The 72,089-nt window shown below is 34.9% G+C and overlaps 2 non-coding genes across 2 annotated transcripts; one reads left to right on the forward strand and one right to left on the reverse strand.

The window, feature by feature from the left end:
• Positions 1 to 36,378: 36,378 nt before the first annotated feature.
• Positions 36,379 to 36,460, reverse strand: TRNAS-AGA. The gene has a single exon. It is a non-coding gene; the product is annotated as a tRNA-Ser (tRNA).
• A 3,987-nt stretch (positions 36,461 to 40,447) lies between these two features.
• TRNAS-AGA lies at positions 40,448 to 40,529 on the forward strand. Its single transcript has one exon. It is a non-coding gene; the product is annotated as a tRNA-Ser (tRNA).
• Positions 40,530 to 72,089: the final 31,560 nt, after the last annotated feature.

The raw sequence follows: 72,089 nt of genomic DNA on the forward strand, positions 1-72,089 counted from the left end.
TTTTTTCTCGCGGGCCCTAACCGAACACAACAGAGGTAGCTCTTTTCACCTCTATCTATGCACATACACACACCATTTTTTTTGCAGGCATACCAGTTATGCCTCAATTTATGTGCATTTTTTTCCCTCAAGAGAAAAGAAACTAGTATAGTTCACTTTGTTTTTCTCACACATGGCTGCTATTTTTTCACTATCTAGTCTTACTCTCAGTTACTAAAAGTTGCACCCAAGCCAATAGGTTCCTTTCGAGGTGACAACGAAAATCCGAGATGGATAACCCATTTCTAAGACTTTAAGGGACTTAAATTAGAAAAAATTTCAACCTAGATTCATTTTACATGGTTCTCATAAAAAAAAATTATAAAAAGCTCAAAATCGTGAAAATCATTCCTTTTTAAGAACAAGCAACCCATCAAATGCGTCATCAAATTGTCATTGAAAGGAAACGACAAATAGAGCAAACATTCAAGCATTTATCATGATAGAAATTTTTAGATTTTCACAAAAAAATTAGATCACCCGAAGCATGATTCACCCACCCCCAACTTAAAAGTCATATATTGTCTTCAATGCATGGTAATGCTTTAACTAAGACTAAGGAAAAAAAGAAAAGGGGCAAGAAGGAACAGAAAAAATCTCCTGGATTTTTGGACACAAGCATGAATGTTTAAAATCTTTCCTTCAAGAACCAAAATTTTGATTCATAAGGGAAAAATTAATGAAGTCAGCCTCTCATTTATTAAAAAAAAACAAACAAATAAAGCAAAATGAAGAATAAAGAAAGAAAAAGCAAAGAAATTCAAAACTCCGGCTAGTTGCCTCGAGGTTGCACAACATTAACGTCTTTGGCTTGACTTTTGGGTGATATGCGCTCAAGGAGAAGGACAGTGGAGTAACATAAGTTTTGAAGAAAAACCACGTTGACTTCCCCTTCATTAAATATTTTAAGGAGCACCTGTTCCACTTTAACTCTTCCCCATCTCTAGACTTCTATTTCTCTCCCTACACCATAAGGAAACAACTTAACAAATCTCAAAAGGAACCAAGCCAATTAGATTTTTATTTTATTGGAAATAAGTGATAGCCTTGGATTGAAGAGCAAACACTTTTCTATCCAACTCAAATTCCTTCCTCAAAAGACCCTTATCATGTATTAATTTTGACTTTTCCTTGTTACATTATTGAGTTCTCATAGGCTTCCAAGCGTAGTTCCTCGCTAATTCCTGTAGTTCCATATAATCTCTCCTCCCGGCTTGAGCTAAGTTCATATTACATTTCTTAAAGCCCAATATGCTCTATGCTCAACTTGTGACCGATAGATGGCACGCCTTTCCATAGACAAGCTTAAAAGGCGTTGTTCCAATAGGAGTTCTAAATACAGTCAGTAGGCCAAAGAGCATCGTCAAGGTGTGTGCCCCAATCTTTCTGATGGATTGACAGTCTTCTCTAGGATACTTTAACCGCACGATTAGAGATTTTAGTTTGTCCATTTCTTTGAGGGTGGTGGAATGAGCAACCCAATTGTGAACTCCGTACTTCCTCATGAGTGCCTCGATGATCCGATTCAAAAATACGTACCCTGATCACTAATTATAGCTTGAGGTATGCGAAAACTAGAAAAGATGTTAGTGTTTAAGAAACTTGAAACCACAGTACCATTTAGTCTTAGTGGGGATTGCCTCAACCCACTTAGAAAACATAATCAACTACTAAAAGAATATATAGAAAACAAAAAGATGAAGGAAAGGGGCCCATAAAACCTATCCCCCACACATAAAAAATCTCACACACCAAGATAGAATTTAATGGCACCTCATTCCTCCTAGACAAGGATCCTCATCTCTGACACCTCTCACAAGACTTACAAAATGTAAAATAGTCAGCAAACAAAGAATTTCAAATTAACCCACTATCCAATACCTTCCTAGTAGTTCTCCTAAGACTAAAATGTCCACCACAGGCCATCTCATGACAAAATACAAGCACAGACTCAAACTCCACATCTGAGACACACCTTCTAATGATTTCGTTAGAATTAAGGCATACAAACTATCCCAAGAAAATTACCTAGCCTCTAAAAGGCATATTGGAATAACAATAATCAAATAAATGAGTCAAGGCTGACTTTGATGATGATCGATCGGGGATTTGGCTTCCATGGCACTTAAAACTGAACGAAACTCTCATAACTCTCTCTATTTGGAAGAATAATGTGTTTGGTGGCAGTAAATCACTTTTTCTTTGTGTGCTCTCGATTGCTGAACACCAACACCTCATTTATAGGTTATGCATAGCGTTGCATGCTAGGAAATAGCGATGCAATGCTTGCTTGCACCGTGCGGTCATCAATTTTCCGTCAAATATCATAGCGTTGCGACACTTGAAGGGGGCTTGCAACGTTGAGTACAGTGCCTTACACCATCGAGGTGCATTGCAACACTGGCGATAATTTTATTTTGGAGCATCATGACGCTTGGGGCAACGTTACAACGCTGCCCTGTATTTGATACTACTACCTTCCACCATCAAGTGAGAGTTGGACCAGAGCATTGCGACGCTGAGTGTTCTGCCAAATACTCAATACTCGTTGCTCGCTTCCTCTGTGCTCAATTCCTTTTTTCTTGTTGGAATTTGACTCGATAGTTGATTGTACTCGATGGAAATTTGGTTGTCTCAACTTCTTTAAAGGCCGAATGCTTAAATCAACTTCTAATTGCTTCAAGTTAACCTCATTTGGTTCCAAATCACACATTCCACCTCATGATTACTCAGTACCTAAAAAATATTGAAATAAACATATAAAATCCAATAACGAGCCAGAATTACGCTAGGAATAATAGCTCGTTTTTTTAGCTAACAAACTTTCATGGTTTGTTCTTAATTCAAGAGCTTGATTTGATTTTAGCTTCCTGATTGAGACTAAAAACATCTTTTACAGGTTTCCGTTTTAGCTTAATGGTAGAGATTAACATCCTAAATCGTTTGGTGTCTTCATGATTTTTGGAAGATGAATTGTTCTTAATTCGTACTAGTTTGTTTTGTTAGCTCGTTTAATTCATGTAGCCCTTCCTGATGTTAAATTTTAACCAGGTTTTTGTGTCTGATGAAGAAAATGAATGATTTTAATGGTAATTACTTCAAGTTCTACATAATGTTGTTCGATTTTTCTGGTGTTATATGATGCTTGTATTTATTGAAGTGCAAATGTGAATGATATGCATTGATGGAATTACGTTGTGCAGTAAAGTTTCCCTAGCAGAATTCAAGTGTAAATTCCTCTGAGTTTTCTGGTAAGTCCAGGGTCGAACACAGGGACTGGTGAAAACAGATTGCGTTGGTAATTTTTATAAAGACTTTGCGATAACCGGATAAATAAATAAAGTGTTGGGTTTGTTGTTTACATTGATGCAAAGTAAATAAATGCGGCGGAGTTTGAAAAAAGTTGGTAAACGGGAGATGCGATGAATATGCGGTGAACGGGTTGAGAAGGGTTTCGACTAACACTTTCTAGAATGCGTTCATACTATGTGATCATGCAACATGCATACAATAGTAAACCACCTCTCGGTGCGAATACTACAGCTTCTAAGGCTAGAACGCATGTGATATATGCAATAAGTCTACAAGGTTTACACATAAACCTCTATTTCTATTTATGCGATGACAACATGACATCCACACAAATATGCGACCACATAATATCATTCCCATCTCTAGGATGCATGCGATGCAAGTTGACAAACAGAGCTTATCTCTAAGTCCTTATCTCTTGTTTATGCAGTTCTAATCTTACTCTCTCGAGTCCAGATTCTAACCCAGCTCTCTCGAGACATTAGATTCTTTCTTTAGACTCTCTCTCGAGTAACTTCAACATAAAACAAGACAATCGCAAGCAAAGAACTTCCTAGGTCATGTTAGCTTAGTTCTTCTCAAATCATTCGACTAGTTTAGCTATTCATGCATATTAAGAGAGTGAACAGATGTAGAAATAGAACTTCCATTGTATAAGTATGAAGATGAAGTACAGAATAACAATGCAAGTATAGAATAAAGAGCCTGGTAGCAGTCTTTTGCTATCAGGCGTTTACACTGTTTCTACTCGTGCTCAAAATATAATCTCGCTCTAGTGAGATTCGCCCCGCTCTCTGCTCTTACGCCCGAAGGTTCTCTCTGAAGTTTCCCTGAGCGATCTCCTACGTTACTACTCTTCTCTTGCTCTGCCTTAAATTCGAAAGGAAACTATGAACAGAAGCGTGAACTAAACGGTGAACTAATCAACTCGTTAACCATTCTCTGAAGAATGCCCTTGGTATTTATAGAGCATCCATGGAGAAAGGCGGCTTCTCTCTTCTGGTTGTACATATGAGACAGCTTTAATTCCTAACTGATGTGCCGAATAATTATCACCGATAAAGCTAAATGTACTTTGTGACCGTTATCGGTTGTCAACTTAATTTGGATTCAATTGTCATAAGCTTTCTATCCCATCACTCTTAATTGGCCTTTCACCTAGATGCGCCCACCATGTTGCGATGACCAAATTGCGGCGATCCTTCTTGGGCGAATGTTTGTGAGCACGATTAACGCAAAACCTTGCGGTGAAGTTGCGCTCGACCAATGAATTCCTATGATCGCAATCTTTGCATTGCATTAATGCATATTCTGCACAAAAATACAAAAATCAACTGTTCTAATGCGCTAAACGCATGCGACCGCAATATCATGAAAACGATGCTTAATGGACGCAAGTTAACATATTTCTTCAACGCAATCCAACATTGTTTAATAACTTAGCATTATGATAACGTGCATTTCTGCACGTTATCACACCCCCAAATTTAAACAATGCTTGTCCTCAAAGATTCCTTTAGCAAGTCAACCGCACTGTTTTTTTCCTAGATTTCTCAAGAATACTTCGTTTAAATCCTATATACCTGAATTTTCTTAAGTCTTATTCAAGTCTCTTCTTAAAATATTTCTAAGACCTAGGGACTACAAGCTTACCTTTCAAAAGGACTTTACTAAATTTTGGAACATCGCATGATTTATTTCAAAATGAAAATTTTCTACCGGGGTGTCAAATAATTTTATCCTTGCACAAAAAGTTTTCTTCATTGATATTTTTTTTAGACCTTGCACTGATCCGAGTGCCATGCCTTCGTTTTGGCTTTCCCCCAACTATGGGCAATGCACTCTTTCTCAGTCTTTCTACGGGCGAACATCCAACTATGGGCAATGCACTCTTTCTCAGTCTAAACTCATACCTGTTTGGCAGTGGAGTTACGGTCATTTATTTATACATTGATCCTGGTGACTTACTTTCGTTTTTGCTTGCCCCCACGTGCGTCATGCGAACATCCAACTACGGGTAAGTGCCTTTCACAACTTAACTCTTATCAACATGGATTTTTCATTGCATTGACAGTGGAGTTGTTATTCTCAATATATTTTTTAAATTTTTTTTTCAAAAATAGCAAGGTCGAAAATAAATACCTCACCCCCAAATTTAAAATGCGGCAATGTCGTCATTGCCAAAAGATTAAAATAAGTCATGTGATGGTCATAGAATGCATTGTAAAGAGAGTTTGAAAGAAAGTTAGCAAACCCCTAACTTCGAGAAATATTTTATGAAGAGACTATCTTAAGATTAAGTTGACTCTAGTATATATGAAAGACATAAAAGCATATTTTTCATCATTGAAATCATACTTGGCAAAGAAACAGAATGCGGTAAACTACTAAATTTATCTATGTCAAATGATTGGGATGATTAAAACTTTGAAAATTAAAATACGCAAAATTTGAAATAAAGATAAGGAAGAGTACACCATTGTCGCCTGCATTGCATATTGATGCATCCATCTTTGCGGTGATCTCTCTTCTTTGGATTGCGGTGATGGAATAAGATAAGTGGCTTCTTCGCATAACATCTCCGCAATCCAGCGCCTCGATCGTTGCAAGAAAAACAAAGAGAGGGTCAAATTATTTTAAACAAAATAAAATTTGTTATCGCATTTTTTTTTTCAAAATTAAATAAGGATAGTTAAAGATTGAAAGAATAAAGTGAAAATTTCGAATAGTGGAAAAGAGTTGAAGAATTGGTGTTTCCCAAAACTTGCGTCCTTGATAGATTGTGATCATTTGATAATACAAGGACCACCTACTTCCATCTTTATTCAAAGTTCTTTAGTTCCATGGAGTCGACTCGGCGATGCTAGCCTTCTCCATGGTATGTCTTTACTTTCTGCCCATTGACTTTGAATATGTTGGTTTCGTCGTCATTTGATAATTCAACTGCGCCATGTGGAAATACTTGTCTAATTACGAACGGTCTGAACCAACGTGAGTTTAGCTTTCTCGGGAAGAGTCGCAGACGTGAGTTGAAGAGCAAGACCTTTTCCCCGACTTGGAGGTTCTTACCGCATATGCGTTGATCATGTCAGTGCTTGGTGCGCTCTTTATAAATCTTCGCATTGTCATATGCGTTGTTCCTTCATTCTTCTAGCTCGACTAGTTGCATTTTTCGCGCTTCCCTTGCCTTCTTCAAATCAAAATTCAGCTTCTTTACCGCCCATAGTGCCTTATATTCCAGCTTCAAAGGCAAGTGACATGCCTTACCAAATACCAGTGCATATGGGGACATACCTGTGGGTTTTTTAAATGCGGTCCGGTATGCCAACAATGCATCATCAAGCTTTGTCACCCAGTCTTTTTGTGAAGGCTTTACTACCTTCTCAAGTATCAACTTAATTTCTCGATTGGACACTTCAGCCTGACCATTCATTTGCGGATGATTTGCGGTGGCCACTTTGTGGAGGATATTGTACTTGCCCAGCAACTCCTTGATATTGTGATTGATAAAGTGGGATCCTTCATCACTTATGATGGCATGAGTAGTCCCACAACGAGTGAAAATATATTTCTTCAGGAACTGGGAGACTACTGTCGCATCACTTGTGGCGCATGCTATTGCCTCTACCCACTTGGAAACATAATCGATGACTAATAAAATATAGTGTTTGCCATGCGAGGGAGGGAATGGTCCCATGAAATCAATCCCCCATACATCGAATAATTCCAGCTCCAAGATAGTGTTCATTGGCATTGCATTTTTCCATGAAATGTTGCCTGTGCATTGACACCGATCACATTTCATTGCGTAGTCAACAACTTCCTTGAGTAATGTAGGCCAAAAGAATAAACTTTGCAAAACCTTGGCTGCAGTGTGCTGCCCTCCGAAGTGCCCACCATATGGTGAGTCGTGGCATTGTGACAATATGCGTTGTTGAATAGCATTTGGTACGCATAACCGAATAATCTGGTCTGCACCTCTCCTATACAAATTTGGCTCATCCCAATAATAATATCTGCATTCATGTTTAAGCTTCTTCTGTTAGTGATAGGTGTAGTCTTCAGGGAATTGCTCACAAACCAAATAATTAACGATGTCCGCATACCAGGGCAATTCTTCTGTGTGGAACAGCTGCTCGTCTAGAAACACAACACTCACCTCAATCTCATTGTGGTCAACTTCAGGATTTTCCATCCTAGACCAATGATCTGCAACTTGATTCTCTGTCCCCTTCCGGTCAATTATTTCGATATCAAATTCTTGAAGGAGGAGAACCCTTCTGATCAACCTCGGTTTTGCGTCCTTCTTTGTCATTAAGTATTTGATTGCCGAGTGATTAGTGTGGATGAGTACCTTGGTTCCCAATAGATATGCTCGGAATTTCTCCAACGCAAAAATCACAGCCAGGAGTTCTTTCTCTGTGGTGATATAATTTGTTTGAGCAGGGTTTAAAGTTTTACTCGCATATGCGATGGGATGCAAAAAAAAATTTCTCTTTTGCGCTAAAGTTGCTCCCATCGCATACCCGTTTGCATCGCACATGATTTCAAATGGCAGTGTCCAGTTCGGCGCAATCAACACAGGTGTGGTAATCAGTGCACTTTTTAAAACTCTGAATGCATTGAGGCAATTGTTGTCAAACTTAAATTTCCAGTCCGCCTCTAATAATGCACTCAGTGGTCGTGCTATCTTAGAAAAGTCCTTGACAAATCGTCTGTAAAATCTAGCATGTCCCAAGAAGCTTTGCACAGCCTTCACGCTTGTTGGAGGTGAAAGTTTTTCAATTGCTTCAATCTTTGCTTTGTCCACCTCCAATCTATCCTGGGAGACCTTATATCCCAACACTATGTCCTCCTTAACCATGAAATAACAATTTTCGCAATTGAGCACCAGATTCGTCTCTTCACATCTTTTCAAAATCTTCTCCAAGTTGGCTAAGCAGACTTCATAAGTGTTCCCATAAACGGAGAAGTCATCCAAAAATATTTCCACGGAGTCCTCGAGATAATCTGAAAAAATCACCATCATGCACTTTTGGAACTTGCTTGGCACATTGTAGAGACCAAACGACATGCGGCAAAAAGCAAACGTTCTCTATAGGCAGGTGAATGTGGTCTTGTCTTGATCTTCAGGAGCTATCATGATTTGATTGTATTCGGCATACCCATCCAGGAAGCAGTAAAAATCATTCCCTGCTAGTCTGTCTAGCATTTGATCGATGAATGGCAGAGGAAAATGATCTTTCTTTGTGGCCACATTCAACTTGCGGTAGTCCATGCATATGCGCCATCGAGTGATGGTCCTTTGCGATATTAATTTATTGTTCTCATTTGGGACTACCGTCATTTCACCCTTCTTCGGCACACATTGCATGGGGCTGACCCACGTGCTATCTACTATGGGATAGATAATGTCTACATCTAGCTATTTGATAATCTCCTTCTTGATGACCTCCTTCATCGCAGGGTTGAGTCTGCATTGATGTTCAATTGTTGCTTTGTGGTCGTCTTCAAAATGAATGCAGTACACAGGGCTAATTCTTCTGATGTCAGCGAGCGTCGAGCCAATTGCTCGCACATATTTCTTGAGAATGCTCATCAATGCATTCTCCTGATCTTTGTTGAGCATAGAGGAAATGATCATTGGCAGCTTCTCATTCTGCCCCAAAAATGTGTAGTTCAAATGGGTTGGTAGGGTCTTTAATTCAAGTGTTGGTGGCTCCACTAGGGAAGGTTGCGTTATTTTTCGTTCTTCTGTTGGCTCTACTTCTTGCCTTGCGATCATTTTTTCTTCCTTGTTTGTTTTTGTTGTGATCGCATTGTAGGCAACAATGGATGCACTGGCATCCTCTTTTTCATACTCTTCATCAGACTTTTTTTCTTCAATCAAATTTAGGTCATCATCAGAATCTTGTAGGTCTTCTTCATCTAGAAACTTCATGGCACGAATAATATTAAATTTCAGCTTCTGTTTGTTGATACTTAGAATGATTTTCCCTTTATGCACATCAATTTGGGCACGACCCATTGATAGAAAAGGTTGCCCCAAAATGATGGGCACATCTTTGTCAGCCTCCCACTTGCTCAATCGTCTACACGATTATTCCTTTAGTCTCTTCCTCTAACCAAGTCCACACAAAGCCCACACTTCTGGATTCTCACACCGAGAATACCAAGGTAGCCATTGTGGTGGTGTCGAACTCAACTCGACATTGTCGAGGTTTATTGGAGGTCATTCGTTGAGTTCGCGGTGTTCGTGTGGTGGTTGTCAATTATTTATGATCTTGGAGATCGTTGAGTTCGAGCGTTCGTGTGTTGCAGTCTTGGAGTCTATTCGAGCATTTGTGATCAAGAGTGTTGAAGATGAGTCTTCAAAGGTATGTTAATTTTATCCCTTGATTGTATAGTAAAGCATACTGTAATTTCGTATGTTGCACAGCCTGTATGTTTTTGTTTGTGTACTGTAATTGTTAATGTTCATATACGAATGGAATTTGGAATGATTATTCCACTGCTCATGGAAATCCTCATGTCTGATTTCCTTCAATTGGTATCAGAGCCAGGTTGTTCTGATATTCCAAATTTCACTTTTGTTTTGAACTTCTTTTACAATCATGATGGTTTTTCTGCATTGTGTTTAATTATTAAATGCATTTGTGGATGGCGTTGATGAATGTGTATGAGTTAATTGCCTCTATTTAAAGCTTTCTTTCAATTACAAAGTGTTAATTTGTTAGGGCCCCTATATTTTTGGGCATAATTAACATGGAATCGAATCTGTAATTTAAAGTGTTTCGAAGCATGGAGATGTGGTTCACAGCGAAGAAGAAGACAAAGGGTTGGTCGTGACGTGTAACCTAAGGTAAACAATCGTTGGGATTTAACTAAACAATTGTGTAGATTTTTCTGTACAATCGTGTAGTATTTACTAAACAATCATTTAGCTGGGTAAATTGTTTACTCTATCGCATAGCTTTGGTTGCCCGATCGAGTAGGAGCATATGATGTTCATCGTTTAATAAAAGACGCGTGTGCTAAACGATCGTGTAGTTAGCATGTTGATCGCATAGTTACTGAGTACATGATCACGAAGGCTCTCGCTCAGCGATCGTTTAGACAATCGTGCTTTATTGCATCATAGTCATTTAGACGATCGTATAAGGCTTGCGTTGCAATGCGCGCTGCACGATCGTGTACCTCGTGCTTCATTGCATAGTAAAAGGTACACGATCGTTGCTAAACGATTGTGTTGCTCTGGGAACGTAAGTAAACAATTGAGTAAAACGTTTATTCTTTCGTGTAGACGATCACAGAATGTTTTAGTACACGATCAATGGAGACATGGACTTCAACCAGACAGTTCAAGACCCGGTTCGCCTATTTGAACTGGAGACTCTTTATTTTTGTAATAGTTAGCTTTTGTTTTGAGGATTTTGAGACAAATTTTCTCGGTTGATCAACATTTTGATTAATATACATGAGATGTATGTGGTTTATATGGCAAATTGTTTTACATATAGTTTTTAAACCCACCTTAGGTTGTGCAATTATTCATGCATCATGTATTATAAGTGTTATAATATGGCATGATGAAATTACATGAAAGCACGTGCATGCATCATGAAAATATAATAGTTATATTTGTGTATGCAGCGAGTATATTCATGCATCATCTTTGTATTATAAGCGTTATAGTATAAGGGTGTATAGAAGCATCTTTTGCTTGGTTCGTTGCTTGTTTGTATAAGTGTTATATAAAAAGATAGCAATGAATAAACAATGCATGGAGCATAACACTAAGGCTGTTTGTAAAATTTATGAATGCTTTGTATGTGTTAGCTATGCGTTGTGTTTGGTTTTGGTTGTTTCTATTGTAAGTGTTATAATAGAAATTGAACTAAAATCGATAAGAAAGAGTTGCATGTGGACTTAGGGTGCATGCAGAAAGGTAAATTAGATAGATTTTCTACAAGCATGAGATAGTTGGTCAAACACTCCGTTAAAGAGTTTAATGGATGATGGTCAATGTGAACCCCGAATCCCAATTTTACACTTAAGTGTGTTTTCTTATTTAAATTGTCTTAATTTTCCACTTAATTTTGTGTCTCTATTTAAATTTGTATAAATAAGTTGAGTAGCTAAGAGCGAGATCGTTGAAAGTGAGATCAGCAAGATCATTGAGAGCGAGATCATTGAGATCGAGACCAGCGAGATTGGATAGAAGATGGGAGAGAGCAAGACCAGCGAGAAAGCTGGAGAGACCGAGAGTAGAGAGAGCGAGACCAGCGAGAAAGCTGGAGAGAGCGAGAGTGGAGAGAAAAGTTAAAGCTGGAGAGAGTGAGAGAGAGAGCGAGATTGGAGAGAGCGAGACCAGCGAGATTGCTGGAGAGAGTGAGAGTGAAGAAAGCGAGATTTTGAGCGAGAAGGGGGGAGAGCGAGAGTGGAGAGAGCGAGACCAGCGAGAAAGTGGGAGAGAGCGACACTGCCGAGAGTGGAGAGAGCGACATTGCCAAGAGTAGAAAGAGCGAGAGAGCCTATGCTAGCCTTGCTTTGTCCGATTCGAACGTCACGCCCACGCCTTGCCTATGCATTGAACGGCCGAAAAGCTTCTGGGCGATGTATTTGGACGCGTTGGGGTGGGTTATGCATTTAAAAATCCTATTTTGAATACAAAAAAAGCTTGAAGACATAAGGCAAACCTCAATTAAAATCTACGTGTCCGTTAAGAGAAATTCTTAAAACTAAGAAACTGTGTTGGATGCGTTTGGGAAGAACACATTGAATCAAGGTGAAGTCAGCTTATGTTGATAAAGAGAGGATTAAACATTTGGTCATGCAGTCAAGTAGGTGTTGTCAATCCCACGAGCAATTTGAACGCCTATAAATAGGGAGTTGGGATTTCATTTTCAAATTACATAAAAATCATAAATTTCGTAGAGAAAGTAGAGGGCAGTGAGGGTTCAGAGGAATGTGTCAATTTTGGACGAGGAGATCTTCCAATCTACTCGTGCGTTTGGAGTGATTTCAAAGCCATCTAAAAGCTCTGGAAGTCTAGTTTTCAGAGTAGGGCTGCAAGAGGAAAAAGCTCAAAGGAACTGAGCTGGAGGTTGAGAAGAAGGCAGAAGGGTCAGACTGTCGGATCAGTCTGGGCCAGCTTGAAGATTTTGAGATTCCGGCCAAACCACGAGGAATTTGGAGCTGAAAGTTTAGGGTAAGATTCTAAGATATTTTAGAATAAGTTTGTAGAAGGAAGTTTCCAAATAAGGTTCAGAACTATGAGTAAGTTGTAATTTGAATCTGGATTCTAGGGGTGAAAAAGGGACCCAAGGAGCTACTAGAGTGAAAAGTTCCTAAGCGTTCGAGGTGAGTAGCTAAAATGTTTTCGAACTAAAATGTTTTTAAGCTGTTTTGATTATAAATGTTTTAAAGAAAGCATGTTTGCGAAAATAATTCCCATGCCTACTAGTTTTCTCTAGTTGTTTCTCTAATGATTACAAACATCCTGATCGGATCGCTCCATAGGTTTGGCTGAAGCCCAGAACGTCATTTCTAATGATGGGGTCGAGGATCTATTGTCTTTTAAGAAAGAAACGGATGATGTTGACAAAGATGAATGGATTAAAGCCATGAACCAGGAGATGGAGTCTATGTACTTCAATAATGTTTGGGAGCTTGTGGATCCGCTTGATGGGGTAAGACCTATAGGGTGTAAATGGATCTATAAGCGAAAGAGAGGTGTAGATGGAAAGATGCAAACCTTTAAGGCTAGTCTCGTGGCAAAGGGTTATACCCAGGTTGAAGGAGTTGATTATGAGGAAACTTTAGCAACTGTTATCATGCTCAAGTCTATTGGGATACTCCTGTTCATAGCTACATTTTATGATTGTGAGATATGGCAAATGGACGTCAAGACTGCCTTTCTTAATGGTAATCTTGAGAAGACCACCTACATAGCTCAACCAGAGGGGTTCATAGATTCAGATCAAGAGCAAAAAGTTTGCAAGCTTAATAGGTCCATTTATGGGCTGAAACAAGCATCTCGATCGTGGAACATTAGATTTGACACTGCGATCAAATCATTTGTCTTTGATCAGGACGTTGATGAGCCTTGTGTCTACAAGAAGATCATAAAAAACTCAATAGCTTTCCTGGTACTGTATGTGGATGATATCCTACTCATTGGGAATGATGTAAGGTATCTGACTGACATTAAAAGTTGCTAGCTGCTCAGTTCCAAATGAAATATTTGGGTGAGGGATAGTATGTTATAAGATCCAGATCATTCGGGATCGTAAGAACAAGAGGTTACCCTTGTCTCAGGCATCGTATATCGATCAAATGTTGATCGGGTACAGAATGAAGGATTCAAAGAGGGGTTTGTTACCCTTCAGGCATGGAATCATTTTGTCTAAGGATCAATGTCCTAAGATACCTCAAAGAATATGAAACGGATTCCCTATGCTTCAGCTGTTGAAAGCATAATGTATGCAGTGTTATGTACAAGACCCGACATTTACTATGAAGTAGGGATTGTCAGTCGTTATCAGTCAAATCTAGGATTTGATCACTTGGCGATGGTTAAGACGATCCTCAAGTATCTTCGAAGAATGAGAGACTACATGCTCGTATATGGAGATAAGGTTCTGATCCTTACAGGATACACAAACTCTGACTTTCAGACCAATAGACATTCTTGTAAATCGACATAGGGATCAGTGTTCACTCTGAATCGAAGGGCTATAGTGCGGCGAAGCATCACAAGGATGCATCACAGACTCCACTATGGAAGCCGAATACATAACCGCTTGTGAAGTAGCTAATGAGGCTGTTTGGCTGAGGAAATTCCTTACAGATCGTGAAGTTGTTCCAAATATAGATTTGCCAATCACTCATTATTATGATAACAATGAGGCTGTGGCAAATTCGAATGAGCCTCGAAGTCATCGTCGAGGCAAGCATATAGAACAGAAATGCCACTTGATTAGGGAGATTATGCATCGCGGTGATGTAATAGTCACGAAGGTTGCGTCGGAGCACAACGTTGCTAATCCATTTACAAAGACTCTCACAGCTAAAGTGTTCAAGGGACACCTGGAGAGTCTAGGTCTGCACGACATGCGACATCTTGTCTAGGGCAAGTGGGAGAAGATACTAGGGTATGCCCTAGTTTATTATATATTGTACATGTCTTTATCTTGTATTGTACAATAGTTTAAAATGTGATGATATTTATATAACTTATTATACTTACTCACTAAATATTAGTTGATAAAAAACTATAATCAATTTATTTATTGACATATTTTATATTAACTTTTTTTATAATTATTATTTTGTATATTATATAATTTATAATACATTATATAATACCTATTTACTTTTCATAAAATTAATTGAATTTATAACATGATATATTGTAGTTCTAAATGTTTTTATCTTTATTTGATATAATTATACATACTAAAGTTTAAAATTCAAAATCTAGATATAATAAAAATATAAAAATATTATTTTTCAGAATTTGCATAGTTTGGAAAACATAATTCGAAAACACTTTTCATAAAGAGAATCTAGGTTGTCTGCAAAACATATATTTGTTGAATTTAGTGTATCTGAAAACATAAAAGAAAATTTGAATTTTCAGGTTCACAATTCGGATTCTGTTTTATGTTTTCATGTTTACTAAGTTGAGCAAATATGTGTTTGGGAGACAACCTGAATTCTATTTCTAAAAACTGTTTTCAGATTCTGCGATCCAAAGAGTATAAATTTTCAAAACAACATTTTTATGTTTTCATACTATCAACCTCGTGGTTTGAGGTACGATTCCCCCACCCCACACTTTAATTACAATATCTTTCTAAAAAAAAATTAAAATGCAAAATTATATTAAATAAATATAAAAATATTTAGAAATATAGTATGCCATGTTATGAACTCAATTCATTTTTTTAAAATATTAAAACATGTATTATGTAATTATTATAAATTAGAATAAATTCAAAAGTTGATTACTATAGTTTGGATAAAGTTAAAAATAGTTCATATGGCTTTAAAATTTAGAATTTAGTTCCTATGATTTTATATAACTTCATATATAGTCCCTATGGTTTGTTAAATCTTCTTAAATAGTCCCTATCATAGGAACAATTTATGAATCTCTTCTCAAACTATATGAGTAAATTCTAATTATAAACCATAAAAACGCTATGGACAAAAGTTTCCATTTATCCTAGACATTACTTAATATTACAAAATAATAATTATACAATCTTTTAACATAAAACCATATTCTTAAATAAATATTATTAGTTTATTGTCAACTAATATTTAATGGGTACCTAGAACTAGTTTACAATATTTAAATTATAATTCAATTTCTTAATTCTACTACCAAACACATATTTGAAAACATGAAATACAACTCTGTTTTCATTTAATCACTTCTTAATTCATAATTTCATTTATGTTTTCAGATTCTCTACCATGCAAGTCCTAAGATTTTCAAGTATCTTTTCTAATTATTAATATCATAATTTATACATCAAAATATATATTTAAAAATGATTTATGTAAAAGAACTAATAGCTTTGATACTAATTGTAGGAGTGAAGAACTCAAACAATAAGCATCAATTAGAAATTATTTATGAAAATATTTTTTTACTGCAAACAAGAGCAACTAGCTTTGATACTAATTATAGGTTCAGTATGACAATTCTAATGGTGGATGAATATGGTTTATTCATACTAATTAAAAAAAAAAATGTCTAATGTGACTCTCATTAAGCAAAATTAACAAACATTTGGGAAACAAGTAATTTAGACAACATTTTCATAATCTGCATTCACTTGAGAATGACCAATAAAGTGACATAAACAAAGTAAAGTAACCAATTTAATTTTCATAATAATATTGATAATATGAATATGCAAAGAAAAATTTAACCAACATAAATAGACAAATATAAATAATTAATTTCAAGATCAAATTATAGAAAATAATTTCATGCAAAATAAAATATAATAATAAGTTAATTCCAAGACTATTTATGAGAGAGATCGATAGAAAAAATGACACAAAAAGATCTTTAGTAGTTCAACACTACTGGTCTAATCCATTTCTCAATCTCCTCTTAGGTATGATAATAACTTGACTATTTTCATTGCTTAGAGCTGAATAGTTTCAATGTTCTGTTTTCGGATGCAAGAAAAAACTCAATCCCTTCTACATTGAAAAATCAAATTGTTACAACAATCTTTACAATAAATTTCGAGTTGACGAACCATCGTTAGAGAATTCTCGTGCCTTGAAAGTTATATTTAATGTGTTGGTTGCAACATATTCAGAGTGATTAATATGTGTGCCTCTGCTATGGAGGCATGGGATAGTTTATCCGTTGCTCATGAAAGAACTTAGAAGTTAAAATGTCATGACTGTAGTTGTTGACTTTAAAGTTTTAGGATGTTAAAATGTACGATAATACAAGAATGAAAACGAACCTGAGAGACCCTATCTATTTCTAGAGTTCGCAGAGTTTCGAATCCTATTATACAGCCCTCCGATTGGTAAGGTCGCTCCAAGGCAGACATTCGGCGCATTATAGGAATCTCACGGTGCGACCTAATGGAAGAGACCGTAGGATGTGTTGACACAGTTTCTTCTCCCACTTACTATGAACAACTTCCCCTATTCACCTTGGTATTGACTCATGCAAACACTCTCCAAATAGAGTCCGCTCCCAGGGCGTCCCAAAGCCAAGCATGAATCTCACGGTGAGCTAAAAGTACGTTACTTCTCTCCAGCTGAAGTGTTCTAGACGGTTGAGGTATAAAATACTTAGTAACACATTTTGGCTAACTAAACATATCCTAAGTCTAGGTGATTCATCCGAGTATAACTTTTATACTGAATTTTTAACCTACAATGTCTAGGTGATAAACAAATTTTATTACCTCACACCGCTCACGCATGCTCATAAAACCGGTTTAACCTAACTCAGACGCCGGCTCGATCTCCAGGTGTTCCATGAACCGTCAACTTAAAAACCTTCAACTTTTGTCATCTTATCTGACTTTTTACCAAGATCTTGTCGGGTGAGTTTTCTTGTAAATTTGGTTTTACAAGATATCGACCTATTTTCTATGAAAATTAGGATTGTTCGATGGTTAACTCTAAATGAGCATGCATCTTAACTTTGTTATAGATTTTAGAAGTCTAGGTTATTTTATAACAATTATAACCCTAGAGCATTCATCTATAACATGCTTCCTTCAATCAAATATGCTTTAATATAACACTTATATTAAAACTAAGCATGCATAGTATATATATTTTATAACACTTATAAGATATAACAAATGCATGTCACATGTTTTTCCTATAGTGGGGTTTTAAAACTATATGGCATACTATATGCACACATAATCAAAGAACATTATACATCACATGCATAATAGGTAAAAAAAACCTAAAGTGGACTAATTTTTGCATTAAATACAAAAAAATAACTAATTTATTACAAAAATCAGCAACCAGCTTCCCTGAACCGGCTTCAAACACTTTGAACCATCAGGAACCGCTCAGAAATCACTCGAACCAGCCCGAAAACACCAGAAACCAAACTGAACCGGTCAAACCGGCTCAACCAGGTCAAACGAACCAGTCTAGATCATCTAGACTGGCTACTCAACTGCCGCTGGCACGGTCAATGGAGGTGTGGGCGTGCGGGTCGCGGAGCGGGTCTCGGGCAGGCGGGCGAACGGGCATGCGAGGCTGCACGAAGCGGAGGGGGCGAACGGATCGGATCCGGGCGGGGAAGGCATGCAAAGCCAGGCACGCGTGCGAGCTTCCCGAACTGGGTCGGATCCGGACTGGAGAGTCAGGTCTGAAAGCTTCTCTCGGGTCTGGAGGCTGAATTCAGGTCTGAGATGCAATTTTTCTCCAATTTGCTGCTATTCTCTCTCCCTGAATAAAGAATTTACAGCCTAAATTTAACTCTAATGACTCCAACAAATTTACAGACCTGTTTTCACACATTAATCATAAACAAGTAAGCAATTACAAACAATAAGAAATTTAAAGAGAAAAAACGCCAAAATCATAATAAATCCACTTTAGTCCCCCATTTCATTCAACACTTAAATAGATAGGAAAAAAACACCCACCAAAAGCAATTGGGAGTAATTCTAGCATGCTCTGATACCATATGATAGAACACGAGACATACGCAGTAGAATTGGGACCTAATTACACTCTAATTGCTCTTAAATTAAAGGAAATAAGCATGCATCATGAAGGGAAAAACAATGAATTAAAAGTGTAGGATACTACCTTTGAAGCTTCCGAAAACCGCTTTTCCTCGTTGAATCTCGACTCGAACTCTTTCGGACCACCACTAGAGTTGACCTAATATCCTCTGGACTCAGAACCGATTTGTGGGACCTGGTGGATAAAGAAAACCGAGAGAGAGAAAATAGATGGAAAATAAGATGGAATTTGGGTAGGTTTGAGTTTTTCTCTTTCTTTCAAAGTTGTGATTTTTCCAGCCCAAATATGAAAACCAATTTCCAAATTTTCAAAAAAAAACTCTTTTCATTCCAAATGAAAGCCCAATTCATAGAAAAATCCATACAACAATTGCATGAACTAAATGCATAAAAAATCCAACACCTATATTCAACTATCTTAGTGGGCTTAATGTCTCCACTATAATCCAACACCTAGTCCACTATTTTGTTTGTGAAATTATCCAACAAAAGTTTGGATTTTCCCACTAACTATAGTCAAAGGGCAAAATAGTCATTGGGTCAAAGTTAAACTTTGACCAAAAAGTCAACATTTTGACTTTTTATGATTTTTTCCGTGTTGACTAATTTTGACCTCCCGAGCATGAATCCGCATTTATTTTCTCGAAATTCAAATCACATTTGAATATAAGGTCGGTCAAAGTTTTGACTTTTCAAAGTCAAAAGTCAACTCTTTGACTTTTTACAACTTTGACCATTTCCATCATTTTCGAGCTTCCGAATATGAACGTATTCATATTCTTGATATTTAAATCACATTTAAATATTAAAGCTATATCTCTAAGCTAAAAAAAACCCGACCACTATATCACATATACTTGTCGGTTTCTCTCTCTACCTAATTCGAACAATTCAAATTATTCTATCATACTATTCTAAGTTTATTCCATATGAGCTAGTAAGGGAACCTAATGGACTTATAGATCATGGGCTCCAAAGATCCAAGATTAGCTAGCTAAACTCTTTAGACAGAGCTAATCAACATTCGTTAACTAATGGGTCATTCCACTAAAGTCTCGTAGTTGCACTCCCTCACTATAGATATATTTGTGTCCATTTGATATAACCATGATGAGTAAGTTAATCCTTCACAGGTTGTTTGTAATCTCGGTTGGGTCATAAAAACCATTTTACCCCCAAGACTACATCTTGTTCCTTAAGTTCCATTGATCCTCTAATGAACAATTAGTTTAAGGTCCAACCTATAAACCGAATCCCTCTCGGGCCAAGGAAAGGGTGGGGCCCCTTGTTCAAGACCTGGATTCAGCACTAAATGGAACAACCTATCTACTGTCCCTATAACTGGTAGAAGTGAATTCCGTCTTGCACCCTATGTTTCCAGCTATCCACCTAATCTTACCCCTGAAATAGGAGGCTTATTGGGCCAGCGATATTGAGCTGCCCTCACCTATGCAGATCTAAGGATAATTTTGAGTGAACAGGAGTTCATAGTTAGCTCAGGATTAAGATTAAGTTACCTAGGTCATCAATTAACGAAATCAGTTTTATACATAAAACGGTATTTAGAATGTAAAAAGTGATTATTTCATGGTTCAGTCTTATGTAAACTCTTTACATAGGATACCTCCACTCACATATCTCTATATGAACGATTCAGGATCACATCGTTTGTACTATCTATAAAGTGAGTCGCATCCATAGTGTCCCCAGAATAAGGCGCCCAACCTTATTTATATACTATAGATCATTTTGGCTATATATTTTAACTTGATCCACATTTATGTCACTACATAAAGTTCAAATTACATTAAATAGCCTCAGAACCTTAGTTTATTGGATTTAAGATTACAATTTCAATAACAATTTTATCGAAAAACAAAACATAATATATTTATTAATTTACAAACTACGAGTTTTAGAACATAAAATTCAACACGACTAACTTTGTTCCCATTTTCTCTCTGTGATCAGGTTAAGAAATGGACGTATTCTCTCGAACCGGGAGCGATCACTTGTTGGGAATAGGTCATGGAGAAGTTTATGAAGAAATACTTTCCACCTACTGAGAATGGCAGACGAAGGAAATTGATTACAAATTTTGAACAAGGCATGGACGAATCGCTCAACAATGCCTGGGCGAGGTTTAAGAGGTTTTTCAGGAATTGTCCACACAATGGGTTGCTAGACTGCCTCTAGATGGAAATTTTTTATCATGGTTTGAATCCCACTTCACAGACCGTTGCCAATGCGGCAGCCCTTGGTGGTCTGCTTGATAAAACGTATGACGAGGCGAAGAATATCTTGGATCGCATTTCCAAGAACCATGAGGATTGGAGAGAGTGTGACCAGAGATTGAGACTCAAGATAATGACGCAAGTAATGGTGCTATTGCTTCACTACAAAACCAGATGACCGCAATGATGAACTTAATCCAGGGATTGGTTTCAGCAGCCCAACATCGCAAAATGGGCAAATCAATGCAATCAGTCAAAACACCGTAAGGTGTACGACTTACGGTGATGAGCATGCAATGGAAGATTGCTTGCAAAATCCAAATCTATTTTATTTTGTAAAAAATAATCCCTTTTCGAATACCTACAACCCTAGGTGGAGAAACCACCCCAATTTTGCTTGGAAGAATCAACAATAGAATTTCCAACCTGTGGCGCAGAAAGAACGGCCACCAGGATTCTTCCCATGCAGCAACGGTCAGACAAACAATCAAGCAAGTAGCTCACAACCACCACAATCCTCTTCTTTGGAAAGCCTATTGAAGCAATACATAGAGAAAATGAAACGGTGCTTCAAAGTCAGGCTACGTCCATCCACAATCTAGAACTACAGATGGGCCAGATTGCGAGTGAGCTGAAGAGTAGACTATAAGGGGCTCTGTTAAGTTCAACTGAACTTCCATGCAACCCGGGGGGATCAGATAAAAAGCAATGCCATGCTGTGACATTGCGAAGTGGGAAGACTGTGGAGGGAGAAAAGAAGAAGCTTAGTGTAACGGTTAATTTGATGGTTCTAAATAAGCATATGGACAGTGATGGATGATGGACCACATAAGCTGAAGCTGCCATAAACTTGATGACTTGAAAGATGGAAATGGAATGTGGATGTTGTGTTATGCTTATTCAGACTTTATGCAATACTACTTCTAGATGTATGCGTTATTAATGAAATGCTTGTAGTATGCTATACGTTGTCACAAGTTTCCTTACGTTGAAACCAAGTATAATTCCAACGCAAGTTTCTCGGTGTGATCCGAGGTCGAACACAGGGATTGCTTAGTTAATGTGTTACGTTTGTGATATATGCGACCGAGGGTTTTTCAATTAATAAAAGTGTATGTTTGTACAGGAAATTAGATTGCAGTAAAGTAAAGTTGCGATAATAAAATAAAATGGGATAAAAGTAAACCTAAGCTATTATGATACAAGATACAGGATACTGATACATGAGACTGAGTTTGAGACTGACTGTGAAAATTATACAAAGGGTCGTGTTATGCAGTGGCAAGTCTTTATGTATGAAACAGAAATAGAAAAGATAACTAGTATAAACATCGCACGTTATTAATTGTGTTAAAGACATAACTACGGTCCCGCTTTTCCTTGACATACACCTCGTGATCGGTCGTGTTCCTACATCTCTGTGGTGAAACAGGGATGAACGTAATGAACGCAAGGTTGCTTCCATCTCTAGAAGTATTTCTCGCTTTAGTTAACGCATTCTTCCAACCTTCTCTCGACAGGAGGAATGGCACCTTCACTTCTGTTCTCACAAGTGAAGATGTCGTCTAGCATGCTTTAGCTAAACATATTTATTTCCTTAACTCAAATTAATTTACTTGTTAGATTCATTCTAATTACCAATGGATTAAGAAAACATCATGGAGAAAGCGGCTCATGGAGGAACGAAAATAAACAGAAAGATGGAGATGAAAATGATCATGACATTCAATACTAACATTTAGCGTCTGATACATGGTGTGAATGATAGATATTAAGAAGATGAATACAATTGATGAAAGAGATAGAAACAGATATAGAAGAGTGCCAACGTCTTGACACAAATCTGGATGGTGGATTTGCTTGCCGGCGAATGGAATGAATGTAGAGAAGAGCTTCCCTCTCAGGCTTGCTCGTTCGGTAGAAGTGACCTTGGTACAGAGCTTCAATGGTAGGGATTGAAAGGATTTACCCTGAGACTCACCACTCGGCCTTTTCTCTTAAATCTTCCTCAATCTTCTCCGATCAAGCTCTTTAGACCAGTCTCTCTCTCAATATAAAAATATCAAAATATGCCCATATCAAGTATATTTTCCAATAGAATTTCAGAGGCTATTTATAGGCTCAGCTTTGACTCTCTGCAGTGTGGACCCCACTTTATTGTTATGGAAATTTCGGAAATGGTGGAGTGAATATTCCTTCTGTTACACGATCAATCCTGTCAGAAATGCATAATGGTTAGCTGTACACGTGTCTGGATCCTCCCCATTTGCGTTGCTCTTTTGCATCTTCGATCATTTGCCCGCATGCGGTGTTGTTTTTGGTTACCGCATGCGGTTGAATTTAAGCTCTAGATCGATTATCACATGCGCCGTCATTGCGTTGATCATCTATTCATTCCTGGATGATGGGCGCAATGTGACGTAGATGTGTTGTTCTTTTTATCTTGAGTCATGAACGCATGCGGTGACTTGATTTCCTGCAAAACAGACTTGAAATATTCCTTTCTACCATCGCAATGGTGTCAATGGGTGTATTGACGACAATTTATACTTCTCGCATTTCTTAGCCAATTTTCATACAATTGATGCAACTTTTCTCTCTTTGGCTGCAATATCTAAATAAAGCAGTATAAATAACTTATATTTCTACAAGTTCTCACTTAGTCGGACAGCTTCCATTGTGGCTGAAAATGAGATTGCAGTGACACAAGAAGAAGAAAGAGAAAAAGAAACAGTAGAACCAGAGGTTGGGTCAACCTCAAAGCCAACTGAGACGGGAATTGTGAAAGTGCAATTACCCCCTTTCTCGTAGAGACTAAGGAAGAAAAAGAACGAAAAGGTACAGTACCAACGCTTCCTATCTATGTTAAAGCAATTACATGTTAATATTCCTTTCAGTGAAGCGATTGAGGAAATTCCTTCCTATGCAATGTTTCTGAAGGATATGGTAACTAAGAAGAGGAGAGCTAGAAAATTTGCCACGGTGGCATTAACGCAAAGTTCCAAATCAATAATTCCACCGAAGATGAGTGATCCTAGGAGCTTACAATTCCTTGCTCCATAGGAGGACTGTACATCGGGCAATCCCTGTGTGACCTGGGAGCTAGAACCAGCATAAATTTGATGCCTCTGTCAATCTTTAGATAGCTGAACGTGGGGCAACTTGTGCCCACAATAGTGACTCTTCAACTGGCCGATAGATCTCTGGTGCATCTAGAGGGAAAGGTGAAGGATGTGCTGATAACCATTGATAAGTTTATCCTCCCAGCTGACTTCATCATATTGGACTATGAGGCCGTGAGAGCGAGATTATCTTTTGAGCACGAGTAGAAATCAATGTAAAAGCCTGGGCAGCAAGAGATTGCTTCCAAGCCCTTTATTCTATACTTGCATTGTTATTTTGTACTTCATCTTCATGTTTATACAATGGAAGTTCTATTTCTACATCTATTCACTCTCTTAGCACGCATGAGTAGCTAAACTAGTCGAATGAGTTGAGGAAATCTAAGCTAACATGACCTAGGAAGTTCATTACTTGTGATTGTCTTGTTTTATGTTGTACCAAATACCCTTTAGAGCTACTCGAGAGAGAGTCTAAAGAAAGAACCTAATGACTCGAGAGAGCTAGGTTAGAATATGGACTCGAGAGAGCAAGATTAGAACTGCACAAACAAGAGATAGAGACTTAGACATAAGCTCTGTTTATCAACCTGCATCGCATGCATCCTAGAGATGGGAATGATATTATGTGATCGCCTTATTTGTGTGTGTGTCATTTCGTCATCACATAAATAAGAATAGAGACTTATGTGTAGGTCCTATAGACTTAGTGCTATCGCATGCGTTCTAGCATTAGAAGCCATGGAATTCGCACCGACAGGTGGTTTACTGTTGTATGCATGTTGCATGATCGCATAGCATGAATGCATCCTAGGAAATGTTAGCCGAAACTTTTCTCAACCCGTTTACCGCATATTTATCACATCTCCCGTTTACCAACTCTTTTCGAACTCCGTCGCATTTGTTTATTTTTCATCATTGTAATCAACAACAAACCAACAATTTATTTATTTGGTTACTGTAAGGCTTTCATAAAAATTACCAATGCAATCTTTTTTCACAAGTCCCTGCGTTCGACCCTGGACTTACCAGGAAACTTAGAGGAATTTACACTTGGATTCCGCTGAGGAAACTTGAGTGTACAATGCAATTTCATCAACGCATATCATCCATATTTCCACTTCATAAAATTAAGCATCATTTATATGGCATGGTGTATGATATATAGATTTTAAATCCACCTTAGGTTATGCAATTATTCATGCATGTATTATAAGTATTATATTATGGCATGATGAAATTACAAGAAAGCATGTGCATGCATCATGAAAATAAGAGTTATATTTATGCATGCAGTAAGAATATTCATGCATCATCTTTATATTTTAAGTGTTATAGTATAAGGGTGTTTGGAAGCATGTTTGCTTGGTTCGTTGCTGTTTTATATAAAAGTTATATAAAAAGTAGCAATGAATGAACAATGCATAGAGCATGACACTTAGGCTGTTTGTAAGCTTTATGAATGTCTTGTATGTATTTGCTTTACGTTGTGAATTGTTTTGGTTGTTTCTGTTATAAGTGTTATAATAGAAATTACAACTAAAATTGATAAGAAAGAGTTGCATGCGAACTTAGGCAAACTCATGTTTTAAAAGGGTTTTAAGATTGGATTGAGATAGACCTAAGTTCAAGGTTCAAATGGGATTAACAACCTAATTTAATCTTTTTAAATCGGTTTAATAGGATTAAATTGATTGGCATAAAAGATTAAAATTGTATTAAATCTATCTATAATGGACCTTTTGTCTAAGGTGGGTTCTGTCTAGACTAGGGTACTTAAGTTGAAGGAAATGGAACACCCCTACCTGGGAGCCTACCTGGAAAGGTGAATGAGATAGATTTTCTGCAAGCATGCGACAGTTGATCAAAGACTCTATTAAAGAGTTTAATGGATGATGATTAAAAGTTGTTAAACTATCTAAGGTAAAATTTACTTTTGGGCATACCTAAAAAGTCACTTAGTTAAAATTCTTAGCCGTGTTTTTTTCTAAGTAAACTAAACCCTAGGTTATAAAATACTCAGTGGGAGGAAGAGATGTGTTTGATATGTCAATGATTCCACTCACGTTTCTCCCTGAATGTTCATGACGTGAGATTCATGCTTGGCCTCGTGGTGCCCTGGGAGCATCCCCCTTCGGATGGTTTTTGCATGAGTCAATATCAAGGTGAACGGAGAGAGAGATTATAGTAAGTGGTTGAAGGGCGTGTGTCAACACGTCCTACAGTCTCTATCATTAGTTCACACTGTGAGATCATTTTATACTCCCTCATGGCGCCTGGGAGCATGCTTCTTCGGATGGGTTTTGTGTAGTTGGTCAATATCAAGGTGAACTTCAGAAATGGATAGATCCACTTTAGTTTTTGTCCCAATCGAATTTTTTTCCTTTGGATTGGCTACTTGGGGCGGAACTCTAGGGCCTAAAATGGTGGGTCACACTTACAGGAAATTGTTAAGTTAATGATTTCTTGACCAAATAAATGATGGCTACTCGTTATAGGAGCAAAAGTTTTTCTAGTATTAATGGCTCGTTGAGAATGTCTCAATTCAGAGGAGGGATAAATTGACCACCCTTTGGTGGCTTTTGTCCTAAACCTTTGAAGCGTCATTGCAAAACTAGATGTCTCACGGGGTATATGTTAGTTTTGCTAAACTGTATTGGATGTTGTTTTTTTTTTTTTCAACTAGTATTTGCTTAAAACCTTACGTAGATCAATGTGTTTTTGTTTTCAACAATATGTTTGATTTCCATTTAATGCCTCTAATTTGACCAATTACATACAGTGGAAAGAGTCTTGTAAAACGTATTTCGTGGTAAACGACCTCGAGTTTGTCATGGTTGAGGAATATCCTCAAGTCCCAACCCCTTGATGCACCGTGAAATGTTCGTAATGCATATGAGGGGTGGATGAAGGCTAATTCATTGGCCCGACTTCACATATTGGCTAGCATATCTGATGCTTTGGCCAAAACGGTTGAGAACATAGTCATTGCACGTGAGATCATGGACTCGTTGCAAGATTTGTTTGAACGTCAGTTCTCACTTTTCGAGCACAAAGAGATGGATGAAAAAACCAGTAGTGTCATTCCCAAGTTAAACTCCAAGAAGAGGAAGCAAGTGTTGCTGACTCTGTTAAAGTTCATAGAAGAGAAATTTTCTCTAAAATGGAACTTGGAGCTTATTTAGGTTCTGATACTAATCCCACTACTATCCAAAAGAAGAGGATGTCTAAAGACAGTAAATATGATTTATTGGTCTTGAAGACGTGTTAGGTAGAGAATGATGATTCTGTCTAAATCCTTGATTCGGGTGCTACTAATCACGTTAGTTCCTTTTACCAATGATTCAGTTCCTGGCAAACGTTGCCACAAGGAGAGTTGACTCTTTGAGTCGGTATTGGTGAGGTTGTTTCAGCTGTTGTTATAGGTAGGTTGAAGTTATTTTTGGACAAGAAACGTTATCTGTTACTGGATAATGTTTTCGTAGTACCTCATATCAAGAGGAACTTAATCTCGGTTTCTTATCTCATTGAACAAGGTTATACCGTCTCCTTTTCTGAGAGTAAAGTGTTTATTTTCAAGAATGGGATGGAGATTGGTTTTGATTCAATGGAAAGTAACTTATATGTACTAAGGTCGTTAGTCATAAAAGCCTTGTTTAATACTGGAATGTTCAATACGGCAACAACAGCTAAAAGACCAAAGGTTTCTCCTAAGAAAAATGCCCATCTTTGGCATCTAAGGTTAGGTCATATCAACCTCAATAGGATTGAGCAGTTAGTGAAATGTGGACTTCTAAAGAGTTTAGAAGAAAACTCCTTGCTGGTGTGTGAATCATGCCTCGAAGGCAAGATGACCAGATAACCTTTTACTGGAAAAGGTTATAGAGCCAAGCAAGCCTTGGAGCTTATACATTCAAACCTCTTTGGTCCAATGAGTGTTAGAGCTCAAGGTGGGTAGGAATATTTCATCTTTTTCATAGATTATTATTCAAGGTACGGGTATCTCTACCTAATGAAACTTAAGTTTGAAGCCCTTGACAAGTTCAAGGAGTATAAGGCTGAAGTTGAAAACTTGTTAGGTAAGCAGATAAAAACACTACGATTTGATCGTGGTGGAGAGTATATGGACATCCAATTCCATAACTATATGATAGAACATGGAATTACATCCCAACTCTCAACCCCATGTACACCTCAGTAGAATGGTGTATCAGAAAGGAGAAACAGAACCTTGTTGCACATGGTTTGGTCTATGATGATTTATGTTCATCTTCCAGACTCGTTTTGGGGTTTCGCAGTGGAAATTTCTTGCTACATTCTGAATAACGTTCCCTCGAAAAGTGTTTCTGAAACACCTTTTGAGTTGTAGAGAGGCCGTAAAGGTAGTTTACGCCACTTCAGGATTTGGGGGTGTCCGGCCCACGTGCTTGTAATTAACACGAAGAAGTTGGAACCGCGTTCGAAAGTTTGCCTCTTTATAGGCTACCCCAAGGAAACGAGGGGTTGATACTTCTATGATCCAAGTAAGAACAAAGTGTTTGTTTCTACAAATGCTATGTTCTTGGAAGAAGATCACATCAGGGATCATAAACCACTAAGTAAGCTTGTTTTACGTGAGATTTCTAGTGAGACTGAGACTACTGAGAGTTCAACAAGAGTTGTTGAAAAGACTGACAGATCAACAAAAGTTGTTGAGGTCGATGCATCTAGTCAACCAACTCAAGAGTTGAGACTGCCTCGATGAAGTGGGAGGGTTATGAACCCACCGGATCCATACATGGGTTTGACTGAAGCCCAAAACGTCATTTCTGAGGGGTCGATGATCCATTGTCTTTTAAGCAAGCAATGAAGGATGTTGACAAGGATGAGTGGATTAAGGCCATGAACCAGGAGATGGAGTCTATGTACTTCAATCAAGATACTCTTGTCCATAACAACATTTTATGATTATGAGATATGGCAAATGGACGTCAAGACTGCCTTTCTTAATGGTAATCTTGAGAAGACCATCTATATGGCTCAACTAGAGGGGTTCATAGTTCTAAATCAAGAACAAAGAGTTTGCAACCTTAATAGGTCCCTTTATGGGCTGAAACAAGCGTGTCGATCTTGGAATATTAGATTTAACAGTACGATCAAATCGTTTGGCTTTGATCAGAACGTTGATGAGCCTTGTGTTTACAAGAAGATCATCAACAGCTCAATAGTTGTACTGTATATGGATAATAACCTACTCATTGGGAATGATGTAGGGTTTCTGACTGACATTAAAAAGTGGCTAGCTGCCCAGTTCCAAATGAAATATTTGGGTGAGGCACAATATGTTCTAGGAATCCAAATCATTCGGGATTGTAAGAACAAGAGGTTAGCCTTATCTCAGGCATCATAAATCGATCAAATGTTGATCAGGTACAGGATGCAATATTCCAAGAGGGGTTTGTTACCCTTCAATCATGGAATCGTTTTGTCTAAGGATCAATGTCCTAATACACCTCAAGAGGTTAAGGAAATGAGAGGGGTTCTCTATGCTTCAGCTGTTGGAAGCTTAATGTATGCAATGTTGTGTACCAGACCCAACATTTACTATGCAGTAGGGATTTTCAATCGTTATCAGTCCAATCTAGGATTTGATCACTAGACGGCAGTCAAGACGATCCTCAAGTATCTTCGGAGAATGAGGGACTATATGCTCATGTGTGAAGATAAGGATTTGATCCTTATAGGATAAACAGACTCTGACTTTCAGACTAATAGAGATTCTCGTAAATTGACATTGGGTTCAGTGTTCACTCTGAATGGAGGGGTTGTAGTGTGGTGAAGCATCAAGCAAGGATGCATTGCAGGCTCCACTATGGAAGTCAAATACGTAGTTTCTTGTGAAGCAACTAAGAAGGTTGTTTGGTTGAGGGAATTCCTTACAGATTTGGAAGTGTTCCAAATATGGATTTTTCGATTACTCGTTATTGTGATAACAGCAGAACTGTGGCAAATTCGAAGGAACCTCGGAGTCATCATCAAGGCAAGCATATAAAATAAAAATACCACTTGATCAGGGAGATTTTGCATCGCGATGATGTGATAGTCACGAAGATCACATCGGAGCACAACGTTGCTGATCCATTTACAAAGGCTCTCACAACTAAAGTGTTCGAGGTTCACCTGAAGAGTCTAGGTCTGCGAGAATGTGGCATCATGTCTAGGGCAAGTGGGAGATGATACTGGGGCATAGAGTATGCCCTAGTTTATTATATATTGTACTTGTAATTTATCATGTATTGTACATTAGTCTCTCGAGGCATTAAGACAAGTGGGAGATTGTTGGGATTGGTGTCATAATTCTCCCAGAGTCTCGTAGTTTGTAAACTGTACACATTGTTATGAATAAAATAAGAGTTATTTTATTTGGCATTTACTCATATTCAATAAACAAAGCTCCATGGTTATTGTATGTAAACTTAAGCATGTATATGAGATATACAAGTGGATCATGCCTTAAGTGATAACTTAAATAGGTTTGTAGTATAAGGATTAAGGAGGGATACCTAATCCTTGTGACACTATGGATACAGCCCACTTTGTAGAGGTTTGCAAGTGCTGTGAACTACTACAAATGGTAGATCCTGACCATTCATGTGGAGACATGCAAGCGAGGGTGTCCTATACAAAGAGTTTGTATAAGACTGAACCACGAGATGCTAATCTCTGTATATAATGCCGTTGATACTTAAGATTTTCATCTCACCTAAACGACCATAGGTGATATGACCTCAATCCTGAGTGTTTTGGGAACTTTTGTCTTTGAGGGAGGTCCTTTGATTAGTATGGGTGAGAGTGGCCAGTTTTCCAACTCAACATGCCTACCATTTTGGAGATTTGTCTGATTTGAGAGCTGGGAACTCAGTTATAGAAGATGGAATTTACTCCTTCCCCAAAGCAGGGGTAAGTAGATAGATGGCTCCCTTAAAGGCTGATTCCATATCTTAACATAGTGGCCACAGCTTCTCTTTGGAAGAGAAGACTCAGTCATAGTAGGACTATGATTTATAATCATTAGAGGGATCAGTGGTACTTAAAGAGTTAGATGTAACTACAGGGGTATAACGGTTATTGACCCAGCTGTACTTATGAGCGATTTGTGAAGAGTTATCGCACTGTTATTTGGTTGAATAAACATATAATATATCTGTAGTAAGGAGAGTGCAGCTGTTGATCTTTAGTGGAGTGTTTGGCAGTTAACGGATGGTGGATCCCGTGACTAAAGATTTTAGTCAGTTATTCACGTATTGTTGGAGTTTCAAGTTATAGGTTCATAAGGTCCCCTTGGCAGCTCAATGGATTCAAGTTGAGAATCAGTTCTTGGTGTTGATTTGAAATGTTCAAATTGAAAAAAGGAAATTCGATTATATATGATATGATCGATGTGATGTATTACATAAAGTGGAGGATTAATGTAAATGAGATTTACATTAAGTACCATGAAATAGAAAAAGAACTATGGTTTATATGTTTTATGAGATGAAATATTAAAACTATAGGTTATAAATATGATATGGTAAGTTGGTTATCATATTTATTTATAATAATAGTAACTGCCAGCGTGGTGTGACTCGTGGAGTGGATTGGTGAACTTCCTTCTCAGGTAAATTCTCCGGTGGTCTTCTATATGGGGATTTAAAGTTGTGGAATAGAAGGTTCCCTGCAAAAGTTAGGCTTTCTGATCTTGCTCGCTATATGTCACTTTGTTGTGCTGAGGCTCTATTTATAGAGCCATGTGCTTGTCTGCCTTGATAATCCCACTCTAATTGGTTGCTATCATTTGTCAAGGTAGGTGAGAATGCCAACGCTACATCATGGTCAACGATCAGGATGTACGTCAGAGTATCTGCTGTACGATTTCAGAAATCCCGAGGCATGCGTTGTTTGCATCTTTCCTTGAAGGATTGTCACATGCGATGATTCCTATTTTTCCTATAAAACATAGACTTTGACATTCTTTTGCCCATAAAATGCGGTCAGTGGGTGTGTTTGTGATATTTTTATAAAAATTTACTTTTTAATACCAATTTATCCATGACCGACGCATTTTCTTCCTATTTATTATCGCATATTTTAAGAATGTGGTACAAATAACTTGTATTTCTACTAGTTATCACCTATGCAATGAGTTTACGTAAGATCGAAACAAAAAATAAGTTACTCTTACTTTATATCGTTGTTTACGATTTAAAACTGACTATTTCACTTAGATGGCCTAAGTAACTCGATCTTAATCTTGAGCTAACTATGAACTCCTGTTTATTTGGGATTATCCTTAGATTTGCATAGGTTAGGGTTGGCTCAATAGTGCCGGTATAATAAACCTCCCATTTCAGGGGTAAGACCAGGTAGATAGCTGGGGGACATAGGGTGCAATAAGAAATTCACGCCTACCCAACTTAGGAATAGAAGAAAGGTTATTATCTTAAGTACTGAATCTAGGTCTTGAACAAGGGCCTCACCCTCTCATTGGTCAGAGAGGGATTCGGTTTAGTGATTGGATCACAAACCAATTGTTCATTAGAGGATCAGTGGAACTTAAGGAGCAAGATGTAATATCGGGGTAAAACAACATATTGACCCAACCGTTATTACAAACAACCTGTGAACGGTCGACTTACTGATTATGGTTAAATCAAGTAGACACAAATATATCTACAGTGAGGAGAGTTCAACTATCGAGCTATAGTGGTGTGACTTGATAGTTAATGAAGACTGATTAATTTGGTCGAAAGAGTTTTAGCCAATTAATCTTAACTCGTTGGAGTTCATGATCAGTAGGTCTATAAAGTCCTTGTACTAGCTTGTAAAACATAAACACCTTGAATTAATAAATTTAGTGAATTTGGAATGATATCAATTTGAAGTGTTCAAATTGAAATTGGAGTTTGAATTTGAATAAGTCCAAAATCAAATTAGGATTTATATAATTATATTTGATATAATTAAACGTTTAATTTATCGAAATTAAACAAAATTGGAGAGTTTATAATATTTAAATATTGATTTACATATTACATGAATAGGATTTCATGTTTAAAATTAAGTGTGTGATCAATTTAATATTTTGATATTGAATTGTTATATAAATAATTAAATATGTTTAATTAATTAAAAAAACAAATTAATTTCAATTCAATTTGAGAAATTGAATTTTAATGTTTTAAATTTAATTAATTATGAATTAATTAAGTCAAATTTTAGTTAATTTTTTAATTAATTAAAATTTGAATTTAAATATGCAAAATTGGAAATTAGATTTGAGTGGGATCTTCCCACTTTTTCACACAATTGAGGTGGCCTTGAGATGTCTCTTTCAATGCTTGCATGAAAAAAGTGGATAAATTTATTCCAATTTGGCCAAGGAACGAGAGGCCGGCTGCTAGAAATAGGTTTCCTACATAAAGCTTGTTCATTATCTAAAAACCCACTTTTTCCTTCACAAATTCACTCCAATCTGAGTTCCACCACTCAAATTCAAAATTAAGAATAATAGAAAAGGTTTCTTGGTGGTTTATTGTTGAATTGGAGCGGAAACTACATGAAGAACAGCTTGAAATTGGGAGAATTCATCAAAGGTATGTAGTTTAGAAACACTCTTCAATAAATTAGATATAATTAGAGGCTTTAATTTGTTTATGCACACACTCTTCAATAAATTAAATATAATTAGAGGCTTATTGATTCATATTATGCTTAGACATAAAATTCACATTATGAGCATATTTTGGTTTAACATGATTTTGTTTATGCACACACTTTGAATTTTCATGAATATATTTAACTTTTTCATGCTTTAGCACAAATTTAGCTTCAATAAATTAGATATATTAGACAAGATATCTTGAGACAAACAAGAATAATCTTATCTAGACTTTGTGCACCAATAGTCAATTTCTTAATAGATTTTTTTGCAATTTCAAGCTTCTTTGTAGCCAAAAAATCTTTCTTTAAGCATATGCAAAAGATTATTTTTCTCATCAACATTACATTCAAGAAATGTAATTTTGTCCACAAAAGAGATTTTTTTTCTTTTTCTAAAGAAGTATTACTAGTTTCCAACTCAACAATTTTATTTTGCAAACTAGCAATTTCATCACTTAATTCCAAAGAGAAAGACCTAAGTTTTTCATTTTCATGTCTCAAGATATTCACTTCGACTTTCAAATTACATGATAAAGATCTAAATTCATCATTCTCTTTTTCAAGAAAAGTAATTTTATTATTCAAGTCAATTTTCTGATCACTACAAGAATTATGAAACAATGTGTTAAGAGTCCTATTCTTTAAATAAGAATTTTCATCTATCAAAGATTCATTCTCAACTTTTTTGATAATTTCATATATTTAGAGTTGACTTTTTTCTAAATCTAATTGAATATCATCAATAGTCTCATACAATTCATCATAAGAAGGGGATTCCTTATTTACCTCATTTTTGTCATTTTCATCACCACAATTATTTTTCGAATGAATCATTAAGCACAACAAGGATCCATCATATTTTTCTTTCTCTACTTTATGGAATTTTCCTTGACTTTAAGAATTATAATTCTCCTATACATCAAATAAATCATTAGTAGTACAATGAGAATTTTCTACACTGTACCTATAATCAAGAAAATTCCAAATGTCATGCATAATCAAAATGTAAAATTGTATTACATATTTTTCTATCCAATGCACAGTATATGATATTTATAGCTTTGACATTAAAAGTATGCAACTCCTTATTCAATTGCAATTTTGACAAATCATGCTCACAAATATATACAATGTTAAATCCATAGCAAGCATAAACATTTTCATTCTATTTTTCCATACATATTTCCATAAAAAAAAATGTGGGTCTATCAATAGAATCACCATATAAAGTTGTCATAGTTTTAGCAATTAAACTTTTCAATTAATTTTTTAAAATAATAATAAGATACTTTAAATATCAAAATAATATTTGAAAAATGATTTACGTAGGTAGCTCTTTTCTCTAATACTAATTGTAGTATGGGTATGGCAAAAACCAAAAAACAGACAAATGTGAAAGTTGTACTTTTAAAACCATTTTATATAGTTTTTGAATTTTCTTTAGAAATTAAAAAATATATATTTTTAAAATTTAAAAAACAGAAAAATGAATTAGCTATCCAATAAAGCTGTTTTGTAAAAACAAAAACAAAAAAAAAACATACAAAAACAAAACAAAACAAAACAAAACAAAACAAAACAAAAAAGTAAAAAAAAAAATTACCCCAAAAAACCCCCTAATTATTCCAATTTAATATCTCTATCCACATGCATATATTAACTTTTGTCACATAAGTTAAAACGAACCTCAAATGCCTTAGTTATTGCTAGCATAATTGATGTTTATTCTTTCCTCGTTTGTATTTTTTTTATAGTATTTTTTAATTTTTTTTTTTTTTTAATTTGTTGGTGTCTATTTATTTGCCTTTGTGTTCTACTGTGATGAAGTTAATTATTCAATATAATATATAAATTTATCAAAGTCTTAAGTTCTATTTTTCAACTTCTGCTTCTGTCTTATCTCTATCTTCGTCGATCTCTACCTTTATTTGGACATTTTAACATTCATATTAATTGTTTCTTTTATTTTATTCATCATCTTTCAATATTTCGAGTTAGATATATTTTTGTCTTTGAATTTTTTTAAAAAAATTAATTGTGAGATTTGAGAAATAGTTCTAAATGGTTCTTTGATTATGTGAGTAGATTAACAGAACCCAATGGACAATAAAATTAGCAATGATGTATTGTTGCATTGGTCAATTAATTAATTAATTTAAAATTAATTTATTTTAAGGTGACTTCTTTTTTCTCCTTTCATCTTTCCTGTTCTCTTGATCTTCTTCCTTTCGTCCATCAAATTATTAACCCCCAATTTCTATTACCTCTTTCAACTTGCTCTTTTATTTTCCTTTCCATCAAAATTTCACATGAAATTTTCTTTAGTCATTTATTTATACATTTTCATTTTTATGGAGTACTATTTCGTCTCTATTTTAATGTTGATAGTTATGTTGTGGATAAATCCATTACTTTAAAAATAAGATCGACGTGACCTCGGTGCTAAATCGTCAAAGTCGATTACTCTCCAAGGTTAACACAACTTCCGATCTTTAACGTGCACTCATCGAAAAACGGGTTGAAATCTACTCGAAAAATAGTAGATCTAGAGTTAAACATAAGGAAGAAGAATAGATTAAATCCTCTTTGTTTCTTTTATAAAAAAACTAACGAAAAATAATTGAAAAATAGTTATGGCATTATATTATCAAAGAAAGAAAGTAAAAAAGGAAAGGAAAAAAAAAAGTGAAAAGGAAAAATAATATAAAAAGAGAAAAAAGAAAACGTGAGCGGCAGGATTCGAACCTGCGCGGGCAAAGCCCACATGATTTCTAGTCATGCCCGATAACCACTCCGGCACGCCCACTTCCTGTTGCAAAACTAAATTTAAAGCAATTAATTAAAAATAATTAAAATATTTTTTTTTTAATTATGAATATTATAATAGAAAATAGATGTCCATTGTTTAGTGTAGGTCACATATCACCATTCATGTTGTCCATGTGTCTTGTAGTTATTCATGTTTGGTGTCCATGTTGTTAGGATCTATTAGCATGTAACGGAAGCAAACAGAATTAATAAGCAATCTAATTACATTTAATTTGAGTTATAAAAGTATGATTAAACAAAAACTTCAAAAGAGGATTTCTAATTAGTTATATGTTATTCTTGTGGTAAAATTGTTCATAAAATTGATACTATTATTTTCCAATAATGAATCCTAGAATGTTGGAATTAAATTAAATGGGTTTCGAAATCTTTACTCAGTAACAATGAAGGCCCCAAGAAATGGGTATCAAATCTTTTGGTTGAAATTTGTAGGTGTGATTCAAGAAGCAATTGTTGCTTCTAATTTAAATTGGAGCAACTAATATGTCTTTGCTTGAATCTAAGAAAGAAAAATTTGCATATTTGGTAACATTTGTTTTTTAAATTATATATTGAAATAGTTACAATATTGCTATAGTTTATAGAAATCATATATCTTGAAGGAGTTTAAAAAGTTTGTATTTGATTTTTTGCATCGTTATTTGTTTTAATGCCATGAGAAATCTTTGTATATCTATTTTGGCATGGATCTATTTTGCTTATTATATGGCTTTTTGATTATTTAGATGTAATTTTCTTGCTAGATATGAAGTAAATAATATTTAGTCTCGTAAAAGATTATCATTATTTTGTTGACTAAGATATGTTGTTTGTCCTTTGATTATAATTTATTAGAGTTTTATTAAATACTTTTTGAGTATGGATTACACATATTCTAGGACTATATTGTTAAATGAAACTTATTTTAGATTATGTTGTTTGTCTTTTGTTGAGAAGAATTGATCATCGAGCATGTTGTATGAAAGAGTTGTTAAAGTCTTTCTCATAGGGGAGTATTTATAGAATTGATTCACTTTCTTGATCCCCATTAGCATGTTCGCTAAATTTGGTCATGTTGATATCGTGCTTATGTGACTTTGCTATTATTTGGTATCATTACTTAGTTGTCAACAATTGATGTTTATTTTCTAATATTTGATATTTTGGTATCTCTATTGTTTGAATTTTATTTGAATGATTTTATCTCATTGATTCTTATTGATATTTCATATTAGAAAAAGAAGCTTGATTTTATGGGGATTTACATACATTTATATATGAATTTCATGTCTGAATGAAATTGATTCCCTTATTCATTTGTTGTTGTATATCTCTCTTATGCATATTGTTTATCCTTTTAGGCGGAGTAATTGACTTTGGAATAAAATTTTATTTAATATTTCTACCCTCAATTGATTTTAAAAGGGAGAGAAATTTGTGAACTTGGTTCATTCTTTTATATAATGCCTCTTGAATTTACAATGCTGTTGCTTATTTTTTAGAAGGCATCTTGATAGGAGAAGAAATACTAAGCATGTGTTCATGATTTTAGGAGAAGCTTTCATGTCTTTTTGTTATTTTTCATAATTGTCCTTTTTTTTTATTGATTCCAAAAGGAGGAGGAGTATAAAGAAAAACGAAAGCATGTAGTTAAATGAAATGTTCATTGTTTTCAAGTTAATTGAAGTTATGTATGTGTGTTGATTATGATTCATGTTCATATTTTATATCACACACTACTTTAGAGTCCATTTTTCTTGAGTTGTTTGTCATCATAAAAAGGTGGAGAATGTTGGCTTTTTGGCCCTTAATCTCAAATTAGTTAATTTTAATTAAATAATTAACTAATATTTTGATGATAATAAACATGATCTTATTCAGTAAAAAGTTTAGTGTTTTGAAGTATCTATTACGTAGAACTCAGGACAACAAATTCAATACAATTTGAATCAATCAAATCGAAGCTCAAATGAAGAAGATATGGCCGAAACAAGCTTAATGAAAAAATCTCTAACTCATGAAATGACAGATTTTTTTCATCAAAGTGACCAATTGAAAGGTGCCACTTGGAGCATGGGAGGAATGACATATGATGGACTTTTGATTTTTGATTGATTTTTAAAAAGAAAATGAATTTTAAAAAAATAATTTAATATTATTTTATGTTTATGTTTAACAACTAGTGTTGGACACATGGTGGACATTGCTTTTGTTGGGGTTTAAAAGAAATTATTCTAAATTTTTTTTTTTTTTTTTGTGTGTGTAACAGTCAGTTGCATTCAAAATCTCCACCATTGATTTTTCTTTTTCAAGATCCAATAGTCCAAATTAAATGTTGTTTTCAACAATTTTTCCTCTCTATTTAAACTCATCTTATTCTAAAAAAAATATAACAATAATTTTTATTATTTTCAATCACCCATGACTCATTAAGTCAAGCTTCAATTTTCTTCTTTTCATCTTCTTCTTGAGAAATGTATTTCATGTTGTGAGAATTGATTCATTGAGTGCTAAATTTATAAATCCAATCCTTTAGAGAGTTTGTCGAGTGTGCTATTTATTTTTTCAAATTATTGTAAGGGTTTTTCTTGATCCCGAAAAAAAGTCGTTATAACGGTTTGATCCTCAACTGTTGAAAGAATTGGTTTTGTTCTTGCGCCTGCAAAAAGAACGTTGTACAATTTGACTCTGTGGAAAGAGTCAAGTTTGTAGTGATATATCCAAGAGAAACTTGGGAAGTGGATGTAGGCCGATTGTACCAAACCACTATAAAATTCTCGGTGTCAATTTCTCTATCTTTCTCCCATTTAATTTTGTAATTAATTTATTATTAATTTTATTTTCATGAAATTAATTGCTATAATTTATCCTTGAAATTAATTGCTCAACATTTGTCTATTTAGGTAGGTTGAATTTGTCTTTAACATATTTATATTACCAATCTTATTATGAAAATTAAATTGGATACTTGAATTTATTTGCATGAATTAATTATTTAAATTACTTATTAGCAAAAAGTTTATTAATTTGTTTATTTGTGTCCATATTAGTATAAATTTACATTAGTTTAAATAAACCGTAGTCACCCCTATAGGTTGTCATATCGATCCTATATGGAACTCCAATTATAATAATTGGTGTTTTCAACTATTATTAACTACAATGTTACTATTTCAAATTTCTATAGCATTTACTATCTACTCATCCTCTCTTTCCCTCTTTATTATAGTATTTATTACTTCTTACACGGACTAAAGTAATATGTGCCTCAAACACAGACTATTTATTAACCTACAAGCTATTATACCCACAAAATATGATAACCACTAACTATAATAACTAACTCATCTGCCAAACACCCCTTTAATTTGCTAAAACCAAAAAATAAAAAATAATAATGGTTATTAAATGAGGTTTTCCTTGTTTACTTTTCAAAACTTAGCTTGAATTTTGAAACCACTCTTAAAATATAGACAACAAAACATATAAACCAATAAAGAGAAGTCTTGTCGTGAATTTGGCTTGAATTTTAAAAAATGTCTTAAAAAGTAAATAACAAAACAAAAATATCAATTGATATAAGTGGTGTTATAAGCTTAATTTCCAAAAACTAAAAACAAATACTAGACCTTATTTGATAATTTTAGTTTTTTATTTATGTTTTTTGAAAACTAAACTTATAAACAGTATTTCCATCTATTGATCCATTTATTTTTTTATCTACTTTTTTGTGAATGTTTCTAAAAACACTTTCCAAAAAATAAAATCCAAATCTTGGAAATTAAAGGAATATACATAGCTTTGAAGAGCTTGTTTTATTTTTGGAATTTAGCTAATAATTTAACTGTTAAATTAGAAACCATGAAAATAAAGACAAAATGAATTTTAAGAAAAAACAAGCATAAATTTCAAATAAATAAAAAAAAATGTCATTGAATTTATATAATTGTAAATTAACTTGTTTAACTTTGCTTAGCAACAGAATGTGGGCGTGCCGGAGTGGTTATCGGGCATGACTAGAAATCATGTGGGCTCTGCCCGCGCAGGTTCGAATCCTGCCGCTCACGTTTTCATTTTTCTTTTCCCATTTTTTTTCCTTTTCACTTTTGTTTTTTGTTTTTTGTTTTTAACTTTTTTACTTTCCTTCTTTGATAATAGAATGCCATAACTATTTTTCAATTATTTTTGTTTAAAAAGGTTCTTAGTTTTTGGTGCGTGCCGCACTCACGAGGGACTGCCAGTGATATACTGGAGGAAGGTGGGGATGACGTCAAGTCCGCATGGCCCTTATGGGCTGGGCCACACACGTGCTACAATGGCAATTACAATGGGAAGCAAGGCTGTAAGGCGTAAAACAAACGAGGAAGAATTGCCCCATTATTCTTCCTCATATTTTTCTCTCTAGATCTACTATTTTCTAAGTAAATTTCAATCCGTTCTCCGACGAGTGTACGTTAAAGATCAGGAGTTGTGTTAACCTTGGAGAGCAATCGACTTTGACGATTTAGCATCGAGGTCACGATAATTTTATTTTTCAAGTAATGAGATTATCCACGATACAACAATCGACATTAAAATAGAAACGATACAGTATTCTATAAAAATGAAAATTTATATGAATAAATGACTAAAGAAATTTTCATGTGAAATTTTGATGGAAAGGAAAATAAAAGAGCAAGTTGAAAGATGTAATAGAAATTGGGGGTTAATATTTTGATGGATGAAAGGAAGAAGATCAAGAGAATATGGAAGATGAAAGGAGAAAAAAGAAGTCACCTCAAAATAAATTAATTTTAAATTAATTAATTATTTTGCCAACTTAGCAATACGTAGTTGCTAACTTTATTGCCAATTAGGTTCTGTTTGTCTACTCACATAATAAAAAAAACCATTTAGAACTATTTCTCAAATCTCACAATTAAATTAAAAAAAAAAATCAAGGACGAAAAGTGTATCTAACTCAAAATGTTAAAATAAAAAATTAATATGAATGTTAAAAAGTTCAAATGAATATAATTAGTTCTATTGACATGTAATATGTGTTAGTGACTAAAAATTTACGATTTGAAGTTGAACCGTTATTGTACTAAAAAGAAGAGCAGGAAATATAAATGAAGAAAAATATACCATTATTAGCATATTTTGTTATTTTCTTGACATCATCAATTATTCACAATTGTAAATCTCGTTTAACGTGTTAATATTCTACTTTGGAATCATTCTTTGCATGTTCAATCAAAAGTGTTTTGGGTGCTTCCATATTTCCATTTAACTCATTTGTTGAATCCTTCTACTGATGTAATAATTGATAATTTTGTATATCATATTGAATAATTAACTTCGTTAGAATATAAAACAAAGACAAATAAATAGATACCAACAAATTAAACTCAACAAAAGAAAGAAAACAAGAAACAACAAATGCATAAAAGGGAAAATACTATAAAGGAAAGTATACATAAACTAAGAAAGAATAAAAATAAATTATGCTAACACCCTTCTTCAAACTCAAGGCAATGTAAACAGCTTGAGTTTGTGAAGTGACCGACTGAAGCTGACGATAGATACTGATTACAACTTTGAATCAAATCATAATAGATCTAGATTGGAGACAGAACCCGTGAAGAACTAAAACACAGTGAACTTCTAGGTTGGAAACAAAACCTACGAAAAACTAAAACACAGATTACTTCTAGGCTAGAGACATAACTCATGAAGAACTAAAGCATAGATAACTTCTAGGTTGAAGACTAAGATCCTCGTAGGGAGACCTAAAATAGAAACCACGAACTGCTTATTTGAAAATAAAACAGAGATGCTGGAAGATCAGAAAATATAATAGAGGTTGAAACTGATAAAAAAGAACGCAGAATCAACTAAGCAAGTGAACCAAATCTGGATCTTCCTCCGCCGGTGGTGGATCGACAAAAGCAGAGATCGAACAGAAGCATAGTTGAAAAATAGGATTTTAGGACTCTGATATATTTGTATATTATATTGAATAATCAACTTTTTCACACTAAAACACAAAGGTAAATAATTAGACACCAATAAATTTAACCCAAAAAAAAAAAAAAAACTAAAAAAGAAAAAATACATAAAAGGAAAAATACTATAGAGAAAAATACAAACAAAGAAAGAATAAACATCAATTATGCCTAGCAATAATCAATGCATTTGAGGTTGGTTTTAACTTTATGTGAAAAAATTTAATATATACATGTGGATAGAAATATTAAATTGGAATAATTATAGGGTTTTTTTTGGGTAATTTTTTTCATTTTTTTGTTTTAACTTTTTTGTTTTTTTTTTAATTTTTTTTTGTTTTTTTTGTTTTTTTGTTTTGTTTTGTTTTGTTTTTTTGTTTTTTTTTTTTTAACAAAACAGCTTTATTTGATAGCTAATTCATTTTTCTGTTTTTTTAATTTTAAAAATATTTTTTAAAATTTCTAAAGAAAATTCAAAAACTATATAAAATGGTTTTAAAAGTACAACATTCACATCTTAAAACAAGTGTATGATTTTTTGGTTTTTCAAGTACATAAAACAAAGCACAGGTATCAAACTGATATGGTTTTTATTTTTTTGAAAAAATACCATGATTATCAAACCGATGTTAGTTTGTGAGTCCTATAAAAATGTTATTGATTTCATGCTTTTTACAAAAACATGTAAATAAAGGAATTCATTTATTTAAATGACACTTGACTAGTTCATTCGAATTTTAACCCCGTTAATCATGTTTTTCTTAAATTAGATGGTGTTAAATCAACGTTCAGAAGTTTACCTAACTTATCACATCAACCTTATTTTTTTAAGAAGAGCATATCTCATCAACATTTTAAATAACAATGTTAATGATGAGAACTTATTACTAAAATAAAGACATTTAAACTAAAACTCGTTGGAACAATATGTTTTACACGTATTTCATAACTTTGAAAATGAAATGCACATGTATAAGTTGAAATAAGAGTTTTATAGATATAAAACGTAATACAGTAAATTTGAGTATTTAATCTGCAAATAATTGAAGATAACTATCCAAGCATGTCTTCCCCCAAAAAACTTAAACTTTTTATCAATTTAAATCTTTGAATTAAGACAACAAATAAAGTCCCTTAGGGGAAAAAAAAAAAAACTAAAGACAAAATGCAATTTTGGTCCCTCGAATTTGAGGTTAATGTATATCTGGTCCCTGAGGTTTCAAAAGATATGTTTTAATCCCTCAAGTCCGCAAAATAATTTTAGCTGATCCCTGATTTAACTTTAAACTAATGGAAGGTCGGTTAGACCGTTAAATATTGACATGGATGGGATGAAAAATCTTCCTCGATCAAATTATTTGATTAGTTGGTAAATAATTTAAAATTAAAATGGTTTAAAATATAAAAATATTACAAAAAGTCCTAAATCATTTTTTTTTCTTTTGCGATTTCTTCTTTCATCCGTTTCTGTGTTTTCTTTTATTTCTTTTGCTCAAGTTTTTACCTTAAGATTAATCCATCTTCTAAACTCTATCTCCCCTTGATTAAAAGTGGTTTGGATTTTGTATTTTCTTTTTCTTTTCTTTTCTTTTTAAATTATTAGCCATTCATTTAAATTTAGAATTTGAATACACTGAAGAGTTTCTTAATCAAATTAAAAAAAAAAAGACAAAAAAATCATTAAAACCACATAAATATTGAGGATGTTGCTTTAATTCATGGATGAAATTTTTGTTAACAGGTAATAAAATAGAACGATGATCTTTTCTTTAGGGTTTTTTTGGAATATTTTAATATTTTAAACCATTTTAATTTTCAATTATTTTTCCAACTAAAATAAAATTTTACCAATTAGACTTTCCATTTCATCCATGTCAACATTTAACAATCAAATTAGGGATCATTTAGAACTATTTTACAAATCGGAGGGACAAAAGTGTATTTCTTGAAACCTTAAGAACTAAATAGAATCTACTTCAAATTTGAAGAGGATCTGAAGAGCTGTCTTGAGTTTCTTCATATTTCTTTCTAGAAATTTCTAGACTTAAGGTGGGAGATATTTGAAGTGGATCTTATTTCTCTTCCAATAGGCTCCTCCTTATATTATGATCATTTATGAGATACGTCTATTTACTGATGAGGTGTCCTGTTAAATTAAAAACGGTTTGAAATAAAGGGATATATATAAGGACAAAATGTGGTCAATAAAAAAAAATGATAGGGCAAAAAGGGAACATAAAAATTCTCCTTTTTTTCCTTTTTTGCCCAATTTATATGTATATAGATTACCCTAATTATTATAACCTATTAAGAACGAAATGAGAAATCTCTTTACATCCCAACTCTTTAGACCCTTTCAAAAAGTGTGATTAATTTTTTTTATGTATACTTGACGATTAAATTATAATTAATTATTGGTAATTAATTAATTAATTAAAAACTTTATCAGGTATTTAAGTTACCTATCTTTTGTTTTTCTCAACAAAAGAAACATGAATAATCTTTTATTTCTGAACGAATATTTTACATTTAAAATTATACGAAATTATAAAGGAATAGAAAAAATCAACGATTCTAAATGTGCTAAACTTATAAATATTTATAAACAAACTCAATTATATTTAACTTCATCAAAAGTGGAGTTGTAACGCTATAAGCTTTGAATCCGAGATATAGATTCACACGTGCATGATGCATCCCTTGCAACCTTAATATACCATCAAAATATATATGTAGTCCCGTGAAAATTTTAATATACCACCAATATCTTGAGATGTTTGAAGATTGGATAGGCTTTAAGAGCAAAGATAACATAAAGAATAAGGAAATGATGAAACTCCAAATGTTGGTGAAGAAAATGGTGAATAAAATGCTCATAGAATTTGAGCAACAAAAACTTTGGAATTTTATAACTTCTAAAGTTCAATTATGAATAATAATTAAAGAATGTTGTAGTTAAAATTTTTTATACATTCTAACATTTTATTTTATCATTTATATTTATTATTGATAATCGTTCATGGCTGATAAAAGAATATGTGTGATTATATTTTTCTAAGACCACCATTATGAATATTTAATTTAAACCACTACCCTCCATTAAATTAAACAATATCATATTCAATGAGATTAAGTGTGTGTTTAGAATATATTTTCAAGTATTTGATTTAAAAAATAAGTCATTTTAGAAAAAATTGGAGTGTTGACAATCACTCGAAATAGTTTTTGGAGTGTATTTTAAACAGTTTTGATAAAAAAAAATGTTTTAAATGAAAATGAGTCTTGTGAAAAACATTTTTTTTTCTTAAATTTATCCAAACGGTCCTTAAGTCACTACCATCATGGGTTGTAATTACTTTGAAATAATATGTGTAGGAAAATTATTGAATTGACCAAATTACCACCAAAGTAAACAATAGAAAGATTTACAATGAAAGGATAAAATTGGCACAAAAAGTTTTCTATATCTAACCTTTTATATATAGTATAAATATAAATATAGATATTTAATAGATATATAGATGAGAAGAGAAAAAATTACTTTAGATAGATGTTCAAAAAACTATTGTAGCTTATTTATTTGTCTTTATTAAGATGGCCATTGCACATGATATCATAATTTCTATTCCATATATAAATAACTTTATTATTGAAAAAGAAAAAAAAAAAGCATTAATATATTTTAATTTTTAATTTTAAAATAAAATTATATGAAATTGGTAATTTATTTTTATAAATTTAATAGTATCCTGAAAAACAGTTTGTATATACTTAAATAAATAAGATATTGTAAAAGAATTTGTTATAAATCAATTTTAATAATGTTATAATTAAGATATAATGCAGAAATAAAATATTTAACAATAAGTGATGAGATGTAGCTCATATGGTAGAGTGCTTGTGAGAGACACAAGTTTGATTCCTTACACCACCATTAATTTTTACCTTTTGAATGATTATTTTATAATTATATCTACCAAAATTAGAATAGGAATGTATGTTCAATAAATTTAGTAACAGATAAAATGATATAGTAGGAAGTGAAGAAAAATAAATTTAGGGTTAACTGATTGGGTTAATCAAATTTAATCTTAATTCATTTAAGATTAGAAAAAATTTGCACCTTAATCCTAAGATGATTATGATTAATTGTATCTAGGTTAATATAGAAATATATCATTATAGCTCTATATGAGGTAACAAAGCTCCTCACCGACTTTGGTATTAGAATCCTATTTCTTTGTTTACAATTCACCTCTTCTTTTAAATTATAAATTTTTCATCGTAGTACGTGAAAGTCATGTAATTTTCCCTTATTCATTATAGTCTCTTATGTTTTAATAATTTATCGTTACTTTTTTTTTATTTATTTATAAACATTATAGATCAATTAAGAACCACTATAACATAATATTGAGAACATTGATAGTAATTTAAAGAAATTAGGTGACCTAGTAGAGAAGATTTTCTAATTCTTCTTCCAAATTTCTAAGAAAAAGTTGGCAGAAATTTTGATTTCTTTGTTAAATTTAAGTTGTCCATGTTTTTTCTCCAAAATTTTTGCAAGCTCTATAAATATATCATGTCATATATGTTTATCGCCTCTATGAATATCATGCCATACATGCTGATAAAAAGATAAATGACAGTGACAAACGCTAGAGCTAAAAGTCTTCTTGAAGTATTGAATGTTTACTTTTAAACAAAGTTTTCACATTATGGTGAAGAGTTGTAACCTTTGAAGCTTTAAGGCCACACAAGTGACATAATGAATCTGAAAATCCAAATTCATCCACTACAACAAAAGTAGATTTCCATAACATACGGGTGCAACCAAATTGAGGGGAGTGAAAAAAGTGTCAGTAAATGAAGAAAAGCGAGTTTTGTACCAATTTAATTTCATACCTATTTCTTTTTTTTTTTCCTCGTTTTTTTCCCTCTTTTTTCTCCCTTTTTTCCCTCTTTTCTCTCTCTCGTTCTATTTTTATTTTAGGTTATGAATCCTTAAGTTAAATGAAAAATAAAATGTTGAATCCTTAAGTTAAGAAAAATAATTTGTTTTGGATCCTATGGTTCATAAATTTAACTAATTTTTTTTTTGTTTTAAAAAATATAGAATTCAACAATTCTATAATTTTAGGATTTTAGATAACTCAAATATAAACTTAAAAAATTAATTATAAAATATAAACCTAAACTAAATTACAACCTAAAAAATTAATAAAAAATACAAACTTAAAAAATTAATTATAAAATATAAACTTAAACTAAATTACAACCTAAAAAATTAATTAGTTGCACAAGAACTTGTGAATGTAATTTATAAATAATATATCCTTAATCATTAATAGAAGATTGAGTTTTGGGTTTGTATCAATTTAAATCTTGATTTAATAATTGTATCAATTAAAATTCTAAACTTTTATAATTGTTTTAATTTAGACCTTTTTTTTCAAACTTAGTTTGAAAAATATTGTAGAAAACATATAATTATTTTTTTAGACTTGTAAATTGTTATAGTTAATTAATTTAGACCTTTTATTAAGATTAGATTAAAAAATTCATTCATGTATTTAATTCTTACATGTTTGTTATGAAAGTCAAAGTTTAAATTGATACTTTTAATAGTAAAAGATTTAAATTGATACAATTCATACAATTTAGAGGTGCAAATTGATATTTTTCTTTTCTTTTCTTTTTTTAAATAAATAACCTTACTTTAAAACCCAATCTCTTTTTCACCGGATTAATTTCGAAGTTAGATTCAAATATCTTACGACAAGTCTTTTTAGTACAATAGGCAATGTGGGAATTTAAAGAACATAACTCATGGCTACTAACACAAACTACATGTCAGTTGAGTTATACTTACTTTTGTATTTTAAAATTGAGTTTAAAGCATGTTTGGATTGACTAGAGAAAAAAATGATAGAAAAGTCATTTTTCAACTTTATTTTATAAAAACTATTTAAAATATACTTTGAAAGTGTTTCAAAAGCTGCTATTTGAGTGCTTGTCAAACATTTCAATTTTTTTCAAAATGACTTATTTTCAAAATTAAACACTTGAAAAGTTAAACCAAACACACCCATTGTGTGATGCATTAATTGAATTAATTGAATTCTATCTATTGTTCACCCTAAAGGATTGGAATTCTCCGTAGTAGAAGAAATCGTGTCCCAATTTTAATTTAACAGAACAATAATTAGAGAATAGAAACAAAAGATAAACAAAACTAATTAAACATGCTTTCTACTGTACAAGAAAAAGAAGAAGGGTTAGGATATCACATACTCGTTGAAGACCAATTCTTTGCGTTCCTCTCCATTTCGTGTCGTCTTCTCTTGATCTCACGAACACCGCAACCACGAGGTCTTCCTCGTTGCTCTCAGGGATGAGAACCGTTTAGATATGTGGGCTTGCACTTAGATTTGAAAAGAGGGAAAGAGAAAAGAACTAAGAGATTATACTGAGAAAATTTGTTTTCTGCAGAACAAAGAGAGAAGGAGATGAAGATCAAAGAGATTTTTTTTTCTCTACTTTCTTTTACGTGATCTTAGAAGTTGAAGGGGTTGAGGGAGTTATAATTCCACCCCTTTAATAATTTCAAAATTCAAATTCAAAGTTTGAATTTTAATATATATATATATATATTAATATATAATATACTATATACTATATATATATATTAACTAACTCAATATATATAAATATTAAGCTATATGTTATATGACATATAACATATAACCTATAGTTTATATTATATCACGTATAATATAACCTATAGTTTTTATATAAATCACATTCATATAATTTAATATTTGAATCACGCTCAAATAACAACCCCTTGATGCGTAGAAATTGTGATGCGTTATGATGTGAGTTTGCGATGATCGTACAAGTTTTTCTAACAAGACCCAAGTATAAGCTTTATTAGGTTTCCTAGTAAGTCCAGGGTCGAACACAGAGACTACTAAGTAAATATGTGACAGTCACTTTGATTCTATTGCGGTGGTGAAAACAAATGAAATAGGTAGTGTTTGAGTAAGAATTTTTCCTATGCGACGGAGTTTGAACACAGAGTTGATGAACGCGTAAAGTTACAATGAGTATGCGATGAAGGGGTTGAGAAGGGGTTTAGCTAACATTTCCTAAGATTGTGCATAAGTTATGCGATCATGCTACACACAAATAACAGCACGTCATCTCTCAATGCAGAATGCCATAATTCCTATTTCTAGGACGCATGCGATATGTAAATAACAATACACTAGAAGAAATATAGTCTTTAATGTCGATTTTAAACTGACATTAAAGGGCTTTAATGTCGGTTGGCAACCGACATTAAAGATAGTGTTATTAAAGCCCTTTAATGTCGGTTGCCTTTAATGTCGTTTTTAAACCGACATTAAAGGGCTTCAATAACACCAATAACACAGCCTTCAATGTCTGTTGCAACCGACATCAAAGCTTTTTTTTTTTTATTCTTAACTGACATTGAAGCCCAAATCTGTCCGTTTTATCAATTATTGTCCCTTTTTTAAAGTTCCCTTGCCAAATCCATTTTTTCGATAAAAAAGTATAACATGTCACATCATCATCGAATGCTATGCTTATGACATATTATTCATGTATGGATTGTAAATCTATTACATTTAATCTGCAAATTCTGCTATAGAATTATAATTTAAAAGGCGTACAATAATTCAGGCCTTGAAAACACAAATTACAAGTAATACAAAGATTATGATTTTACAAGGGCAATAGAATCTTCCGTGTAAGGGCAACACAATTTTATTTGTCTACAAATTTGGGAGGGTTTGAGAGATTAAGAGATGTAATATACATTGTTGAGATGGACTTCAATATCAGGATTCTTCTTCTTCAGCTCATCCAGCAACTACAAAAGAATTAGAAAGATTTAGAATTTAACTTCAACTTAATAAGTAAAGTTACTGCACACAGTAAAAGTTAGCAGCAGACCTCGGCTAGGCGCATGGAGGGTCCTCCAAGCTGCATTTTCTCCATAATAATGTTGCGAGTTGTCGATAATAAACTCTCCCTTCACATCCTTTCGCTTGCCGATACTCCCATGGTAATCAAATCCATGTCAATAGTTCCTGAAAGTTTATTGCAAAGAAGCAAAATTGAAGTTAGGATATGAGTTAAGAAAACACACATCATAACACACAAGAACAATATCAAGTTCTAAAACAAAATTCTCTTAAACCTAACTTCTAGTAGAGAGCCATACCTTGAACATATAAATTTATACAACACAAATTAAGCACCTACCTTCAAATGATGTTTTCCAAGAGGAGGCCGTAATTCTCCATATGTTGTGGGTAATACTTTATCATCACATAACCAAAATTAATAATAATTTCCAAAATTAATATTATAACCATAATCACATTTATATAAACATATAAAAGGCCAAATGTTAATGAAACTTCAATTTGTCACACACAGATGGACTCAGCTTATCAATAATTATTTCCAGCATATCACTCTCAGACAACCATTGAATCACATCCATAAAATTTGGATAGACGTGATCATTAGCACTAACAAGTCGCACCAAAACCTGCAGAGAAAACTCCATTTCTTATTAGAGTGCAAACTAAGCAGTATTTAAAGTATTTTTTATGGGGAAGCCTTCAAAGGCCCATATTACCTCTATAATAGATGTAATTCCAATTAAATCAACTAATTGGCGCAGTACATCTCGATGAGCCTGCAAAAAGGGGAATGCATGAGATGGTAGTTTAATTGCTAAACTATAGAACAAAGAAGTCTCAAAGAATTTTTTTTAACTAAAACGTAGCTGTATGTTGGTAAGAATATAGCATCCTACAACCATCAACCTCAGTAAGCTGTAAGCATTATCTGATGTTATCTTTTATAGACTGACATACCTGGACATAGTGCATAAGTGGAATTGTCTTCCATATCATGAGGCATATGATTACCTAATTTATTTGAAAACAAACAACTTTTTTGCATATCATCAATCAGATAATAATTAAAGTAAGATTATGATGTTATTGTTTATGTTAAACACATCAACCATATCATCAATCAGATAGTCAACACAACAAAACCAAAAAACATAAAAGAACTATGAGCCTGTACCTCTTCCTCCTCTACCAGAGTCTTCAAGATAACATCAATTTCACAGGTAAAGATCTCACGAGCAATAAATGGGAACCTAATTCACAATTAGTAATCAATAAAACAGTTTGAATGCACAGTGTAGAAAGAAAAATCTTAGTGGTGCATGCGGTGTTGGGGTAAATAATTAGAAAAAAAAAAATTACTTGAATGCCCATTTGCTTTCAGCATCCTTTAGAGGTTCTTCAACAATGTAGCGCAACAGTTGTTCCACCTGGGCTCTGTCCCGTAGACTGAAGGCAAAAAGAATTGTTCATTAAAATATCAGGGTGAATCATAAAGACCCATTCTTGCTCATATTAATCATACATGATACAATTCTAACACCCAAGCTCATAAGATAAGGACATTAGAGAAAGTGTCCTACAAGTTAACTAAACGACTGTTGAGGGCTTTACATTCTTGGATTATTTCTTCTTCATCGAGAAGCTCTTCCAATGAGAAATTCTCTTTGTCTAAAATTGATTCCACCTGAAAGTGAAACAAATTAAGATAATTAGGCATTGCAAGTATTCATTTGTAGGAACATCAATCCTTTTTTTAAGGCCTTGACATTTACTTCAATTTACATGCCTCTCTTGAATTTTAAGAAACACCATACAATAGAAAGAATTTATAAGCCTACAATGCAACACTTTCCCAAGGTTATATTTTATTCATTCATCCTTCCAAACCAAAGAACTGTTTGCATTCGATTGATATTCTTGTGTTCATTTCTAACATGATATCAGCTAAGAAACGGAGAGAGAGTAAGGAGACATGATAATGCTATTTTGTTTTCAGAATAAATACTGTGTTCCCCAAACCACGGGCAGACTTTATCATAACTCAAAAAATTAGCAGAACTGCTATTCAATTCAAGAAGTATCCTTACAATCATACACCCTAACTTGAATTTCTTTGGAAACAGAGTACAGATGAACATAACAAGTCAACTCTTCATTGGTTAGACTTAAAATAAATAAAAAAGTTAGCAAACATGCTATATAAATCAAGAAGTATCTACACATCATGCAGTGTAACTCTAGAATTACTTTGGGAACCAAACGCATATGAACATAACAAGTCAACTCTTCAACATTTGACTCAATCAAGAAAACTTCAAAGGGAAAAAATGGAACTAACAACGAATGCTGACATGTTTCAAATTCTAGAACAGTTTAGAGGGACAAAAAAAAAAGAGACACCTACATGGACATCATCCTTTTTCATTTTGCAACACATAATATGTGCATGTAACAAGAATTAAAAACAACAAAGATGACAAACACTAAAACCTACTAGCAGTCCAACTCAATCAGTCCAGACTACAAACAAATTTCTAAAAAGGTATAACTGGATTGATAAAACTCAGATGTAATTAGGGAGCTAGAACAAAAGAAAATGGCTAATGAATTAAATTGAAAACAAAGTAATTGCTTGCGGTAGAAAACAATATGCATCAACAAAACAAAAACATAAATCCATTGCCGAATGATTCAACATAAAACCAATCTTACTTGTACACCACTTTACTTCCAATAAAGTCAACAGCAGGTTGAGAACAAAATATATATGTATTCTTACTTCTCTCACGGACACGAAAGTGAACTGGATTGACGGCGTGAAGGAGATCGACGGACACGGAAAGGAGATCAACGGCGAGTGAAGAAAGGTGAAGGAGATCGACGGAGAGCATTAGCTTAAATAGATCTTTATGATAGAAATCATAAATATTCTGCATCAATATGTCAAAGCATACAATATATATATATATATATATATATATATATATATACCATCTCCTTCTAATCACATAGTTCAAACATAATGTAAAAACAGGAAAAAAAAAAACAATATTGCAAGCAATCAAATTTATCATGGACAATTTATTCATACAAAACAAAACTTTTAATTAAAAACAATGTTGGCTAGATGAGAAAGTGAACTTCAACCCATCAACACATGCAAGCAACCAAATGTCTGAGCATACTGAGAAAACTGGAACTCAAAGGAAGACCACCTCCGACTTATTATGAGAGAGGTTTCCTAAAAAGTAAAATCTTTCATCAAAACTCCTATAAAGTAACATTACAACGAACTTCAACCAATCATCAACAATTACACTATTTGTATGTTAGTACCTGTAATCCTATATAAGTATACCTTCAAAAGGAAAACCAAAACAGGGTTCCAATAATCCATAAAGTACATTCATTGCTTTAAAAAGCAGTATATGTTAGAAGAGTAGCTTGTTCAAGAATAATAAATTTAATTTAAGAACAAGTAAAATTCATTTGTAACTTCTAAAATAAGATCATAAAGAAGAGTTGAATAGCCCAAACAATTATCCACATGCTCATCATTATCAAGAATGTCATGTGTCTAAAGAAATTGTTTTGCATTGAAGAATAAAATAAAATAAATGATATACGAAACCAAAGAAGGCATTACACTCCTACTATAGCCAAAATCCAAACATATACATTTCAAATATCATTTGGAAGGAGATATTTCCATTAATAGTCCATATTGAAGAGAATCAAAAGCATTTGTATAACAGAGTAACTTTTCCCCACCATCCTCAAACCGTTTATCCTTCTGTTCATTGCTGGGTTTACTTCCTGAAGTCCAAATGGAAAAATCTCTAAATAAAGCAAAATAAATAAGAGAAGTGAGAACAACAGGGGAAAACTAAGGCAAACACACACACACACACACATACACAAACATACCAAATTCAAGGGAGTTAATTCCTTCTCTAGGTTGAAAATTTTTATCTTAAAAAAAACAATAGGTTTAAATTCTTTCAAGCTCTCACCCGCTTCCTTCATGACAATGCCAGTAAAGATCAAATTCACTAACCATAAAGTCAAGAATATACGTGAGATACCAAGGGAGCGGATGATTTAACTTATATATAAGAGTACCTGTTCAATTGAGTTAAGTGCTTCAACATCTCTCCACTTCTGCAAAGAACAACATTACAAGAGGGAAAACAAAAAGAACTGCCTTGAATCTTCTTAAAACATTCATATTAATCAAATTCCTTTCAGTCACTGATAAACATCACATACGATTGAGAACATCTCACAATAACAACTAAGCCTACGCCAAAGTGAAAAATCACTAAACATTTCCAACAATCGAATTCTCTCATTTCAGCAAATCACTCACCTCACAAACTAAAAAAAAAAAAAATCTAAATAAACAGCCATACCCTACTGGATAAATCATTTATGAACTCTCTCCGCCCTAAATCAAAAGAACGAACCAAATCAATCAAACACAAGAAAAGAATACATTAACTCCAAAACCAAAAGAACCCTCGTCCTCTTACATTCAGTAGTAAACAAAAGAAAAAAGAAAAAACAAACAACACAAAACGAACCAATAGAAGTGATGGTCTTGAGACGGTGAGAAACGAGAACCAAAGGAGCAAGAACATACAGAGAAAGTAGTGAGAGGATGAGAATCCTCTGGCATCGACGAAGAAGCTTCATCAACGCCACCTTACAATAGTGGATCTCGATTAAATCATATTCTCCCTAGATTAAATCGCAAAAAACAAGCCTCCAGATGTCCAAAATCTTGATAATAAAAGAAAACAAGACTAAACCAAGGATCTCATACTTCTTTAATTAGCCCCCAAGCAACACAAATCTTGAAAAACAAATGACAACAAGAGTAAACCAACGATTTCAGATTTGAGAACGCAATACTACCAATAAGAACTATCAAGCACCATTTCTTATGCAAAGTTTTACGCCCCTAATTCTCTTGGATAAAGAAAGTGTGTGAAAGTAGATCGACTTCAAAAATTAAAAGATAGAAGAAAACCTGGTCGCAAAGAACTAGTTCTTGAATCTGACAATTCGACGCTTTGGATAGAGATTCCGGAGGAAGACATAGCAAGTACACGAGGGTTTCTCCTCCGATCTTTCACAGAACTGAATGTCAGCACAAATCAAAACTGGAAAAGAAAGAAGATGTTGAAGAATTATAATCATCGAGATAGGGTTTGGACGATGCTGAAGAAAGGGGTGGTGAACGGCGTGACATAGGGTTTGGGCGAAGAATGATAATCGAGAAGGACGATAAATTAGGGATATATTATTTAATAAAATAAGAAAAAAAAATTACACCTTTAAAGTCGGTTTTAAACTGACATTAAAGCCCATCTTCAATGTCGGTTTAAAACCGACATTAAAGATCCATTTTTTGTTTTAAAACCAACATTATACATCCGATTTCACTTTTTCCAACCGACATTAAAGCCCAAATTTCTTCTAGTGATAGAATTTATGTCTAAGTTTCTATTTCTTGCTTATGCAGTTCTAATCTGACTCTCTCAAGCCTAGATTCTAATATGACTCTTTCAAGTCTAGATTCTATCTTTAGACTACTCTCTCAAGTATATCTAAAGGGTGAATGATGCATACATAAGACAAGATGATCGCATAAAATGTAAATCTTAAGTCATGCTAGCCAAGTACTTCTCAACCCATTTAGAAATTTAGCTACTCATGCGAAGAATGGAGAGAATGAACATAGATTGAAATGAGATTTCCATTTTCTGTAAATAAAGTACTGAATACAAAATATTAAATGGAATTAAGAGATAAGAAGCCCAGTAAGCAATGTCTTGTTTCCCATGGCATTTTACACTATTCTTTTTCACTCCAACTCTGTTCTAGATGTGTATTCTTGCTCTCACAAGTGTTGGCCCTCTCTCCTTTGTAACTTTCCACCAGTCCCTCGATTTGTCCGGGAATGATCTCTCGGTTTCCTCGTCTCCTTGCTCGTCTCCAACCTCTAAGTATAAGTATGAGTATGAACGAGAACAGACTAACTATCTAACTTCTAAGTTTTGTACTCGTTAACCCTTTTACACTAGTGGCCTTCAGTATTTATAGAGCTCAAGATGAAGCAACATTTCTTTCTAATGATTGCAATGATGGGCGACATTAATTCCCCTGCTCTGATGCCGATTAATGGTCAACGAAAGTTGAGTGTACTTGCTACAATGTGGCTTCAACGACATGTCAACTAAATTCGGATTCGACCGTTATTAGCTTTCCATCCCATCATGATTTATTATGCTATCACCTTGATGTGCAGTCTTTATGCTGCCACCTTTTTAAGAAACTTCTCACGATCGCATACGATCGCAATCTTCAAGCGCGCTGACACTTTGTTCCTTTGGATCGCAATTTTACTTGAGCCATCATATTTTTCCTGCATAAAATAAGTAAATTAACTGCTTTTATGCGATGGGCGCTTATGATCGTAATTCCTTTCAGTTTAGCGTTTTTGGACATGATATTGCTTATTTTACCATCGCATTCTCTCATTGTTTTACTTATTTGAGCTGTAATAACTTGTATTTCTGCCAGTTATCACACCCCCAAATTTAAAACAATGTTTGTTCTCAAGCATAAACTAAATATTTTCTTTAAAAAGTCAACCGCTTTTACCCTACCTAGACTTCTCAATGTGCCTTATACAAATTTCATGAACCAATGCCTTCTTAATTTCTATCATGATCTCTTCCTAAAATATTTCTAATCTTTAGGGACCGCAAGTTTAACCTTAAAAAAAACTTTACTTGTTTCTAGGACATCGCATGATTCATTTCAAAACATTCTCCAGCTGGGGTGTTCCAAGTGATTTTTACCATTGCGTAATTAAGATGTTCTTTTTGTGATCTTGCGCTGATCCAAGTGCCCAGCCTTCGTTTTGGCTTGCCCCCACGGGTGTCATGCGAGCATCCAACTACGAGCAAGGCACTCTTTCTCAGTCAAAACTCATGCCCATTTCTTTATTTAGTAGTGGAGTTGCGATCACTTAGTTTATGTGTTGATCACAATTCCCACCTCCGTTTTGGCTTGCCCCACGGGTGTCATGCGGACATCCAACTGCGAGCAAGATCCGATCTCAACCTTATAAATTTTTTTTTTTATTGAAATTTCTAAAGGTAGCAAGGTTGAAAATAACAATACTAACACCCCCAAATTTAAACACAACAATGTCCTCATTGCTGCTAGACTAAATAACTCATGCAATGAACTTAGGAAATTTTGTAAAAATCGTTTTAAAGGAAAGTTGGCGAACCGCTAACTTTTAGAACTGTTTCATGAATTGATTGTCCTGGAATTAATTTGACTCTAGTACATGCGGTAATAAATAAAGGCATGAATTTCATCATTGAAATCATAATTGGTACGAGGAAGAATGCGGTGACTTAATAAAGTAATCAAAATTTAATGATTGAGTCAAACTAAAGAAGATGCGATAGTAGAATTTAGCAATATTAAAATGAAATGCGAGAAGTGCAAAATTGAAATAAAATGAGTCAAGAAAAGACACAACCCCCAAATTTGCTCTGTTGCCCGCATCATCTTTGATCACATCTTTTCTTGCGGTGGGTTGATTCCTCAATTGCGATGGGCTGATTGAACTGGTCGGGTTATCGCGTAGCTCCATCGCAATCGTTCACTATGATCATTGCTAAATATCAAGAGGATAAAAAGATGAAAGACAGAGTTGGTAATTCTAAAGAGTAGTGGTTATGCAAAAAGTAGGATAAGTTCATGAAGGAAAAATATCTAAGGATACTTAAAAAAAAGATTCGTCCCTGATGAGTTTGTGTCGCATATCAACGCAGGGACTACTCGTTTCTTCTTCATTTTGGATTCCTCAGGTCCACGGAGGTTTTCTCGCGATGAAAGTCTCCTCCGTGATACATCTTGACTCTTTGTCCATTGACTTTAAATGCGTTGGTCCCTTCTTCATTTGTTAATTCGACCGCACCGTGCGGGAATACTTCTTTAATTATAAATGGTCCGCAGCGTGATTTCAATTTTCCCAGAAAGAGTCATAGCCTAGAGTTGAATAGCAAGACCTTTTGACCAACCTGGAGATTCTTTTCACACAGTCGCTTGTCATGCCAACGCTTTGTACGTTCTTTGTAGATTTTGGGAATTTCATATGCTTGAAGTCTCCATTCGTCTAGCTCGAGCAACTGAAGTTTCCTCTCCTCCCTTGCAGTCTTCAAATCAAAGTTGAACTTCTTCACTGCCCACAACGCCTTATACCCTAATTCTAGCAGTAGATGACATGTCTTCCCAAACACCAGTGGATACAGGGACATGCCTATGGGTATTTTATAGGCAGTTCTATATGCCCACAAGGCATCTCAAGCTTCATGGCCCAATCCTTTCGTGAGGGATTCACCACCTTTTCTAGAATCAACTTGATTTCTCTATTAGACACCTCGGCTTGGCCGTTTGTCTAGGGGTGATATGCGGTGGCGATTTTATGATAGACATTGTACTTGAGCAGCAGTTTGTTAATGATGCCATTGACAAAGTGGGAGCTTTCATCGCTTATTATGACACGTGGGGTGCCAAAACGAGTGAAGATGTTTCTCTATAAGAATCTAGAGACTGTCGTCGCATCGTTTGCGACGCATTATACCACTTCAATCCACTTGAAGACATAATTGACGGCCAACATAATGTATTTGCGACCATTTGGTGGTGGAAATGTTCCTATGAAGTCTATGCCCCATAAGTCGAAGAGTTCCAATTCCAATATAATGTTCATCGGCATCACATTCTTCCCTGAAATGTTTCCCGTGCATTGGCACTTGTCGCATTTCATAGAATAGTCTCGCACATCCTTAAATAGAGTTGGCCAATAATACCCGCTTTGTAACACTTTTTCTGCTGTGCGTTTGTTCCCCGAAATGTCCACCATAGCGTGAGTCATGGCATTGAAAAAGTATGTGTTGAAAAGCAGTCTCTAGCACACAGAGTCACAAGATCTGGTATGGTTCCCTTCTGTAAAGGTTCGGCTCGTCCCAGTAATAGGATTTACATTCATGCATGAGCCGCTTCTTTTGGTGGGTGATAACGGGCCGAAATGCACGTTATCATAGTGCTAAGTTCTTAAACAATGTTGGCTTGAATTGATAAAACATGTTAAATTGCATCCATTAAGCATCAATTTCATAATATTACGGTCGCATATGTTCATCGCATTAGAACAGTTGATTTTCGTATTTTTGTGCAGAATATGCGATGACGCAAGGCGGAAATTACGATCATAGGAAATCTTTGGTCGAGTGCAACATTACCGCAATGCTTTGCGGTGATCGTGTTCGCAAACATTCGCCCGAGAAGAATCGCCGCAACTTGATCAGCGCAACATGGTGGGTGCATCTGAGTGAGGCTAATTAATCGCGATGGGACAGAAAACTGATGACAGTCGAATTCGAATTAAGTTGACAGTCGATAACGATCACAAGTACATTCAGCTTTTCGGTGACAAATATTTGGCGCATCAGTCAGGAATTAAAGCCGTCCCATTTGTAAAATCATGAGAGAGAAGCTGCCGTTCACCTTGGATGTTCTATAAATACCAAGGGTGACCTTCAAAAAAGCAGTTTGGCAGTTCAGCAGTTCGAAATTTTATACTTCAGTTCGCACATCTTTGTTCTTAGTTTTCCTTTCGTTTTAAGGCGAATGTGAGAGAGGAAGGTGGTGCTAACAGATCGTTCCGGTAAGCTTGGGAGAGCATCAGAAGCTTCAAGGATAGAGAGAGGGTCGACGCCTACGGAAGCGAGAACATCTTTGGAATCGAATAGAGATTTACAGTGTAAAAGCCTTGGTCAGCAAGGAATTGCTACCAGGCTCTCTACCTTTAACTTCCATTGTTATTTTGTACTCCACTCATTTATCGAAATGGGATCTACTTCTCTATATCTGTTCACTCTCTATTATTTACGCATGAGTAGCTAAATCAGTTGAATGGGTTGAGAAGCATTTAGCTAGCACAACTAGGGAATCTTCATTCTATGCGATTATCTTGTATTATGTATGCTTCATTCGTCCATTAGAGATACTCGAGAAGGTAGTCTAAGGATAGGATCTAGGCTTGGGAAGGTCAGGTTAGAATCTAGGCTCGGGAGAGTCAGATTAGAACGTATGAGCAAGAGATAGGAGCTTAGGAATAAGCACTGTTTGCTATTAACGCATCGCATGCATCCTAGAGATAGGGTATGATTGTGTGCGGTCACCTTGCCTTTATGCATCTTGCATCGTTGCATAGGACAAGAGTAGAGACTTAAGAATAAGCTCTATGGACACTTTTGCATTCAACACATGCGTTCTAGACTTAGGAGCATCGCATTTGCATTGGAAAATAACTTACCGTGCATGGTTGTAGCATGATCGCATAGTTCAACGTATTCCCAAGTAACGCTAGCTAAAGACCCTCTCAACCTGTTCACCCGCATACTCAGTGTATCTATCACACAACTGACTTTTCTCAAATTCGCTGCATTTGTTTATTTTTCATCAACGCAATCAACAACAAACCAACATTTAATTGAGTTACCTGTCATCGCAAAGTTTTCATAAAAATTACCATTGCAATCTATTTTCACAAGTCCTTGAGTTCAACCCTGGACTTACCAGGAAACTCAGTGGAATTTACACTTGGATTCTGCTGAGGAAACTTGATTCTGTCGAGGGAACTTGAGTGCACAATGCAATTTCACCATTGCATATCATTCATAATTCACTTCATAAAATCAAGCATCAGTGGGCTGTGTAATTTTCTAGACATTGCTTGCAGAACAGGAAATTGACAACATCTGCGTACCATGGTAATTCTTCAAGTTTGAACAATTGCTCGTCTGGGAAGGATGCGTTTACCTCCGACTGAATGTGTTCTACTTTCGGATTCTCTAATCTCGACAAGTGGTCAACGACTTGGTTCTCCATTCCCTTGCGGTCAATTATTTCAATGTTAAATTCTTGGAGGAGGAGAACCCATCGAATTAGCCTCGACTTTGCATCTTTTTGGGTCATTAAATATTTTATTGCTGAGTGGTCGATGTGAACTATGACTTTGGATCCCATTAAGTAAGATCTAAATTTCTCAAGTGCAAAGATGACCGCAAGAAGCTCCTTTTCTGTGGTAGTGTAGTTTGTCCAGGTGGTATTCAATGTTCTGCTCGCATATGCGATGGGGTGTAACACTGTCTTTTCCTTCTGTGTTAACACTGCCCCCATCACATAACTACTGGCATTGCACGTTAGCTCGAATGGTTTTGTCTAGTTGGGTGCGATCAAAATAGGCATTGTAATTAATGCGTTCTTCAGTACTTTGTATGCGTTGAGGCATTGTGAATCAAAGTCAAAAGTTCTGTCAGCCTCTAGCAATACACTCATCGGTCGAGCTATCTTAGAGAAGTCCTTCACAAATTGTCGGCAGAATCCTGTATGTCCCAAGAAACTCCTTACAACCTTCACATTTGCTGGAGGTGGAAGTTTTCAATGGCCTCAATTTTTGGTTTATCCACCTATAGCCCTTCCTTGGAAACCTTGTGCCTGAGCACAATTCCTTCGTTAACCATGAAATGAAATTTCTCCCAATTCAGCATCAGATTGGTCTCTTCGCATCTTTTTAGTATCTTCTCCAAGTTTTTCAAATAGACTTCATATGTTTGCCCATAAATTGAGAAATCGTCCATAAAGATTTCCACTGAGTCCTCGAGATACTCGGAGAAGATTTCCATCATGCACCTTTGAAACATGCTCGGCCATTGCATAGTCCAAACGACATGCGGCAAAAAGTGAACGTTCCGTATGGGCAGGTGAATGTGGTCTTTTCTTGGTCTTCTGGTGTGATCATTATCTGGTTGTAGCCCGCATACCCATCAAGAAAACAAAAGTAGTCATTTCTTACTAGTCGATCTAACATTTGATCAATAAAAGGTAAAGGGAAATGGTCCTTCTTCGTCGCTCATTGAGCTTTCGTAGTCCATACAAATCCGCTAGCTAGTGATGGTCCTCATAGGTATTAACTCGTTGTTTGCGTTCAGAACTACCATCATTCCTCCTTTCTTGGGAACGCATTGCACTGGGCTAACCCACGTGCTATAGGCGATATTGTATATGATGCCAACGTTTAACCATTTAATGTTCTCATTTTTTACAACCTTCTTCATTGCAGGGTTCAGTCTGCATTGATGTTCGACAGAGCCTTTCTGGTTTTCTTCGAGTCGAATTCTATGCATGTAGTATGTTGGGCTAATTCCTTTTATATCCGCAAGCGTCCACCCGATTACTTTTATATACTTCTTCAAAATATTGAGCAGCGTAATTTCTTTCTCTTCCGGCAGCGCAGAGGATATTATTACCGACAAGGTTTCATTTTGCCCAAGGAAAACGTATTTCAAATGACTTGGCAGAGTTTTCAGCTCCAAGGTAGGTGGTTGCTCTAAGAAAGGTTTCTGTGTTCTTCTCTCTTTATTCAAATTCAACTTTTCTTCATTATTTACCATCTTTGTGATTACATGATAGGTTTCTTCGAATGTTGTCGCATCCTCTCCTTCATCTTCTTCTTCAGACTCTAATTCTTCATTGCAACTGTGTTCATTGTTAGAATCTGATAGGCCTTCATCTTCTAAATACTTCATTGCTTTGATAATGTTAAACCTGAGCTTCTTCCCATTGATGCTCATCGTGATCTCTCCTTTGTGCACATCAATTTGAGCACGACTAATGGATAAAAATGGTTGTCCCAATATGATAGGCACATCCTTGTCCACCTCGTAATCTAGAATGATGAAGTCTGCTGGTAGAATGAATTTATCGATTATGACCAAAACATCTTTTAGCTTTCCTTTAGGGTGAACTAGGGACCTATCTGCAAGCTGGAGAGTCACCGTCATAGGCATGATCGCATAGTGTTTGTCCAATGTAGATCTCTCCAATTGACCAAGGGATTGTAAAGCTTCCTGGGTCGTGCATCTTCGGTGGGATTATAGTATTTGATTTTTGCGTTAATGCCACCGTAGTGAACTTTCCTGTGCTTCTTTTCTTTGACACCATATCCTTAAAAAACATAGCATATTTCAGCATTTTCTCTATCGCTTCTGTAAAAGGAATGTTGATGTGTAGTTGTTTTAATAATTCTAGAAAGTGATGATACTGACCTTCGTCGCTCTGCTTCTTCTTCAGTCTTTGTGGGAATAGTGGTAGCTGTACCTTCACTATTCCATGTTTTAGAGGTACAGAGGTGGTCGCAACTTCAGGTTCCATCATTTCGGGCTTTTCTGATTCATTTTATATTAACGGCTTCTTTGATTCCATCGTATTCGGATTGGCCCTGCTAGGCTGTTTCCTTTCCTCCATCTTCGTCTTTCCACTTCGTAGGGTGAGTGCTTGGCAGTGCTCTTTCTTGTGTTCCCCAGATTGCGAGGGAGCTCAGTTGAGCTCGGTAGCGTCTATTGCGTTCTATTTTCAGCTCTCCTACAATCTGTCATATTTGGATTTCTAGATTGCGGATGGAAGTCGCCTGGTTCTAAACGACCGTCTCATTCTTTTCAATGTACTGTTTTAATAGGTTCTCTAGAGAGGATGATGGCGGTGCTTGCGAGCTGCTGGCTTGTTGTTGTTGTTGACCGTTAGTTCATTGAAAAAATCCTGGTGGTCCTTCTTTTTACGCCATAGGTTGGTAACCTTGTTGTTGGCTATTTTTTAAAGCAAAATTAGGGTAGTTTCTCCACCCGGGGTTGTATGTATTTGAGAAAGGGTTGTTCTTCACAAAGTAGATTGACTGCGGGTTCTGTGGACATTCTTCAATCGGATGCGATTCTCCACATGTAGAACAACTTGTAGTTGTCTGTTCTATTGCGTTGACTTACCCTCTTTGCGTTCCAGGGTTATTGATTACGATGCCCTGTAACAAATTTATCATCGCATTCATTTGATTCTGCAAAGATGCGATGACACCATTATTTGCGTTACATTCTCTTGGTTTTATTCGTTGATCGCTTTCTTGCCAATCTTCATGATTTTTCGATATGTGATCAAGAATGTTCTTAGCCGCATCATAAGTCTTATCTAGCAGACTACCTGCTGCTGCCACATTGGCAACTGTCTACAATGTAGGATTTAATCCATGGTAAAAATTTCCATCTTGAGGCAATCTGGTAATCCATTGTGCAGACAATCGCGCACTAATCTCTTAAACCTCGCCCACGCGTCACTGAGCGATTCGTCTTCTTCTTGTTCAAAATTTGTGATTAACTTTTTCCTTCTTGCATTCTCTATAGGAGGGAAATATTTCTTCATGAACTTCTCGACAACCTATTCCTATGAAGTTATCTCCCCTAGTTCGAGGGAATATGCCCATTTCCTTGCTTTATCGCATAATGGAAATGGAAATAGTGTGAGTCAAACTTCTTCAGTGGAGATATTCGGGAACACAAAAGTGTTACAAATTTCAATAAAGCTCCGGAGATGGGCGTGCGGATCTTCGCCACGCCGTCCTCCAAACTGTACGGTTGTCTGGATCATTTGTAACATAACTGGCTTCATCTCAAACCTTGAGCCGTCCAAAGCTGGCCTCATGATTCCTGTGAAGAAATCATATAAGTTAGGTGATGCATAGCCCCGAATGGGTCTATTGTGATCATTCGCCAGGAGGATAGGATTTTCCATAATGTTATTTGCATTTGGGGCTCTTTCTTTCGGTTGTTCCGCCATTCTGGGAGTTCTTCCTAGTTTTCGGTGGTTGTCTCTCTGTCTTTTTCGAAATGTTCTTTTAATTTTTGGGTCGTAGTTGGGCTCAAAAGCGTGTCCTTCACTCATGCGACGCCTAATTCTTTTCTTACCGAAGGAATGGCAGTGCACAGAGGTCAAAAACTACAAAGAAAATCAAAGAGGTTTACTGTTAGTGCAATATGTACCGTAGTCCCCGACAACGGTGCCAAAAACTTGATGCGTAGAAATTGTGATGCGTTATAATGTGTGTTTGCGATGATCATGCAAGTTGTCCTAACCAAGTATAAGCCTTATTAGGTTTCCTGGTAAGTCCAGGGTCGAACACAGGGACTACTAAGTAAATATGTGACAGTCACTTAGATTATATTGCGGTGGTGAAAACAAATGAAGTGGGTAGTGTTTGAGTAAGAATTTTTCCTATGCGACGGAGTTTGAACACAGAGTTGATGAACGCATAGAGTTACAATGAGTATGCGATGAAGGGGTTGAGAAGGGGTTTAGCTAACATTTCCTAAGATTGTGCACAAGTTATGCGATCATGCTACACACAAATAACAGCACGTCATATCTCAATTCAGAATGCCATAATTTCTAAATCTAAGACACATGCAATGTGTATGCGAAAAAGTCGATAGGACTTATGTCTAAGCCTCTATTCTTGTTTATGCGATGATGAATGATAAAAACATAAAACAAGGTGACCACATACAATCATTCCTATTTCTAAGGCACATGTGATGTGTAAATAGCAATAAAACTTATGTCTAAGTTTCTATTTCTTGCTTATGTGATTCTAATCTGACTCTCTCAAGCCTAGATTCTAATTTGACTCTTTCAAGTCTAGATTCTATCTTTAGACTACTCTCTCAAGTATATTTAAAGGGTGAATGATGCATACATAAGACAAGATAATCGCATAAAATGTAAATCTTAAGTCATGCTAGCTAAGTATTTCTCAACCCATTTAGAAATTTAGCTACCCATGTGAAGAATAGAGAGAATGAACATAGATTGAAATGAGATTTCCATTTTCTGTAAATAAAGTACTGAATACAAAATATCAAATGGAATTGAGAGATAAGAAGCTCAGTAAGCAATGTCTTGCTTCCTATGGCCTTTTACACTGTTCTATTTCACTCAAACTTTTTTCTAGATGTGTATTCTTGCTCTCGCAAGTATTGGCCCTCTCTCCTTTGTAACGCTTTATGGCAGTCTCTCGATCTGTCTGAGAATGATCTCTCGGCTTCCTCGTCTTCTTGCTCGTCTCCGACCTCTAAGTATAAGTATGAGTGTCACACCCCGCCCTAGACTATCTTCTGAGCCTAAGGAAGGGCATGACTACAGCAGTTATCAACCCTTTCGTTGACACTTATTGCCTAATAACTCTTGCAGAAATAACTCTGATACCAATGTACAAATTGAACAATCAACTTATTAAGTAGGCCTATTTTATTTTACAACAATGTAACGTTTATACAACTCAAAGGCTTAACAAAAAAGTTTACAACAACAACCATAAAACCCTCTGGAAGTGTAACTGTGGCATGTGGCTGACCTTGACCTTAGCAACACCTTGGAACTCCTCACCTCTTGCGACCTGGGAAGAAAAGAAAAACATTTGGAAAGCATGAGCTATAAAGCCTAGTGGGTGACCAGAAAAGTGATTTTTATCAAAAAAAACTGCCCCACACTTGGGTACTTTTGCTCAGATACCTTCTCAACTGTGTCCTTCGGTATCGAGCTACTCAGATACCTTCTCAAATGTCTTTCGGTATCGAGTTTCAAGTAAAATTAGTCATAAAATGACTTTCTTTAATAAAACTTAGAAAACATGTCTATATCTGAAAGATCTTTCTTTAGCACATGGTTTCTTAAAACATTTTAAATATTTTAGTCACTCACCTTGATCGTTTAGGAACCTTTTTTCTCTAGAAGTCCCTTTGTCACCTCGGGCTCCCTTTTGAACCCTAAAATCCAGATTCAAATTAAAGTTTCGATTAATCATAGTTCTAGATCTTATTTTAAGATACTTCCTTCTGCAAACATGTTCTAAAATGTCTGAAGAAGCTTACCATAAAATCATAGCTCGTAACTTCTCATGGTTTGGTAGGAATCATCAAAAGATTAAGACTGGCCCAGCTTACCCGACAGCTCGACCCTTCTGTCTTTTCCTCATTCTCTAGCCCGATTCCTTGGAGTTTTTCCTCTGGAAGCCCTACCTTGAAAACTAGACTTTCATAGCTTTCAGGTGGTTTTGAAATCACTCCAAACACATGAGTAGATTGGGAGAACTTCTTATCCTAAGTTGATGCTGCTTTCACGACTTTCACTGTCCAATGCATCCTCTTTGAAATTCTATGACCAACGCATGGATTTTTGCTTCAACCAAGGTTTTTTCAACTCTCCCAATCTTTTTATGGTATTTCTGAATTGTGATCTAAAAATGAAGTCTTTTGGCGCTATTTATAGGCGTCCAAACCTTCCCCAGAGTTGACACCACCTACTTGGCTGAATGGCCAAGTGTTTCTCCCACACACTACCAATACATCATTTTGATCAGCGTAACCTAAGTGTCTTCCTCCTGTGTAGCCAACCCATGAGCTTCCAATTTGATGCCACCACCTCAAATTCTTAAGGCTTAAGGCTTTCCTCCTAAGAAGACACATGGTTTGATGACGTTTCCCAGGTGATCTCATACTTTTTATGCGTCCAACTCTTGGATGTTTAACGCATAGTCCATACTCAATGCCTAGCCTATCATCAACGCATAGCAAGCCAATTCACTACCATTACAATTCAACTTAGCCATCGCAACGAGCTAACCATCAACAACACATAGGGTGACCATCCATCCTCGATGCATGGCTCACTAGGCAGCATCGCACGACTTGCTTGGCATGGGCGCGTGGTGCTGGCCACTGATGCATAGGCGTGTGGCATAGGTTGCTGCTTCGATGCATGGGCATGCAGCATAGGCTGGCCATCGCTCGCTTGCTCGGCTGCATGAGCATGCTTGGCCGCATGGCAGGGGTGTTCGATAGGGCGCTCGCTACATAGGCATCGACGCATGGGTATGACTACTCGGTAGGCTCGACAATGCTTGACACATGGGCTGGGTACATCGACACATGCCTGGGCAGTTTGGCCAAGGTTGCTCGACGCATGCCACGCTCTAGCCCTCGTGCCATTCCAATGCCTCACTTCTATTTTTCTTCCTTCACCAGTGCATCCAACGCATCCAACACATCCATCATCCAACCAACCTAATGTGTTGGTCTAACCTCCAAGGTATGCGTCACTCCCACTTCAAGTTCTCCTTTGGCCCAAATAATCTCTCTAAGATCTTATGGCCAATGCATGGCAATGCTTAGTCCAACACTTAGTCAAATTTTCATCAATTTAAGCTTAACTCAAAACTACTCAAGGAAAATCTATTCAACACCTAGAAATTTTCCTTCACTTCAACACAGGATTTAACTTTTACTTAGTTAATTTCCTTAATCACATGCTTAAGTAAGGAATAATGGAAATCCGGGTTTCACAATGAGTATGTACAAGAACATACTAACTATCTAACGTCTATGTTTTGTACTCATTAACCCTTTTACACTAGTGGTCTTCGGTATTTATAAAGCTCAAGGTGAAACAGCCTTTCTTTCTAATGATTGCAATGATGGGCGACATCAATTCCCTTGCTCTGATGTGTCGATTAATGGTCACCAAAAGTTGAGTGTACTTGCTACAATATGGCTTCAACGACTTGTCAACTAAATTTAGATTCGATGGTTATCAGCTTTCCGTCCCATCATGATTTATTATGTTGTCACCTTGATTCACAGTCTTTATGCAGCCACCTTTTTAAGAAACTTCTCACGATTGCATACGATCGCATGACTTACGATCGCAATCTTCAAGCGCGATGATGCCTTGTTCCTTTGGATCGCAATTTTACTTGAGCCATCACATTTTTCCTACACAAAATAAGTAAATTAAATGCTTTTATGCGATGGGTGCTTGCGATCGCAATTCCTTTCAGTTTAGCGCTTTTGGACATGATATTGCTTATTTTACCATCGCACTTTCTCATTGTTTTACTTATTTGAGCTGTAGTAACTTGTATTCTGCCAGTTATCACCCCTCTCATCAAACTATATAAATTTAATATGAATCATATTCTTATTAATTTTAATATATAGTTTCTATAAATCATATTCACATAATTAATATTTGAATCATATTCAAAATATTTATTTCTCTCATAAAACTATATAAATTTAATATGAATCATATTCACAATTAAATTTTAACATATATATTTTATATGAATCATATTCATCTGATTAATATTTGAATCATATTCAAATATTTATTTCTCTCATAAAACTATATATAAATTTAATATGAATCATATTCACATTAAATTTTGAGATATGAATTGTAATCATTTAATTAATATTTGAATCATATTCAAATATTTATTTCTCTAATAAAATTATATAATATATCAACATACATTATACAAGATATATACATTATTTAATTGTATCTCATACAATTAATTCCCTTTAATTAATTTGAACAATTCAAGTTAAACCAAAATTAATTCGATTCTCATCAGTCCTCATTGAGCTAACGAAGAGATCTTATGGATCTATAGATTGAAGTTCCAATATACGAGATTAATTGATTAAACTCTTACAATCAAAGTAATCAACATTCATTAACTGCCGATCACTCCACTAAAGACCAACGGCTGAACTCTTCGCACTATAGATATATTTTTATGTTCATTGGATATAACCAATCAATAGTGCATTGATTTTTCACAAATTGCTCGTAAGTACAACTGGGTCAAATTACCGTTTTACCCTTGTAGTTACATCTAACTACTTAAGTATCACTGATATCTCTAATGAATAATTAGTCATAGTCCAACTATGACTAAACCCCTCTCGGGCCAGGAGAGGGTGAGGCGCCTCATTGTTCAAGCCACAGAATTAGCCCTTAAGGGAGCAATTTATCTTCTTACCCTAACTCTAGAGAAGGAGTGTATTTTTTCTTGTGCAGTTATGTTCCTAGCTCTCCAATCAGATGAATCCACAAAATTGTAGGTTTATTGAGTTGGCAAATCTGGCCACTTTCACCAACACAAATAAAAGGATAGCCCTCATAGGTAGGAGTTCACAACTCACTCAGGATTAAGGTCAAGTCACCTATGGTCATCCTGTTGAAATGTAAGTCTCGTCTAGTAATGACGTTATAAAAAGAGACTTAACAATTCATAATTTGGTCTTTATACAAACTCTTTTGTATAAGATACCCCCACTCACATGTCTCTACAAGAATGTTCAAGATCAAATCATTTATAGTACTTTACAACAATTGTAACAACTACAAGGCGGGTCGTATCAGTAATGTTACCAGGATAAGGCACCCAACCTTATTCATATACTACAAACCATTTAGGTTATCACTTAAACATGATCCACTTGTATGTCTCCACATACATGTTTAAGTTACATAAGATAACCTTGGATCTTAGGTTAATGGATTATTGCATAAGTCATATAAAATTAATGAACCATTGATTCAACTAACATAAAACTACGAGGCTTTAAGGCATACACCCCAACACACTCATTGTTTCGAGCTATCCACTTGTACTATTTGGTCTTTCTAGTTGATGCGTGTTTGGTGATCCTTGAGCATCTAAGCTTGGACTTGTGTAAGTTGATTGACTAGTTGCTTAATTACTTGTGCTTGTTATTATCTGATGATACATTCATCTAGGATATTGTTTGCTTGAGATAATATTTGAAGAAAACAAGTGTAATTTTTAGCCTATTAAAAAATTTCTTCTTATTTCTCATGAGAATTTGAGTTCTCTGTCTGCATATCCTAGGTCTTGCATGCTTAGAATTGCATTATTTAGCCTATATTTTTGTTGTCACCTCAAAATATCTTAGGGATAGATATTAGACTCTCCATAACTTCAACTTAGTAATGTGTGCATAGGGAATTAATCAATCAACTTCCTCACTTATCTATTAAAAAAAGAGAGAGAGAAAAAAAAGAGAAAAAAAAGAATAGAGAATAAGGAGAAGTTTACTCCTCTTTCTTAGGATGTGATTAACCAGGGGTGACTATGACACCCGTAGTTTCTTTTAAGCTAAAGTGTCCTTGATGAATGAGTAAGTTTAGGCATCTTTGAATGAGTTCGACCTGTAGTTGGATGTCATTCACGAAACCCGCGTGGACAAGCCAAAACGAAAGCAGTTTGTCTAGATAAGACTTCCTCTCCATTTTCCTTGTAAAAAAACAAGATAATGAAAGAAATGAGGTTGGTTTTCCTTTAGTATGTTATTGCTACTTTGGGCCTAGAAATTCTAATTCTTGTTCTTGAGTCAAAGTAGGGGGAAAGTGAAATGAGGGCTTTATAAAACTATTCTATAGTTTTTAGCCCTAAGTAGAAAGGATTTGTACTCACTTATGCATGAATTATCTGAAGAAGTTTATTAAATTTGCATCATTTGATTACTTGTTATTGGATTGCATTGTTGGTTGCAAGCATAGTCTTACATAGTCTGCTAAAACTGGAGTAACGAGCCTTGGATTAAGTGAACTTATTATTTTGGCATGATTGTATGTTTCTACCTTGCTCGAGGAGGATCAAGAATTATGTTGGGGGTGATTCGATAGCTACCAAAAGGTGCTATCTTATTCCACTTAATTTAGGCTCATTCTATGGTTTTTCGTATTTATTCATTGATTCTACAGGTATCGAGCATCTAGAGGACAAAGTTGACCTTTAGAGCTGGTACCAGGCCAAAACGAACCAAAATAGAGCTCTAAAAGCATCAATCGAGGGGCCTTACTGAAAACTAAGCATTCCTAATTTTTAATT

The sequence above is a fragment of the Benincasa hispida genome, chromosome 7 (assembly GCF_009727055.1).
Source record: "Benincasa hispida cultivar B227 chromosome 7, ASM972705v1, whole genome shotgun sequence".
Taxonomy (NCBI): domain Eukaryota; kingdom Viridiplantae; phylum Streptophyta; class Magnoliopsida; order Cucurbitales; family Cucurbitaceae; genus Benincasa; species Benincasa hispida.